Genomic DNA, 72,089 nt, shown 5'->3' with positions numbered 1-72,089 from the left:
CATTGTAAGTGTAAGATGCATTAGGATCAGCATTCATAGACATTCTGAACTCTATTGGGGTTAGACAACACGTTTCCGGACCTACTCATTGACTAAATCATACTCTAGATTTAATACTGTCACATGGAATTGATGTTAGTGGTGTTAAAATTCTGCAGCAAAGCGATGATATCTCAGATCATTATCTAGTTTTGTGTAAACTCCATATAGCTAAAACTGTAAATTCTACACCTTGTTACAAGTATGGTAAAACCATCACCTCTACCACAAAAGACTCTTTTGTAAGTATCTTCCTGATTTATCGCAATTCCTCAGCATATCCAATAGTTCAGAAAAACTTGATGATGTAACAGAAACTATGGACGCTCTCTTTTCTAGCACTTTAGATACAGTTGCTCCTTTACGCTAAAGGAAGATCAAAGAAAACAGTCCGACTCCGTGGTATATTGAGCACACAAAATACCCTATCCTACAGAAAAGCATTAAAAACTGCTAGATCAGATTACTTTTAGTCTCTTCTAGAAGAAAACAAACATAACCCCCGGTATTTATTCAATACAGTCACTAAATTAACGAAAAATAAAGCATCAACAGGTGTTGGCATTTCCCAAAAGCACAGTAGTAATGACTTTATGAACTACTTTACTTCCAAGATTGATTCTATCAGAGATAAAATTGTAACCATGCAGCCGTCAGCTACAATATCGCATCAGATAGTGCACTATAGATCCCCTGTGGAACAATTTCACTCATTCTCTACTATAGGAGAGGAAGAATTGTATAAATGTGTTAAATCACCTAAACCAACACAACATGTATGTTAGACCCTATTCCATCTAAACTACACAGAAGAGGCAAACAAATGTACTAATAAATAATAAATGTACATTTTGCATGTTCAGAAGTGTGCTGCCCTGTCCTGTGAAAATGTAAACAGGTTTGTGTCAGTAAATTGCTCAGTGCAAAGAAAGAGAAGTAATGGGAACCTGGCATTTCTTTTTTTCATGTGTCTAGACATGAACAAGTTCTTTGAAAAACATCTATGACCTTTGAAACATGTCTAGTCCTCATGCTCTATTTTCACTATGGTTTCAATAATAATAAACATACATTTGCATAAAGAATCCATATTTCTCCATGCTCATGTTGATAGAGTATTAAAAAGTTGAAAAGTATTAATTTAAGGTACATTTAGAACAAATAAAAATGTGCGATTAAGTTGCGATTAATCATGAGGTAACTCATGACAATCATGCGATTTAATCACAATTAAATATTTTAATCGATTGACAGCCCTAATATATATATATATATATATATATATATATATATATATATATAGGAGTGGATGGCAGATCTACAATGGCCTTCATAATAATATGAATTACAATATTTCTTGAATAATTATTAATCAAAGTTACATTTATGCATGTTAGAGAATAAGTTGTTTATGGCTTTAGTCTGCCTTTCCACTCTCTAAGAAGCTTCTCTCATTGTGTGTGTTACCATGCCCGATAAGGTTTAGAGCCGAGGCAACCTTGAAGTAAGATAAGTGTTTCTCTGCATATGTGTGTTATGATCTGTCTGTACAGGGAGAAGCTCAGACAGTCCCAGGGCAAACGTTCCGCTGCCAATGTCCAGCGTATCAGATATACGTCTTTGGAGAGACGTATTGCGTCGGACCTCTGATCACTTGTCACTAAAATAGTCATCAGAAGATATGCTTCAAGCTTGCATCCATATGTGGAAATTGTCTAAGTTTATCTAGGTTTTATAACCAATCAGAATTTCGATGACTTATGCATTGACGGAATTAGCAATCTCTGTTAGGGTATAATTGTTGAGGATTTTGAATTGTATGCAGGTCGGCCTACGAACTCCATCGTGAGTGTTAAAGCTGACTTCTGCGGATGAAACTGCAAACTATTTCTTCAGTAATTTTCTTTAATTAATTGCAATTTATATATATATATATATATATATATATATATATATATATATATATATATATATATATATATATATATATATATATATAGATATATACACACACACACTCACCGGCCACTTTATTAGGTACACCTTGCTAGTACCGGGTTGGACCCCTTTTTGCCTTCAGAACTGCCTTAATTCTTCGTGGCTGTTACATTCCCAGTTAGTCTAGGGTTAGAGGAACAAGTAACAGAATAAAAAGGTGATGTGTGGAGGCAGCAAGGTCCAATTCCCAACCCCGGTGCTTTAACAAATGCAAACAACCAACTCAATATCAAGAAGCAAGTTCTTTTATTTTAAAGACGTGGGAGGATGTAAAAACTTCGAGAAGGGGTAAGGCCAAAATAACAAACATAAACCCTCTAACTTTTAGGGAGAAACTAACTAAGCTAAAAGAAAGAAAAAGAAACAAAAATACAATAGCAATACACTAACTCCCTAACTAGCATAAACAGGAGAAAAGCAAGGTATGAAGAAAATGGCTCCCACCTCTCTACTAATATATCCCCATAAATTAACAATAAACTTCATGAGTAACAAACAATAACAAAAGAAAATACAAACTGATAATAACTTCCAAACCAAACCAGATTTCTTGTTGTATGTCTCAGTCACCAGAAGAGTGTTAACACAATAACACTACAAATAAATAAAATCAACAAAACATTAATCAAAACAACTAATAAAGCTTGTTGGTTTGACAATAGAAGCATCACGATGCAGCCTCCACACACATCCTGTGCCGTGCAATGGTGCAGCTTAAATCCTCACAGTTTCCCCTCCTCCTGCAATCACATCAGATCACCAATAGAGAGAGAAAAACAAAACAAATACGTCCTTGGACGTAACAGTGGCATAGATTCAACAAGGTTTTGGAAACTTTCCTCAGAGATTTTGGTCCATATTGACATGATAGCATCACGCAGTTGGCGTTTAAACAATGCTCAATTGGTACAAAGGGGCCCAAAGTGTGCCTAGAAAATATCCCCCACACCATTACACCTCCACCACCAGCCTGAACCGTTGATGGCAGGATGGATCCATGCTTTCATGTAGCTTTCCTGTAGCTCAAATAGTAGAGCATGGCGCTAGCAATGCCAAGGTCATGGGTTCGATTCCCAGGGAAAGCAAGAGCTGATAAAATGTAAAAACTGTAACTTGAATGCAATGTAAGTCGCTTTGGATAAAAGCATCTGCTAAATGCATAAATATAAATATATGTTCTTTACACCAAATTCTGACCCTACCATCTGAATGTCGCAGCAGAAATCGAGACTCATCAGACCAGGCAACGTTTTTCCAATCTTCTATTGTCCAATTTTGGTGAGCCTGTGCGAACTGTAGCCTCTGTTTCCTGTTCTTAGCTGACAGGAGCGGCACCCGGTGTGGTCGTCTCCTGCTGTAGCCCATCTGCTTCAGGGTTCGACATGTTGCACGTTCAGAGATGGCAGAGATGGTATTCTGCATACTTTGGTTGTAACGAGTGTTTATTTGAGTTACTGTTGCCTTTCTATCATCTCTAACCAGTCTGCCCATTCTCATCTAACCTCTGACATCAACAAGGCATTTTCGTCCACACAACTGCTGCTCAATGGATATTTTCTCTTTTTCGGACCATTCTCTGTAAACCCTAGAGATGGTTGTGCGTGAAACTCCCAGGAGATCAGCAGTTTTTGAAATACTCAGACCAGCCCGTCTGGCACCAACAACCATTCCACATTCAAAGTCACTTAAATCCCCTTTCTTCCCCATTCTGATGCTCGGTTTGAAACTCAGCAAGTCGTCTTCACCACATCTAGATGCCTAAATGCATTGAGTTGCTGCCATGTGTTTGGCTGATTATTTGTTTTACCAAGCAATTGAACAGGTGTACCTAATAAAGTGGCCGGTGAGTGTGTGTGTGTGTATATATATATATATATATATATATATACTGTATATAAAAATCACTTTTTCATATCAAGAAACGAATTGTGACCCTGAACCACAAAAGCAGTCTTAAGTCGCTGGGGTATATTTGTAGCAAAAGCCAACAATACATTGTATGGGTCAAAATTATCGAGTTTTATTTTATGCCAAAAATCATTAGGATATTAAGTAAAGACCATGTTGCATGAAGATATTTTGTAAATTTCCTACCGTAAATATATCAATTTAATTTTTGATTAGTAATATGCATTGCTATGTAAGAACTTCATTTGGACAAATTTAAAGGCGATTTTCTCAATATTTCTTTTTTTTTGCACCCTCAGATTCCAGATGTTCAAATAGTTGTATCTCAGCCAAATATTGTCCTAACAAACCATACATCAATGGAAAGCTTATTTATTCAGCTTCCAGATGCTGTATGGATTATTAGTTAATAGTTACTAGTTTTATGGTCCAGGGTCACAATTTTAAGACTCTAAATATAACAAAAATGGAATTTCTAGTCGCTTTTGTTAATAACAATAACACATTTTGCATCATATTATAATATACAGTAATATAGTATGAGGATTGTGTTTTGCATTTAAGTGAACATGAAATCAAAACCGAACCTCTTTTTTATAAATACATTTTCCTGGTTTTATTGTGCATAATTTGCTGAAGTACATTATTCCAGATAAAACAAATATATATTCTTAGTAAAAATGTGACACGTCTGGTAACATGACAAGCAGCTAAAGACAGCGCTGTTTGTGGTTGTAGGTGAGCACCTCTCCAGCCAGACATCTATGTGTGGGATGCATAATGAGCTAATTAGAGGGATTATGGGAGGAAAAAGGAAAGCTGACCTTGCACTGTCCTATTAACTTGACACACACACACACACACACACACACACACACACACACACACACACACACACACACACACACACACACATCTGACTGAGGTACTGTAAACACTAGACTGGGATGAGGGTTTGCAACCAACATGCACATCCACATCTGTGACATCATAATCACTAGGCACAGTCTGCTCAAATTGCGAAAGAAATAATCACAATTGAGCTGATGTAGTGGACGGAGTAATCACTACAAGTGAATCAAAGATCGCTGGCGTACATGATGCATATACAGCAACACCCAAATTAATTTGACATTACAAACAGTATGTCATACTTAAAAGTGAATGAATGTTCTCATTTTATAGCACACATTTCTGTGTGATCTGTAAACAAATGATGTCTCATTTGACCTCTTGACTTTTTACCAGAACTTGTCTGTGTTACAATAGTTCTAGACTGATTTTTGTCAAGGTCAGCAATTTTTTTAATCTAATGCAACGATATTGAAACATTTTACACTATAATTCAAAAGTTTGGGATCTGTATTTATTTGATCAAAATAAGAGTAAAACAGTAATATTTTAAAATATTATAAATTTAAATATGCTGATTTGCTCAAGAAACATTTTGGTCACACTTTATTTGAAGGTCCAGTTCTCGCTATTAACATACCATTGACAACACCTTTTGCCTCAATAAACTCCTAATTTGCTGCTTATTAATAGTTTGTAAGGTAGTTGTTTAGTTTAGGTATTGGGTAGGATTATGAATGTAGAATATGGTCATGCAGAATATGTGCTGTAGAAGTACACTGTAGAAGTAATTTTTTTTAAGGTAAGTGGTTGCCAACAATTTATTTTAGCTACATTTAAAAAATATATATTTTTTTTGAAAGTTAATCAACTAAATTTGTTTATTTAAATGTACCTAAAATAAATTGATCGCAACCACTTACCTTAGAAAACCAACCCGGTCTCATCCCAACTGGTCACATATTGACGCTTGGTTTTGGCGTCGCTTTTTGACACTCAAGGTACCCCTTTAGCGTCACTTTTCGGCGTGAAGGGAAGGTACCCCTTTAGCGTCACTTTTCGGCATCGATATGCTAACGCGATATTGTGAATTTTATCGTCATAATAAGGTTGCCATTATTGCATATATGTAGGGGTGTGATTTTTCAATGTAAACAGTCAAAATATTTTTATTTATATGACTTACCCAACCCCTGCCCCTAAACCTACCATCTGTGAACAAAACGCAAGATATAGGAGGCAGATGCAACTACTGTCATAATTTATTTAAAAATGATTAATATAAGCTAAGTGTTTCCTATTTAAAAAAATGGAGGACGCTTCACGTTGAAAAGTGACGCTAAAGGGGTACCTTGAGCGTCAAATGCGACACCAAAACCAAGCGTCAATATGTGACGAGTTGGGATTAGACTATGTTAAGAAAACGTAGTAAATTCAATGAATATTTTTTTTTTCTTCAGTGTACTAATAAACAGTCAATATGTTAATAATAGGCATGCTAATAAGCAACTAGTGAAAATTGGTCCCGATACTAATGTGTTACCAACATTTCTTCTTCTTATTAATGCTGAAAAACAGTTGCTCCATATTTTTGTTGAAACCATTACTTTTTTTTTTTTTTTCGCAGGATTCATACATTCATACTGACCCTAAACTTTTCAACAGAATTGTTGTGTGGATTAAGCGTCCCACTCCTTTTGTGGCAACTTTAAATATATCTTTCAATCAACAATATATTTTTAAGTACGCTATTATTATTTTTTATGATTTTGTTTCAGATTAATCATATTTCTCATTTCCACAGACTGTTTCCAAAGTCACATATGTGATTTGTATTTACAAAAAGGACATTTCCTTTCAAATGTGAAATATTTTCCAGTTTTAAAAGAAAAGTCAGTGGCATATTTCATTTTGTCAAATATGCACATTTTTACTCACATCTCATTACAATTCATTGTCTTCAGTCTACACTTGCCTAAACTTATGCCTGCCTGACACATTGTATTTTGTTATTTTTGTCCTGTTTTGTTTCTAATAGCATCACCTGTTATGCTTTATTTATAAGGGTCAATCTTATCAAAGCATCGTGATGAATCAAGTAAAGATCACTGCTAATCTGTCAACAAACATAGCAACTGTGTGTATATATATATATATATATATATATATATATATAAAGCTGTAGAGCTCAAGACAAAAGCCACACTGTTTGAGAAAGTGATGGTGTGTCTAAACGGAGGGATGATTGCATGAACGGAGACCATTAAGTGGATAAGAAGCTTCTTTTTTCCTGTTGGGATTACTCTGGCTGAGTAACCAGTGTAAGCAGGTATTAACAGTGTGCCCTGAATGGCTACCAATGTGTGTGTGTGTGTATGCATTTATCTTGCTCTGTAAATGTCATCTAATATCCATTTATATTTGCACCTCTGTGCATTCTGTTCTCATTGTTGTGTTTGAGCTCCATAAAATGACCCCAGATAATATTAGTTCACTTTATATGCACTAAAACCACATAAATGTCATTGCATTAGATAACAATACTCAGTTGCATTTACTGAGTATGTGCATATGTGCACAACTAATTGCTGCGTGGTTATGTATGTATTTTTAGCTCTGTTCAAAAACCTAGTGAAACTAATCAGTCAGAAACATGAACAAAGAATTGCTCAAAAGGGTGGGTAGCAACATTATGGCACCTTCTGAGGAATGCATTGCAATGAACTTGAGACAAAAATCTATCCAAAATGAGGAGTTGTTGAGGTGACTAAAAACATATTGAATCCAATAATAAGAATTGATGTAAAAAAATATAAATCTAATTATCTACAATCCGAATTCCGTAAATGTTGGGACATTTTTTAAATTTGAATAAAATGAAAACTAAAATAATTTCAAATCACATGAGACAATATCCAATATTTTATTCACAATAGAACATAAATAACAAAACAAATGTTTAAACTGAGAAATGTTAAAATTTTATGCACAAAATGAGCTCATTTCAAATTTGATGCTTGCTACAGGTCTCAAAATAGTTGGGACAGGGGCGTGTTTACCATGGTGTAGCATCTCCTCTTCCTTTCAAAACAGTTTGAAGACGTCTGGGCATCGAGATTATGAGTTTCTGGAGTCTTGGTGTTGGAATTTGGTCCCATTCTTGCCTGATATAGGTCGTCTTTGATGTATTTTTCGTATAATGATGTGCCAAATGTTCTCTATAGGTGAAAGATCTGGACTGCAGGCAAGCCAATTCAGCCGGACTCTTCTACTACGAAGCCATGCTGTTGTAATAGCTGCAGTATGTGGTTTTGCATTGTCCTGCTGAAATATACAAGGCCTTCCCTGAAATAGACATTGTCTGGAGGGGAGCATATGTTAGGGCTGTGCAATTAATCGCATGCGATTCTCATGCGCATCTCGTCAGTAAAGCCGGCTCCTTGATTGGTGGTAAATCTCCATCACCTGTTTTCAAATGGAGCGGCAGTTAATACATAGAGCCGTAGTTCACTGACAAGCAACGCGATATTGTGTTCATTGAATGCGATTAATCTGCGATATTGGATGCGATATTGTGTTGCTTGTCAGTGAACTATGGCTCTGTGTATTAACTGCCGCTCCATTTGAAAACAGGTGATGGAGATTTAGCGCTAATCACGGAACCGGCTTTACTGACGAGATGTGCATGAGAATCGCATGTGATTAATTGCACAACCCTAACATATGTTTCTCTAAAATTATATACCTTTCAGCATTCATAGTGCCTTCCAAAACATGCAAGCTGCCTATACCATAGGCACTTATGCACCCCCATACCATCAGAGATGCTGGCTTTTGAACTGAACGCTGATGACATGCTGGAAGGTCTCCCTTCTCTTTAGCCCGGAGGACACGGCGTCCGTGATTTCCAACAAGAATGTCAAATTTGGACTCGTCTGACCATGGAACACTTTTACACTTTGAAACAGTCCATTTTCAATGAGCCTTGGCCCACAGGATATGACGGCGCTTCTGGACCATGTTCACATATGGCTTCCTTTTTGGATGACAGAGCTTTAGTTGGCATCTGCAGATGGCACGGCGGATTGTGTTTACCGACAGTGTTTTCTGGAAGTATTCCTGGGCCCATTTAGTCATTTCAATGACAGAATCATGCCGATGAGTGATGCAGTGGTCGTCTGAGGGCCGGAAGACCACAGGCATCCAACAAAGGTCTTTGGCCTTGTCCCTTACGCACAGAGATTTCTCCAGTTTCTCTGAATCTTTTGATGATGTTATGCACTGTTGATGATGAGATTCGCAAAGCCTTTGCAGTTTGTCATTGAGGAACGTTCTTTTTAAAGTATTCCACAATATTTTTATGCATAGATCGGAGAGCCTCTGCCCATCTTTACTTCTGAGAGACTCTGCCTTTCTAAGACAATCCTTTTATAGCTAATCATGTTACAGGCCTGATGCCAATTAACTTAATTAGTTGCTAGATGTTTCTCCCAGCCGAATCTTTTCAAAATGTCTTGCTTTTTCAGCCCTTTGTTGCCTCCGTGCCAACTTTTGAGAACTGTAGCAGGCATCAAATTTGAAATGAGCTCATTTAGTGGATAAAAGTATAAAATGTATCCGTTTAAACAATTATTATGTTTTCTAAAGTTCTATTGTGAATAAAATATTTGCTCATTTGATTTGAAAGTCTTTTAGTTTTCATTTTATTAAACAAACAAACAAACAAAAAAAAAATCGTCCCAACAATTACGGAATTCGGGTTGTAATTTAACTTACGTCATACTTAAAAAAAGAATGTCACTGGAATTAGTTTACTATAAAACATCAATTCAAGTTGCATTTCTTTCTTTCTTTCTTTTTTTCACCTGTGCAAACCAAATAGGTCTATGAAGTGAAGTGAAGTGAAGTGACATTCAGCCAAGTATGGTGACCCATACTCGGAATTCGTGCTCTGCATTTAACCCATCCAACGTGCACATACACAGCAGTGAACACACACACACCGTGAACACACACCCGGAGCAGTGGGCAGCCATTTTATGCTGCAGCGCCCGGGGAGCAGTTGGGGGTTCGGTGCCTTGCTCAAGGGCACCTCAGTCGTGGTATTGAGAGTGGAGAGAGCGCTGGACATTCACTCCCCCCACCTACAATCCCTGCCGGCCGGAGACTCGAAACCGCAACCTTCGGATTACAAGTCCGACTCTCTAACCATTAGGCCACGACTTCCCCATATAACTAGTTATATAACGACTATATAACTAGTGTTGGGGGTAACACATCACAAGTAACAGTTATGTAATCAGATTACTTTTTCAATGAACTAGTAAAGAAACACATTACTTTTAAATTTCCAATTAAATGTCTGAGTTTTTCCAAAAAGTATCCCAAGTTACTTTGTTTTCCAATTATTTTTCACTGACATCACTTTTGTTCCTATGCTGAGAGAAATGGGGAGTAAGTACAGAGGCAGAGGTGTTTCCTTCAGCCTGAGGCTTATTAATTTCACTTTCGGTGTGAAAGTGTCTTTACAGTTGCTAAATATTTAACTTTTGAGTTTTTTTTGTTTTTAAAAAACACAAATGAACAAGCTCAGCCAAGGTGACAAAATATAAGGCAAAAGTAATGCAAAGTAACCAAGTAATGCAATTATGTAGTCTTTTGTAGTAATACAATATTGTAACATTAATTTTAAAAGTAACTTTCCCCAACACTGCTAATAACTGTTACCATGCACATTATTGTAAAATAGAGCTGCACAGTTAGCGCTTGCGGCCGTGTGATCCATACCGATGGGTTACTGAGGCATTTTTTGACTCAAATGCCTTAGTAATAAATGTCATGTAACCAATTACACTAGACTAGAGTAAGGTGTCAAGGTAAAGCTTGTTATGGCCATAGACTGTAAAAAAATATGGACGTAGTGTCCGTGACGTCACCCGTAGTGACGTCAGTGGGCGTAGCCGGCCGTCGCCATCTTGGCAGCGCGTCACTCCCGGATAAACGAAAATGGGCAAAGAAGCGGTACCTGGGTGGAGCTGAGGTGCCTGGTGCTGAAACCACGCCCACCTACCTCGACGCGAATCACATTGTCTTGGATACTACAAGATATTGGCGCCGGCTGTTGATTTTGAATTTACACGTTACAGTCCATGGATTCAGCCTAACGTAACAGCTAATCACAGTCTGTTGGATCTTGGAGTGTAATAAAGTTTTAAATGCAATTATAAATAATAAATAAATTATTCGAAATAAAATGAATAAATGAAATTATATTAGAATTTCACTCACCGGAAAAAATGTAGTCCAGGCTTCTTCTGGGACGATCTGTTAATACAATTAACCCCACAGCAAGTCATTATGACAGTGAAATAATCCCGACACGGCAAAAACGGCAGAAATGCTAAGATTAGTGGCTGGAATTAATTTTATTTTTACGATAAATTAGCTGAGGTAATGAGACAGCAGACACACGGCTAATGACCACAGCAGCGGGAATCCACCTGTCACTCAAACGTGGACACACCCTTAATTATGCAGAACTTTAAGGATTAATCAACTAAACGGATGAGTTATAAAAAAAATTTGCCCCCCTCACAGTTGTCATGAAGGGCAAAATTAGCTGTATAGACCAAAACACATTCAGACACCAGGCTGTAAACACGTTTTTTTCTGCTGTAAAAGTTGGCATTTTAACATGGAGGAGATACAGATTTGACTCAAGCGGCCAGTCAACGAATTGCAGTTTAACTCACTTCCGTGTTGGTTTCAAGAGAGAGACGGGGAGGTTGCCGCTTGGTTATGGCTCCATTAGCCCCTGTTGGTAAATGCTATAACTACACCATCTGACCACACAACGTATCTCTCTTCATTGACAGCCATTCAAAAATTACCTATTTATTTATTTTTTGTTTATTTTATAAGGAACATGTATCACTAATATTTTATTATATTAAAAATAATAAATACAATTTATAATACATTTCATATAAATATTATTTTTATACTATACTTAATATTATTATTTTATATACAGTACTATATAATATATTTTACCTGTGCTTGATGTCACAATTCAATGGCTAATGGCATCACAAAAATGCAGATATAGTATCTAATGCAGTTCATAATTTATGTATAGTGTCCAGATTGTTTTGTTCAGATAGTATATGATTTAAGTCTATTTGTGTTTCATAGATAGATTGTATATGTTACTTCAAGGCAGTATGTAATTGTTTATGATAACTTGCGTCCCATCCTTATGAAAGTATTTTAACCTCCACACACTGCATTTCAGTTATGCTCTGTGATCCATCATCTTAATAGGAAATCTGCGAGAGCTGAGACTATTGCTGAAAACATTGAGACGTAGAAACAATCTCACTTTTATATGAACTCTGTTCACACACACTGCGCCTCTTCACACCCCACACACAGATAGACTGTAAAAACAGCACAGTATTTTTGGTCTGGCAGTTTGTCATGCGATTCAGAAGTATGGGCCATGTGGGTTAAGCAGCACAGAGAGGGCCTTGCTCCATCCGGAGAGCTCCTCTCTTGCTTTGAGCGGCACCGAGGGCAGGGGTGAACCTGGTCAAGGGCTCTTTTATTCCCAGGCACTGGAAGACTCTTGTCCGTGCACTGTACATTCCTGGCTCTGTGACTTGGGAGCACTTGTCAATGTATAGTATTGCTGTGTGTGTCAGCGCGCCCAGAGGAGAAGGTGAAATAGGCAGCTTGCGAAAAACCTCAAAGTTTGTTCACAGACAGGCCTGCCGAAAAATATTCCGCATTGGCAACCATATGTAATTAGCTGTTTTAGGTAGGTAGCTATACAACTACATTTTGTTCCTGCTATTTAATTTATTTTTCTGTAGCGTGAATAGAAGATTCTATCACGCTTGCTCAGCGCCCACTCACAGACTGCTGTCTGCTCGTGTCTGCCTCCTCAGCTCTGCTCCAAAACCCAGTGAGCTGCCTACCAAGACAGCTCAGACATCATATAGGTGTGCTTCTGACCCTAAACCTGTCTAAATGTCCAAAACATACTAAATTTACATACTACATTTTTCATGCATCCTTCATAGAGAATGTTATCTAGGCCGGGTCTCAAATTTAGGTTTTAAAAACATTGTGGGAACATCGCATTTAAATGTTTCTAAAATGTTGAAAAGTCCAGTTTTCTTGTTGTGATTATAATGCTATTTAAAGGTTACAAAACCATTTCTTAGAACGTTCATCAAGTTACAAATATCATCAAAGAACGTTGACCTCAGAATATTTTCTCTCAACATTGAGAATGTACATCAAATTTAATCATAAAGTTATAAAAACATTACTTCAATAATGTTTTGTCCCAACATTTATATAACTTATAAAAAATGGATGTGATTAATCGCGATTAATCGTTTGACAGCACTAATATATATATATATATATATGGGAATATGTACATTCCCATTGTCCCAATTCTGAGTTTCTCACAACTTTGTTTTTTCTTTCAATTCAGAATTGGGAGATGTTCACTTAAAATTCTGATTAAAAAGTCAGAAATGCAAGATGAAAAGTCATAATTACTTGTATTATTTATTTCATGGCAGAAACAATCTTCCATAAACTGTATTTGAAACATGTATTTAACATGTATTTAATTATTTTAATTATTTTTACTTCTTGGTTACACCACATTATGTTTTTGAGTCATGATATTGAAACTGGATGATCCTTTTTCTTAATTGTATGCACTTTTATTTGTCAGTGACCCATCTCTTCTCATGATTAGTGCTGTTTTGTCTGGTTGCTGCCTATGTAGACAGCTAGGCAGCTCACTAGGTTTTGGAAAGCAGCTCTTGTTCCCCTCTTGTGGTCTTGGTCAATGCAGTGGAAAGCAGTGGGGAGCTACTCGGCCGTAAAGATGAGGCTCAACCAACCCTGAGAGTCTCAGAGGTGAAGAGTCCACCACACCAGAAGATGTTTGTTGCTCCTTTATGGAAGTCGAGCAATATGGGTCATTTCATGGTCTTCATGCTCCTTTTTCACACACATGGTAAGGATTTTAGACAATCAAAACAAACCCTGTTAACTACTGTGGTCCTCGGAAAAATCTGAAGGATTCTCGTGTGGTGTGCGGCGATGTGTAAGCGTGCATACGCTTGTGTGTTTTTCAGCAAGACAGGTTTGCATAAGACGCTAATGACAGTAATCATACGGGTTTACCGTGCGTGGCGGTGCTGTCTGCCTCCAGTGTCTTTGCCAGCCCTTAATCAAACGATCTGTCTCTAAACTAGCGTCTCATGCCCTGTGTCCATTCTAGTTATATAGCGCTCACAGCAGGCAGCGGGTAGGCACGGCTTCAGTCAGTGCTTCCCGTCCTCTGCCCAGAGAAAGACATGGAAGCCAAATGAGGTTATTCATTTGCTGGCCTGATGTCATTCTTAAATGGCCTATAATCAGCAGTTTCCTTCTAACTGATTGGAGGAGACAGAGCAGGCTGACTGCAGCATACCGTTAGGTTTTGGACGCCCTTACATCCTCTTTTATGCCAACTAGAAAATCGTGATTAAAAAATGGCAAGAAACAATAGCAAGAAACTTTAGCTTGTCCCGTGAATGTCATTCAAAGGTGACTAAATGCCTAAAGGAGAACATGACAAATGCCGAAAGGGCTCTCTTTATGGGTCAACTATAGCAAGCTAACTGAGATTGCCACAGTTTCAAAAATAAATCTGAGTGGTTTGCTGCCAAAACCACGTTGATTTGGGTGATTGCCAGAGCTGGGGGCATTACTTACAAAGTATAGTCTGTTACTGATTACAGATGAAAACAGTAATGTAATCTAGGTTACCTACTTTATAGATTATTTTTATATTCCCTTTTTATCCGTCTTGTTTTAAATTTACCATTAAACATACCATATTACTATAAAAAAAAAAGCAAAGAGAAAGAAAACATAATCCATTTTTTTTTTTATATCAACATGCATTAAACATTACATTACACCAGGATTTCCCAAACTGGGCTTAATGTAAGAATTGCAGGGGTTTTCTGAGTTGATAAAAAGCAAACAATTAATTTAGCCATAAAAATGTAGAAAAAAAAATATTAACACTAAAATATATTTTATTTGTTTATCTGCATGCTGATGTCACCATTAACCGCCATAAGATAACTGTAAACATGTGAATGTGCATTATTTGAAATATTAACTTAATCTTACGATAATTTAAATATTAAGATATTACAAGTAAATATTTCAAATGAAAATAAATATGTCAAAGAGGTTTGGTTGATATATATATATATATATATATATATTACAAAAGGTTTGGAAATCCCTACATTATATGAACAAACATTAATCAACATGAAAACAGCAATGCCATTAAACATTCAAAGTCTCCAATGTTTAGTAGCTTACATTTACATTTACATTTAGTCATTTGGCAGACGCTTTTATCCAAAGCGACTTACAATTGGGGAATACAAAAAGCGATTCATCTTGAAGAGGCAGTCAGACAGAGGAAGTGCTCGTAACACCAAGTCTCAGTCATTGTTCAAATAAGTACAAGCTAGTAAGCGGCGAGAAAGATAGAGGGAAAGTTTTTTTTTCTTTTTTGAGTTTAGGATGAAGTCAAGTACTGCCGAAAGAGATGAGTTTTCAGTTGTTGCTTGAAGGTTGCCAGGGATCCGGCGTTCCGGATAGGGGTGGGAAGTAGGCATAACTATTTCATGCATGGTATTGGGAGGTGCTTTTTTCAGAATTGGTCTCAGAAGCATAGTTTGCAGATTTATTTACATGACATTTGTGAATATAATCCAAGCTAAATGGTATGACACACAGTAGGATTAAGGAAGAAAATTAAAAAGAGAAAAAAGAAGAATTAGAGAGAATCAATAAAGTATGAATAATTTTACTGACATTGTCTGAATCATATGTAATCACGTAATCCATAAAATTACAAGTACTTATTTTGAAATCTAATTGTGTAATCCAGATCACATTTAAACTGTTACTATACCCAGAACTGGTGATTGCTGGCTGTTGTTACATTATGTGGTTGCTAAGATGTTCTGAAGGGTTGTAAGCATGTTGCTATACAGTTGCCAGGGTGTTCTGGATGGTTTCTAGGTCAAGTCAAAAGAGCCCACCCCCAGTTCTGCTGTCTAGATATGGCTCAGCTCCTTTTCCAGTGTAAAAGCACAGTCATATTAACAAAATGTATGAAATTAAATTTTACCAGCAACTGTCCACTCACGATTTCAAACTTTCAAACCAAGTAGCTTTCTGTTGGTCAACGAAGAGAATTTGAATGAAAATCTTGATCCGATACGAAATCTGTCGAACGTTTTTGACCTCATGCGAAAATTTCAATTGCATGGATTCCTACTGAAATGAGCGACTATGGTGACAACATGAAACAACCTGCATTAACTTGTGTTAAGCTGCAACATTAATATTATTATTATTTATATATATATATTTTTTGCATTATTCTAGAAAATCACAATCTAAACAGGTTCTTCTCTTTTTCCTTTCTTTGCATGACTCTTTCCAAATGCATGACACATTTGCCTCAGTGGCAAACATGGTAAAAAATATCATTTGACAACATCAAAATCATGTATTAACTTGAGTTAAAGTGCAGCATTATGCCGTCACAATGGTGGATATAGTAAGATAGATCACATGACAGCCCCTTACAAAAAAGACGTTTATTCAAATGTGCTATTAGTACACTTCTTTTAAACTAAAAATAGGAAAGTATACTTTTAGTCTACTTTTTATGTACTTGTGTACTCAGAAATGGGCTTTATTTACTTTTCAGAAATATACTTAAAATACTTGACTTATATTTAGAAAACGTTCAAATATATTTGAGCTATACTTGTGCTCCTAGAATCCGTGTTTTCATTGTTATATGGTAGGGGGTGCAAGTACACATCTTTTTCACAATTTCCAAAAAAACTAAAGTGAAGAAGAAACTGAAACAACAGATGCTTCCACATATAATCTAACATAATCATCAGACATAAAACAGCATCAAAACTGTGTAACGTTATGGAATAAAATGTCGACTAATGAAGAGGTAATAATGACTGTCAAGCTTTGGGGTGTTGATCGACTCCATCTAAATTTTGATTATCATTCTGAATCCAATTCACAGTCTTTTTTTCAGCTTTTTGTTCAAAATGTTGTTTATTTCTTTATTCATGAAACTTACACACATTCAGTTTTTGTTTATAAGCAGATACTCTGTTCTTTCTTTTGATGTTTTGTATGTTCAGATATTCATTTACAAAATATATACAAATTAATACCTAAATAGGGAAATAGTAATATATTTAAAGTATGATGTAAAGTTCACTTAAAGAAAACGCACGAGTATACGTGCAGTATAAAACTAGTAGTTTACTGAGACTATACTTAAGTGCATTAAAATGCTACTACAAGTATTTAATTAGTAAACTATCAGTATACCTATAAGTTCACTTTTAGTATTGCGGTACAAGCCAAACACATTGATTACACAACTAGTTTACATCAAAGTTTACTATTGTTATACTTAAAGTATACTTAAAAGTGTACTTTTATGTACTAGAAAATGGGCCAATTTAGTCCCAAGGAGTATTGAAATAGTACACTTACAAGTATACTATTAGTACATTGATATTGTATAATTACTACATAAAGTATACTTAAACTTTACTTAAGCATACTTAATAAAATAAACTTGAACTATACTACTTTTTGGTAAGGAGCAATAAAAGGTATAATATAGTAAGTTAGATCACATGACAGCAATAAAAGGTAAGTAAAATCTGAACATGAATACATAAAAAACAAAAATACACCAAATGCACTGAAATCAGTCGTAACTTCTGTTAAAGTGTAGCATGAATCTTCATTATGGAAAACACTTCTGTTACTAACACAACCTCAGTTCCCTGAGATAAGAGAACGAGTGTTGTGTCGAAGACACATTATGTGAATCTTCTGTTTACTCTGTTACTGAAGCCTAATTTGTTTACGTTTGTGTAGCTGCACAAACCAATGGTGCCTTTTTTGCATGACCGGCGCTAAAATCTTAAAGGGGACCTATTATGCAAAAATCACTTTTATTAGGTGTTTGAACAGTTGTGTGGCCGTAGTGTGTGAAAACAACCAGCCTATAATGGTAAAAATCCACCCACTCATTTCAGCTCCAAAGAGGCATTTCAAGTGTTGTGTTTTGGGATGCACTAAAGAACATAGGAGTCTCCATAGACTTCCTCCATCTGAGCCGCTGAGGACACTGTGGTCAAGTTTCATTGTCTAAGGAACTGTCCCGGAAAACATTGGTAAAGTCCCCAATAGGCCCTTTTCACAATGACGTCAGCTAACTTCCGCTTTATCGCAAAGCAGTGTATCAGTACTTCCGCTATACCTTTATACCGAAGACTTCTCGGGAGAATGTGGGAAAAACTTGAAATATGAAAGGCGTTGGTTAAGAGTTAAGACTAATAATGTTAATGTACTTACAGTCGGATTCTTTTGCGAACGTTTTTCTGCATCTGCCTTAAATGGGAGGCTTGCTTGCCAACTGCTTGTATTCACAAAATATATACTTGAAATCTTTTCACTTGTTATTTCGGTTTATGTAATTCCTTGGATAGTTTATTTGTGAGTACACTGTGTAAATTAAATTCCCCGTATAGTTCCGCAATAAAAAGACAAACAGCGTGATTATGTTTTTATTTACTATGGGAAAATGACATGGACACAAATCATATTTTTATATTAAATCTTTTTACTACATGGCAAATTTCACATCCATAAGTGCAAGTGGTCTGAAAAGAAGCCCATTATCCAGTTCAAGAATAAACAATGCAAAAAGGACCGCCGCGTAGTGCTACAGAACTTAGACTTCTACAATTAACGTTACTTCAAATCCTCCATTCACATTAACTACATGTATACCCTGTTTTTTTCTCTGTGTATTATTATTGATTAATATGATCGATTGTATTTTATTTTCGTTACAGGATATATGCAATGTGATGTTAAAAAACAACTGACGTGCGTTTTATATTTATTTACACAAATACTCGCATTTATTTTTTAAAAAGTAAAAAACAATTATGTAAACTTAATATATTTAATATTTATTTTTTTATTACATTGTTATAAAAATAAAAGGGAACATTATAGACCCCATTTATTGATATTTAAATAGTACAAACTTGTTATGTTGAACTATTCTTGTACATACAGGCGCTGTATTAAGCAGGACATAATTTACTGAATGAAGGCTTTCCATTACCAAATGTCTAAAACGTTTGTTTATTTGACAAATATATCTAAGCATCTAACTGCAATAAAGACAGTAAACATTGTGCCAGAGTGGCGGGAATCAGAAAGTATGACTTCAGTGCTGCGTTTCGAACTCCTCCATCGACTTCAAACAGCAAATCTCGCCGATTGGTATTCGGTAAATTCGTTTGAGATGTCAAACGCGTCGCCTTGAATAAGGACGACGGTAGACAGCGGCAGTCGTCCTCTAACCATACTTTTGGCAGATGTACAAGCGTCTGGGTGAACTCTATGCTGGTAGGGATAGCGCTTTCCTATGCTGGCGGAAGTAAGATTACCCTGCTTCGCGTCAAAACGGAAGTTGTGTGATGTCATGTGAAAAGGGCCTATACGTGTAGGGGTCAATACCAACGCTTCTTGCGCGAAAGTCAGCTTCAGACAAAGCAAGTATCAAACGTTTGTTTTCCAAATTGCCCTTCTGAAAGAGCTTCTTGGCACTCTGTAAGGCTAATGATGCTAAAGCTACCATTGTCTCTGTCTGTTTTCACTGGTGCTGTCTTCATGAATGATGGTGAATAGGAATGTGGTAGTTAAAAGTTGCATATGAAAACAATGTGAGGCGATCGCTTGAGTTTGTTGAGCTCATAATTACGAGTGGGACTTATAAAGTTTGTGATATCATGCCATGCACCATGAGACCAGCTATGTTGTTATTTTTATCCCGCCGTGCTCCCCATTTGTGTAATTCATAAACGAGAATTTATTATGCACAATATAATCAGATGACTGACTTTGAAACCAAGTATGCTTTTACTAATCATGGAATGTTTATTTGCAAAGGCTAGCACTGCTATTGCCAGAGCGTGAGTTCTTGAAGCTCCGCCCTCTTCTCCGGGAGCACCAGCTCATTTGCATTAAAGCAACACACTCAAATACAGAGCGTTTTGGCTCATACCCTAAAAGTGTAAATTTTAACAAGCTATAAAAAATTATCTGTGGGGTATTTTGAGCTAAAACTTCACATACACCCTCTGCGGATATCGGAGACTTATTTTACATCTTGTAAAAAGGAACATAATAGGTCCCTTTTAAGCGACATTGGCTGCGGTTCAGCCAAATGAAGCGACTTGAAGGGAGGGCCGAATAGTCCCTTAGGTGAGACTGGTGAGTCGAGGAATGCCATATTCTCAGCATACCTGATCTCAGTAAAGTTAAGCCAAAGGTGGTGCTTCGGGGGCCAACCACTCTAAGCTGAAATTCTCTACTGCCTTAGAGAAAACCGGCGAGATGTGGAGATACAGGGAGAGTGGAGCACGTGGGAACTGAGCCAGCGTAACATCACTTGAGCCTGATGTCAGAGCCCTGCTTGTCTGCAGTTTTTTTCTCTTAGGTGAGAAAGGAAACGGGAGAGCAGAGCAGGGAGGACCGCCTTCATTAACGAAGGCAATCTGAAAGTTAAGACAGGTGCGACTCTTACTCTCGCAGTGAGAGTATGGCGTCTCAGTAAGCGCAGCCTCTGCATTAGCGCTGCCCCAGCAGGCAACACACTCACTGTGCCCATCTGCATTGCGCAGAAGCTCCCTGCAGGACCCACACTCGTGTCGCTTGAGAAATTTGCTCAAAAATTTGTTTTTTATAGCTGGATGGCTGCAGGGGAAGGCTTCCACTTCTTCCTCTGCCAGGGCTTTTCTACGACGGCAAGCAGCAGGCTGAGCTTTTTCTTCTTCCTTCTTCAGCTTCTTGCTTGCAGAGTCAGCGAAGAGATGGTCTCATCACTGAAGGAGAAAATTCTGATGGAATGGAGCTCAGAGCCGACTTATATAGAGGTCAGCTTTGCCTTTTCTAGCAGGCTAGAGCACCATTGTCTTGTGCAGCTACACAAACGTGAACAAATCAGTAACAGAGTAAACAGGAGTTTCACATAATGCACCCATACGGAAGACGATAGGGAGCCACTGAATTTCTGAACATGTTGTTCTCTGTTTCTTTCTTTGCATGGCTCTTTCCAACTAGATGCCACAGTTTGTGCTCTCACAATAGTTAATATGGTAAGAATGATCATGTTTACAACAATAAACAGTTCTTGAAGTGGGCTGATATGCACTTTAGTACACCGTACCGGCACTTCCACTTTAAGCAGTGGGTGGAAGAATAGTAAGTTTGAGTCATTAAGTAAATATAACAGTAACTAAGCATATTTTTATCATCCAACAAAAAGAACAGTTTAATCAAAGTAATGATGGAACACAGCTGGGATTTGAGTATTGGAAACAAAAACTCAACTGTGTTATCTAAAAATTGGGTACCTTGTTAAATCGAAACCACACTGTAAAATCTCTGCTTTGCGAAGCTTTTTCCAAAGCTTCCACCATATAATTCAAAATGCAATAATCAGTAAGTAAACACTGGCCGTTTGTGATGGTTGCAATATAAACCTCTAGCCTGGGGCTGTGCTTATTGAGATTTAGTTTATTAGGCTGAGATTTGGGTTTCACTAGGGCAGCTTTCAACATTCACTGCTTTTTTTGGTGGCTTCATTGCCAGAGAAGCAACTAGAGCCATTAGTTGCTTAGATTTAGATACTACTAATTGGGCTCTTACATGAAGGGCTGTGTCTTGTAGCAGGGGGACATGAGAGCGGGTCGTCTCTGATTGATGCATTGTATTCAGAGGAGCACGGGTTTAATAGGACACATTTTAGAGAGGAAAGTGGAAAGCACACTCGAAATGATTGGTAAAAGCAGCCCTTTGAAGTGAACTCAAACCGGTCGCAAATACGTTCCCTGGTTGTAATTGTCACTATAGACAGTGAAACCTGTCATTATAGCACACAATATAACCTGTCATTGGTGTCAGCATGCCTATTCCATCTGAAAGACACATACATTTAAACCAGGCCAAACAGTGTCTGCAGCAAAACATCCAAAAATGATTATACACTATGTGTGAACACAGGCCAAAATGCAAGGGAAGCGTAAAATAGCGTGTCAAATTTTCCTGATGGTGTGTTTTATTAAGTGTTAAAAACCATTGAATGGAGCCAAATTCTGAACATTAAGTTGAACCTTAGGACCTATTCCTAAAGTACCCCATCAAAAAGTATTTGAACACACATTTGAACACATTTTTAAAATTTGAAATGTTTTTTAATTATATAACAATTATTATTATTATTTTGTTTTTCCTTTTACATTTTTTTCTAGTTGGCAAAAGTGTTGTTTGATGTCTGCCAAATGTTAATGGGAACGCTCATGGTTAATGTGATAATTGTGATGGATTAAACCTGTGTGAACTTTATCTTGATAAATCAACTAAAATGTCATTGCAAAAATTTTATTGCAATATTTGTTTGTATATGCATATGCATTTGATTTAAAAAAAATAAAAAAATAAAAATATCTAATGCAATTTTTAAAACTTTATTTCTTTAAGTACGACAATATTTTTTGGGGCCACTGCATATTGAAAAAATCAATATGGAAAGGACTGCATTTTTGGAATTAATATAAACGGAATTAATCTATTATATTTCAAGTGGCAAAAAGGCACAAAGTACAATATATCCATGGATTTTGTGCAATTTGTGGATTTCGTTTCCAGTTCATGTGAGCTCTGTCCATCAGTTGTTAAACACAAAAATATTGTTATCTATTTTGACAGATATTGTTATATAGTATAGTATTTTTTTGTGTGATGATGGTTCTTCTTTGTAAAATTGAACTTTATAGTCATGCATCACTACATTACAATAAACAAACAAAATACTTGATGAAAATTATGAGGCAAAATAAACACACAAAAGATAGATCAATAATTTTCTCCCAAAATAATTATATGTAAGTTGAAGTTTGCATGGATCAACAGCACCCCCTGCCAGTGATAACAGGAGAAAGAGAGGTGTTTGAATGTTCTCTCTCTCTCTCTCTCTCTCTCCCACCAGCCTTCAGTACTAGTCCTGTTTGCTAAGTCAAGCATTACTATTGTTCATACTTAGAGCTAACAACCTCAATGTTGCCTCAAATTATGTGTCGATAAGAGGTTTTCTATTGCTTTTCTGAGAGATCTGGGAGATGGTTAAAAAAAAAAAATGTACATGCAATGAAGTAGAAACAACAGTCATATCTGGAGAGCAGAATGTCATTGAGATTTGAGGGTGGACTTTCTGATTTGGTAAATAACCATTTAGAAATAACTCAGAGCACACTAGAAAAAGCCCTAGCAGCCTCATAGAAACAGGGCTGGACTGGGACAAAAAATCATATTTTGGTCCGGGTGGCCCACCACCACTTCTCTCATATATATATATATATATATATATATATATATATATATATATATATATATATATATATATATGTGTGTATGATACACTACCAGTCAAAAGATTTTGAACAGTAAGATTTTTAAAGTCTCTTCTGTTCACCAAGCCTGCAGTTATTTGAACCAAAATACAGCAAAAGCAGTAATATTGTGAAATATTTTTACTATTTAAAGTAAATGTTTTCTATTTGAATATATTTTCAAATATAATTTATTCCTGTAATCAAAGCTGAATTTTCAGCATCATTACTCGTCACACGATCCTTCAGAAATCATTCCAATATTCTGATTTGCTGCTCAAAAGACATTATTATTATTATTATTATTATTATTATTATTATGTTGAAAACAGCTGAGTAGATTTTTTTTTCTTCTTCAGGTTTCGTTGATGAATAGAAAGTTCAGAAGAACTGCATTTATCTGAAATAGAAATCTTTGTAACATTATAAATATCTTTATCATCATTTTTGATCAATTTAAAGCATCCTCGCTAAATAGCAACCAAAAAAAAATAAAAAATAAATAAATATGCTGACTCTAAGCTTTTGAATGGGATAGTGTATAATGTTACAAAAGCTTTTTATTTCAGATAAACACTGATCTTTGTAATAATAATAATAGTAATAATAATAAATGTTTCTTGAACAGCAGATCAGCATATTAGAATGATTTGTGAAGGATCATGTGATGCTGAAAATTCAGCTTTGATCACAGGAATAAATTATATTTTCAAATAGAAAGCAGTTATTTTAAATAAAAATATTTCACAATATTACTGCTTTTGCTGTATTTTGGATCAAATAAATCCAGGATGGGTGAACAGAAGGGAATTCTTTAAAAATATTAAACATCTTACTGTTCAAAAACTTTTTGGATAAGACTAAAATGTCAGGTTCGATAATATTGTGTCTTTTAAAATTTAAATCTAGATGGCCAAAGGAAACCTCCATGAACATACTTGACTTTACGCTGTCAGTAGCTACTGGAGACAAACCAATGGGCCACTGGCTGCTCGCTGTCCCTGCATTATGGTCCTTGGCAAATAATAAAAAATAAAAATAAAAAAAAATAATATATATATATATATAAACATTCTGTCGGCCCCGAAAGTGCCCCATATGCCCGATTACCAATCCAGCCCTACAAAGCAGTTTTGCATAAACAAACACAAAATGTTAAAATACAGTTATAGTCTTCTTCAATAGAGCTCACCATAAATTACATTAAAGTCAAAGATTATAGGATTATGTTTTACATGAAAATAATTTTGTCTACATAAACATTTCATGTTTATTTCAATGTGTTTTTTGACATTTGTAATTAATTGTGCAATTTGCTAGCAGTTTCTAAGTGCAAATTGTTTCTACACCAAACGTTTATCACCAGAACGTTTAACTTCACACATATATTGGTTTAAAATGGTGCCCAACATAACCACAGGGTGGCAGATCATGCCATCCAATAATACTCTGCCAAGCCAAACCCATTTAAAAAGACCTGTTAAGATTCTTCAAGATCTGTGTGGAGCTGGTATGTATTAATATGCTCTGAACACGCACCAAATGCACTGATAAAATAATGTGCAGAGTATTGTTTATTATACAGCTAGAGAGATTTCAGTCATACTCCATACTCGCACACCCTGTCAGAAAAGGTCCATTTTCATGATTGACTGATTGAATTTAATTGCTATTTACATATGAATACATCAAAGCAGCTTTACAATGGTGAGATAACAATATCAATAATGCAAACTTCAAAAATGAAACAAATCCAGTCAGTTCAATGTTTGCTCAGTTCAGTTAAATTACAGTGTCAATATTGCAGAATCCATCAAGTACGAACACATTTGATCCAGTTATAATATACAAGTCATGTCATGAATCAGCCTCCATTCAGTTCAAGTTTTGTTCTCATCTGATAGTATCAATGCAATAAAAATGTCTCTTTTAGACCATAATGAGACAAATACTGTGATGACAGTTAAACACGTGTCACATATTCCCATAAAAGCTCGAGTTACCGCCGCTGCTACAGTCTCTTCAGGAAGGACAGTTATTTTGCTGCAATAAATGTGTTATGAATGAATTCCACCTGAGGCAGAAGCTATTGGTTTTCAGACAGCAGTGAGCAGATTAACTTGGCATATGGCCTTGAGGCTTAGCTTTCAGAATTGAACATCAGTCAGCAGTTTGCAACTGACAGTCAACCACCCCGATTCAGAGTCTTACCTTTCTGTGCTCATAGGGTCACACAGGGATTTGTAATTCACTATTCCTTAGGCAAGATGATGACATGTGGTGCATTTGAAAAATCATGTGCCAAGTATTTGGTTTATTTGTGATGCACAACTTAAGGATGAACCAAATGATAGATCTTGCATTAAATGGGCCGAATTGGGATGTAAGAATCCACGACTGATGAATGATCTTGTGCGTAAATATACCGTGGTACTAAATCCATGACAATCTTCAAACAGCGTCTCTGTGTGGTGGCCAATTATAACCCAAGTTGCAGGATGTAGTAGGATCAAGCAATCCACAGATCAGTAAAACAATGCTGTAATGCTGATCAAGCATATATTAGATCTCTATATTACTTTCATACATGCTGTGGCAAGATTGCTGATAAACACATAAAGTAAAGGACAAATCTTACATTCTGTCACTGCCACAAAGCTGTGCAATGGTCTCCATACATTACGTATTTAAAATCCATCTTAACACCAATCCATTTTATGTCAATTTTACTGCTACTGCTGTGTACAATTAACCTGATATTGTAAAATCTACTTACTATTTAAAGTTATTATTACATATTCAATTTCACATATAAAATTAAGCAAAATCTACTTACCCAAGTTAAGTCAATTTAACAAAGAAAATGAGTAACTTCAGCTTTGTCAGAAAGAGTTTGAGTATTTTTTACCTAGTCTAAGCTTACAGTATTTGGCAATTCTTTGATTTTACTCAATATAGTATGAATTAAACCATTCATTTAAAGTCTATGTTTTACTCAAAAACATTACAACAGATATTATATAGACAGCATATATACATAATGCAGCACCAACCCGAACACAGAGACTTCAGTACAGACTACATTCTGTGGATCATTTTTGAGTATAAATGTGTCATTTCTAGTAGAAAATGAACTCCAGATGTAACAAAATCACAAGTTAGTAAACCTAACAGCAAAAGCGATGGTAAAACAGTGGAAATACAGGTGGAAAACAGCAAAAATACATAAATAAATATTTATTCACACCCCAGTGCATGATGGGAACACCAGTATCAGAAGAGTTCAGTTGGTTTTACTTTTACTTTTATAATGTTGATATTTATGCTTTAATTTCTACAAGCTTGAATTGAGGACTAATATAGAATTTACTTAAAGCTATTATATTATTATTACATATATATATACAGTGGTGTGAAAAAGTGTTGGCCCCCTTCCTGATTTTTAAATTTTTTTTGCATGTTTGTCACACCTTAATGTTTCAGATCATCAAACAAATTTAAATACTAAAGAAAGATAACACAAGTAAACACAACATGCAGTTTTTAAATGAAGGTTTTTTTTTCTGAAGGGAAAAATCCAAACCCACATGGCCCTGTGTGAAAAAGTGTCCCCCCCCCCGTTAAAACATACCTGTGGTTTATCACACCTGAGTTCAGTTTCTCTAGCCACACCCAGGCCTGATTACTGCCGCACCTGTTCGCAATCAAGAAATCACTTAAATAGGACCTGCCTGACAAACTGAAGTAGACCAAAAGATCCTCAAAAGCTACACATCATGTTGAGATCCAAAGAAATTCAGGAACAAATGAGAAATAAAGTAATTGAGATCTATCAGTCTGGAAAAGGTTATAAAGCCATTTCTAAAGCTTTGGGACTCCAGCGAACCACAGTGAGAGCCATTATCCACAAATGGAGAAAACATGGAACAGTGGTGAACCTTCCCAGGAGTGGCAGGCCGACCAAAATTACCCCAAGAGCGCAGCGACGACTCATCCAAGAGGTCACAAAAGACCCCACAACAACATCTAAAGAACTGCAGGCCTAACTTGCCTCAGTTAAGGTCAGTGTTCATGACTCCACCATAAGAAAGAGACTGGGCAAAAATGACCTGCATGGCAGAGTTCCAAGACGATAACCGCTGCTGAGCAAAAACAACAAAGGCTCGTCTCAGTTTTGCCAGAAAACATCTTGATCCCCAAGACTTTTGGGAAAATACTCTGTGGACTGACGAGACAAAAGTTGAACTTTTTGGAAGGTGTGTGTCCCATTACATCTGGCGTAAAAGTAACACAGCATTTCAGAAAAAGAACATCATGCCAACAGTAAAATATGGTGGTGGTAGTGTGATGGTCTGGGGCTGTTTTGCTGCTTCAGGACCTGGAAGACTTGCTGTGATAAATGGAAACATGAATTCAGCTGTCTACCAAAAAATCCCTAAGGACAATATCCGGCTATCTCTTCGTGACCTCAAGCTGAAGCGAACTTGGGTTCTGCAGCAGGACAATGATCCAAAACACACCAGCAAATCCACCTCTGAATGGCTGAAGAAAAACAAAATGAAGACTTTGGAGTAGCCTAGTCAATGTCCTGACCTGAATCCTATTGAGATGCTGTGGCATGACCTTAAAAAGGCGGTTCATGCTCGAAAACCCTCCAATGTGGCTGAATTACAACAATTCTGCCAAGATGAGTGGGCCAAAATTCCTCCACAGCGCTGTAACAGACTCATTGCAAGTTATCACAAACGCTTGATTGCAGTTGTTGCTGCTAAGGGTGGCCCAACCAGTTATTAGGTTTAGGGGGCAAGCACTTTTTCACACAGGGCCATGTGGGTTTGGATTTTGTTTTCCCTTCATAATAAAAAACTTCATTCAAAATCTGCATGTTGTGTTTACTTGTGTTATCTTCATAAAAAAGTGTCATTTGTTTCAATTGATATATATTCAGAGTGACCCTGACTATTACTGTTTTAAATTTCAAGTCATTTTACTGTAAAGATTTGGAGAAAAGTAAACGCAAAATCACCCCAAACAACAAAATGTGTCCTAGCACTTGCACTGTGTCCCATATTCCAACACTAATAAAAAGTGTTCCTTTATAGGTTAACTCATTCTTTCAATTTATATATATTCAGAGTAACCCTGACTATTACTGTATTAATCAATTCATTTTAATGTATAGTTCTGGAGAAGATTAAAAGTGTACAACAGCGCATGCGCGAGGTGAATGTCGAGCTCGTCCGTCCGCACTCATCCACGGCGAGTATACTTTAAAGCTGCGCGGACGCTCGCTGTGCGCGACATGGAACGGAACGTGGAAAGTGAAGTATACTTTGGCCTTTAGGCTAATGTACATAGCGGAAACCCTGATTAATCCCCTGTTTACCGATGTTGCCTTTCGTAGAGACAGTGAGGGGGACGGATTGGGTCACTATGAATCTGGAGGGGGTCATGCCCCCCCCGTCCCTAGTGCCATCTGCGCGCCTCATATATACTATAGTCATGGCCGTCGCTAGTGGGGTGAAAGGAGGTGACGATTATAGGGGCCCATGGCTGAAGGGGGCCCCCGGCGAACTCAACCGACTGGCTGAGGCCAGACTGGCCACTGTTGTTCAGTGCGCACGCAGAGAGCCGCGTCTCACAGACAGCAACACCAAACCGAGCTCTCTTATAGAGCTCTCTTTCTCTATTATAGTTCATTTATGTAAGTAAGGATAGCAAAATAAAGTAAACTGTGATATTATAACCAAAAATTATTCATATAGTGGACTACCAGTAAAATTGCTAAACAATTTGGGACCAAAAATTATTCAGACACTTTGACCTGAGCATGTTTTGCTTAAGTGTTTTTCTTTAATTGCTAATGTGACCTTTTTACACCACAGACTGAACAAAATGAAGCATTGCTTGGTAATAGGTCAACAAAGTATTGATAGTTGTGTAAATATTGTCATACTAACAATTGTCTGAATTTTTGGTTGATTGTAATCCATTACATACCTTTCTATTAGGGGTGTGACGAGATCTCGAGATTAAAATACGACAAGATTTCTCGTCGAGGTGAAAAGGTGTCTCGTGAGTTGTGATGTCAGCATGATGGAGCGTGAGGGTGAAATTAGTATTGAAGATCCCCCTGCCACTTTTAAATTATTTGTGTGGTAACATTTTGGTTTTCCTGTGGAAATAAGAAATGGTGAAAGAGTGACAGACAAGACGAACAATGTAATGTATGTAAACATTGTAAGAAAACAATGCCGTACACCGCGGCTAACACAAGCACTATGCAAAAACACATACAGAACCACCACAGCTCTCTACTAAAACTAGCCGCACCTGTGACATGGGCAAACAACTCTAAATGCCTTTGCATCTCTTCCACCGTCAAGTGCAAGAGCCACGGCAATAACGAGAGACATCAGCATTTTCATTGCAGCTGATATGAGGCCATTTTCTGTGGTGGAAAATCAGAGATTTCGACGACTCCTCCACACACTGGAACCGAGGTACACCATCCCATCACGCGCGCATTTTGCTCGCACTTTGGTCCCAACCCTCTACAAAGAAGCCAAGGTCAAGGTTGTACAGACTCTGAAAGTGGCATCGCCACTCAAACCATGGCATCGCAATTGTGACTGACAATGCGCGTAATATGGAAGTGGCTGTGCGCGAGACAGGATTGGAGCACATCAAGTGCTTTGCACACACGATAAACCTTGCTACCCAGGCTGGCCTCGGTGTTGCACGTGTCACTCGGTTGCTTGGGCAGGTGAGACTATAACAGCTTCAACTGCTGCCGCATTATTCATGTCCAAGCAGAAGCTGCTACAACTGCCACCACACAAATTAATCATGGACGTAACCACGCGATGGAATAGCACTTTAGATATGCTGGTTCGTTACCTGGAGCCGCAAGCTGCCATATCAGCAGCTCTCACCAGCCCTGAGATGAGACAAAACGCCCGTAACATTGATACACTGGACAGCAGCGATATTTTGAATGCCGAAGACCTTGTGAAGCTGCTGAATCCTTTGAAGACAGCTACCACAGTCTTATGTGAGGAGAAGAGCCCCACAATGTGTCTCATTGTGCCACTGAAGAGCATGATTGAACAGAGCATGAGACTAAATGAAGGCGATTCCCCCACTGTGGCCGACACAAAGAGAGCAATCCTCAGTAATATTTCAGGGAGATACAGCGGAGATGCATACAATCTTCTGTTAAAGAGCACTGCGCTGGACCCAAGATTCCAGACTCTACCGTGGCTAGACCACAACCAACGCGAGTCTGTCTTCCTGAGGGTGCAGAAAAAGGCGGAACAATTGCAGCAAAATCAGGTATAAATCAATTTGAATTGCTTTACTCCTTTTGTAAGTTTGAAAGTGTGTGTGATTTTTTTTTTTCCTACTAGATTTATGTTCCCAGTAACAACTGAAAATGTTTAATGGATTAATGCAAAGTGTGTGTGTGTGTGTATTAGAAACATGACAGCATCAGAGTTGGATGTGTTTAGAGGGGGAACTGCTTTGCTGCTTAAGGTTAAAGCCAGTGTTTCTGCTGTTTAAAGACCCACAGGTGAGAAGACTACAGAGAGGAGAGAAGAGGCATCAGCTCACTGTTCCACACATGGGGGAGAGGGGGCTCTGGGAGTTGAGTCAGAAGAGAGAGAACCTGCTTCCAAGAAGACAGCGCTTGAGGATCTACTAGGGGACTCTTTCTCTAAGACAGAAAAGTCCAGCAGAGGGATTGAGAAGGAAATTGATCTCTACAGAAGAGAGGCCTCTATCCCACTCAGTTGCTGCCCTCTGAAGTGGTGGAGAGAAAAAAGCTCTAAATATCCTTTGCTATCTCCACTTGCCAAAGCATACCTTTCTATCCCTGCTACCTCTGTTTCAAGTGAGCGTGTTTTTTCAACTGCATGAGACATGGTTACTTCCCAAAGGTCTCAACTGCTGCCAGAAATTATCGACATGCTTATATTCTTGAAAAAGAACATGACTATATCTTAGGCTGTTCTGTGTAGTTAATTTATCTCTTTTTCATGCTTGAAGAAAACATTTGTTTCTGTTTGCACATTTAGTTTTGAGAGAGAAGTACTTTGATTATGGATACACTTACTGTTTGCATGAATTATTTCTGTTATTTATATATATATTTATTTATACTGTTTATAATTTTTTTTATGTTCGATTTGTGGAAAGGAGTTAGATTTCTCACGTGAAAACGTACAGGGGAGATGCCAGTCGGTAGAGTTTATAGCAAAACATTTTGCAGTGTTCGCATGTCCTTTACTGCCTAGAATTCATTAAAATAGAAGTAAAATAACATTCATTACAAGTTGATTTCAAAATGCACCTAAATTGTTTTGCATTTTGTGATTTTCAATTGAATAAAAGACTATTTTCCATTCATATATTTCATCATTGAGGATTTCTTAAAAAATAGTGTAAAAATCTCATCTTGTCTCGCTCTCGTGAACCCAATCTCATGTTGTATCTCGTCTCGTGGAGTAAGCGTCTCGTTACACCCCTACTTTCTATCAAAGTTATCTGACATTATCAAGATTAATTTGTACTGACACAGTTTAACTCTGAGCTATTGTCATATTTTATTACCATTTTCTAAACTATAGAAAATAAACTAATAATATTGCAGGTTGGCCCACTGGTACAACCTGCACTGGGGCCTCGCAAACCCCAGCTACGGCCCTCACTATAGTATAAAAATATTATGTAAGTGTTCATACTGTTATTATTTTGTTGTTGTTTGTGTTTGTTTAGGTTAGCAACACATCACCGTCATTAATAATAACAAACAATAAACAAACAGTAAGTAATTATTTTTACCTATCATGCTTTCTGTGTTTTGCAATATTTAGCAGTAGCACAAATGTAATGTAATGTTGTAATTATGTGTTTGACAGCTGCCAGTAACATAGCATTCTTTCACGCGGGTTCATTTTGTTGACTGTTGCTATAGAAACGGATAATCCCCAGCACCGAGTTGTCATCTCGGAATTATGGTAATTACGATATGGCGTGAACGCAGCACAAGTAGATGGGCAAATGAGGGTAATTAATAGAAAACAGGTGAACAGAATGACACAATCAGACATGAGGGAAAACTAGGCCACGGGCACATGAGAAAAGAAAACACAACACAAAGTCCAGGGGTACAACCTCGTGTCACAGGAGCAACAAAGGGCGGGATGGAGGGGGATTTAGGAGGAGGACAAAGGAGCGGATGTGGGATGATGGCAGGGGATGGCAATGGGCTGGCAGGAAGGCAGGCAGACAATACAGGTGGAGGTTCAAACGGAGGATGGACTCCCGGGAGGAGGACGGCAGACAGAGTCCAGGGAGGAGACGATGGAGGAGCCATGGAGGAAACAGGAGGAGCCAGGGCAGATCAGACAGAGGGAAGAGCCAGGGAGAGGACAGGAGGGAACAGGAGCAGGAGGAGCCAGGTGGGACCCAGGCCGCAGCCATGAAGGCGACCCACGGTGGAGCCGACGGAGGGAGGAGGCATGGTGGAGGAAGGGCTGATGACTCCAGGGGGCCGACCGATGGCGGCGGAGCAGGTGGAGGTGGAGCCCGAGAGCTGATGAGCCAGGGAGATGGGAAGGACCCGGAGGGCTAAGGCGGAGCCGGAGGTAAGGAGGAGCCTGACAGAGACGTAAGGACAAGGTATATCTGGAGGAGCGGAGTCCCGAGGTGGCGGATGGTCGATGACTGACCAAGGCGGAGCAGGAGGAACAGGGAGCCCAGCGGAGCTGTTGGACTAACGGGCCATGGTGGATAGGAGGGAGCTAGGAACCTTGGTGGAAATGCTGGGTCAACAGGCCGAGGCAGAGTCCGGGACTCAGAGGCTGGAGGTGGAGACAAGGGTTCCCCTTGTCTGAGGGTGAAGAGACGGGCTGCCAGGAGACAGTGGAGGCGATGGTGATGACTGGTGCAGAGGTCGTGGAAGAGGGAGGCTGGGCGGGAGTTCAGGGTGCTCAGGAATGGTGTGTGCTGCCCACACAGACCGGATGATCGCCTCCCTCCAGTTAAGTCCCGTGGTGTCTGGAAGGTCAAAAGGACGATGGCAATTCACCCCGATCCAGAGCAGAGACTTCAGAAACTCGTCATCAAAAGGGTAGGTGACGGCAAGACGAGCGAAACAGAGGGCAAACGTAACAAGATTGTGGCTCTCCCGGGCCACAGCAGAGAATTTCGCTGCCCATTCCATTCTTTTGGTCCAGTTGGTCCGAAGATGAAGGCAAAAATATTTATTTTAATAATTCCACACAGGGTAAATCACAAAAGGCAGGCAGCAGGAGTCACACGTAGGAGCAACATTCACAATACCGGACGAAGACGGAATGAACAGACTTGAACTTAAAGGTGTTGTATGCGGTTGAACTAAGTATTGCAGTCCAAATTCAAAATATTGGAGAGGGTTTTTTCACCCGACCCCTCCTCCTCACACTTGATGCACACGCAGGTTGCCAGATTAACGACACCATGGGCAAATGAGCGCACATGACGATGAATGACATGAAATACGCTGTGTTTTCTGCCAAATGGCAACCCAGGGTGCTGAAATTCAATTGGGTAAACTGGAAGTGGGCGGGTTTCACAAACGAAAACAGAGACTGACATTCCAGCCCGGAATGCACATTTTCAAAGGAGAATAACTGACTGTAGCATTGTTTTTCAGATAAACAAGTATGTTAACTTAGCATGTTTCTTAAATATCTGCAAACACATTAGGGTATTTTTATGCTTTAGTAGAGTCAAAAACTTGCATACAGCACCTTTAAGTAGATGGGCAAATGAGGGTAATTAATAGAACACAGATGAACAGAATGATACATTCAGACACGAGGGAAAACTAGGTCACAGACACACGAGGGGAGAAAACACAACAAGAAGTCCAAGGGTGTGACAATTTCACAATATTACTACTTTTATTAAACAGTATGTGAAACAATAGTTTAATATTTTGTCTAGTATATGAAAATGTTCTGTTCGGCTGGATGTGTGATTGATCAGTCTAGGAGCTCCATCAGAGCTGTTCACACAGGATGTGGGAATGCAGCTTCTTATGGTGATCACTGCTATTTTTCAAAGGTCGGTGGAGCAAGTGTTTACCTGTGATTCTCTGTAAACCCATTTCCAATTAGCTTACGGTCAACATGCATGGCCTTCAATAAACCAGCATCATCAGTAAAAGAGAGACTGAGCTCCTCCATCAGAGTGCATGGACCTTCACTTGAGCACATGGGAATTCCACACATAACCCACAGAAATCAATTATATTAGCAGGGATCCTTCAGGGAGTTGGCACTAGAGATTTCCCGGTATAAAAACATGCGAATGATTAACATCTGAAACCAATTTTTAAATTGTATTCTCTATTACAAATTTGATTTGAGCACTTCTATGTTCTCATTGCTGTTTCATCTATAGAGAGCAGCTGAGCTCACTGAGTCAGAGCATGAACTGGCCGACTCAACAGTGAGCAACAAGAGACCCAGATCATGGCTGGAAACGAGACAGATATGGCCCTATTTATTTACAGTTTAAAAGTAAAATCCTACTATTGTTCCGATAGTCTCTCCCACCCTAACATTTTTATCACTTTTTACTTGTGCTACGCAGGTGTAAATTACATCTGGAGAGAGCTATAGAATACATTTGCATTCCCATATATTTTCAGTGGCAGTTGCTAGGTTGGCACATGGAGCCCCATAAGTATGCAAACAGTAGACGCGTTTCCATTACAGAATTGAACATAGCTTTTATAATATTTTATGAAAGTCGATAAAAAACTATTCAGAAATGACAACGTTTCCATTAACAGATGTTGTGTGACTAATGTCTAATCCTTTCAAGATATATATATGACCATGGACCACAAAACCATTTACAAATCATCTGAAAGCTGAATAAATAAGCTTTCCATTGATGTATGGTTTGTTAGGATCGGACAATATTTGGCTGAGATACAACTATTTGAAAATCTGGAATCTGAGGGTGCAAAAAAAAAAAAAAAAGAGAAAATTGCCTTTAAAGTTGTCCAAATGAAGTTCTTAGCAATGCATATTACTAATCAAAAATTAAGTTTTGATATATTTACGGTAGGAAATTTACTAAATATCTTCATGGAACATGATCTTTATTTAATATCCTAATGATTGTTGGCATAAAAGAAAAATCAATAATTTTGACTCATACAATGTATTTTTGGCTATTGCTACAAATATACCCCAGCAGCTTAAGACTGGTTTTGTGGTCCAGGGTCACATATCATGACGATAGCTGTTTTTAAGTTCACACGGCTGTTTCGGAGCCATAATGTGGCACAGATGTGAGCAGTTTAAATAAGGGGTTATCCAAGCATTAATGGCAAGGAAAACCCCTTACACTTTCTTGGTGGTTATAGTACATTAAAGAATGATCATGTGACTTTTATGTCAAATGCGGAAAAAACAACAACCTGTTTCAATTGCAGTTTTGTGAAATTCTTTTATCGAATTGCCTGAAAAACCTCCTCATGCGAGCATAAAAACTTTTTTTTGTGTGATTTATTGGAGTTTCTGCTAAATTTATGAGTTTCCATTGAACATATTTTCAATTCGCAATTTCAATGTGCTCAATTTGAAGGGTATTGGAAACGCAGGTACTGACTTCATCCAAAATCATATGTTTTCCTACTAAATAGTAGGCAAAATCTAGTATGTGAAAAAAGTTGTGTTTGAATTCACAAAAAGTTCTTGGATAACCTACTATTGCCGACACTTTACTATCTCATGAAGCCACAGGAGGCCAGAGAATTTGTGAATGGCATTGAAGAGACAAAACTGATGCTGGTGGGTCACATGACAGTAACAACATGTCGGATGTAGTATTACATTCATACTATTGGGAACACACAATTGTTTAATGGTTTCAAAGTAATACTTATTCAAAAGAAGAGCCTTTGGTAACACTTTATTTTAAGGACCTATTCTCGCTATTAACTAGTTGCTCATTAGCATGCACATTCCACTTGATTGGCTCTATCACTCTCTCCTCTCCACCTGTAGCTGGTGTGTGGTGAGTGTACTGGCGCCGTTGTAATGTGGCTGCCGTCGCATCATCCAAGTGGATGCTGCACACTGGTGGTGGTTGAGGAGAGACCCCCACATGATTGTAAGGCGCTTTGGATGTATGGCAATACACAATAAAAGCGCTATATAAATGCATCATTCATTCATTCATTAATTCCTAGCATATTGGCTGTTTATTAGTATTTATAAACCACATATTAATGCCTTATTCACTAATAATAAGCATCACATTAGGAGTTTTGTTTGTTAGTTTTTTTTTTTTTTGTGGGAAAAGTCGTAGCTAATAGTGAATGTATTCCCTATTCTAAAGTGATTATGGCAATTTGGATTGGATGATAATCACTCTATTCTTATATATGGAGGGGTCATCTGTAATAACCCTTTAGAAAACTGAAAATGAACTGTAATACCTACAATAAACTAGTGTATCTGAAGGTCAATACACCTTTTGTGGTAATTTGTAACTATTTTATGTTTTGGCAAGTTGGTGTCTAATCATACAATCACATTCATATCTATGTATGTCCAATTGGTGCTTAGGTTTAGCAGTGGACCTTCATGCTTAATTTTTTTTTCCCCTAAAAATCATACATTTCAATATGATTCCGTATGAATCCCATAGCACAAATTCATTCGAAATCGACACATTCTAAAACAGTAAAAATTAGTATAAATTCATAAGCCTGAGTTGAAACGGCTGACGGGGTGTTTGGAAAGCTTGTATTATTTTAAAATAAATCTTTACATATTTGCTATCTTGCTAGTTGATAGTTGGGCAAAAACTCAATAGTGGAGTGAAGTGTTCATGCACATGCACAAAACAGACGAGTCTGTGTCTAAAACTATGTCTGTTCATGCATCATCTCAGACATGTCTTCAGACTGGAGAATGTGGACTGTGGACTGAGTTTGCTAAGGACAAGTTGTGTAGAGAGGTAGAGAACACATAATTCTCTGTCTGCTGTTTCTAATCCCATCTGGCTGTCTCTATTGATATAGCGGGCTACTGTTGTGATGTTCTTGAATGTGCCCATGTGTTGTGTGCATTTTCAGCCTCTCCAGTGTGAGTCATTGAATTCTATCTTCTCCATACTGGCTGTCTGAAGGAGTCACAGGTCGGTGCCTGAGTTACGCTGTAGGTCAGCCTGGTGTTAATGATCTGCTCATGAGACTCTGTGTTCACTGTGATGATTTGAATTGTTTCCTTTACATATTGTAGGCCTCTACAGTTTTCTCGATTGCTAAAACACTATAACCAGGCTTTTGAACTAAAATTTCAAAACCATAACGCCATTTTTCAAAAATCACACCCATATTTTGCTGAACTATAAACACTATTCCCCTGCTTTAACACATGAGTCAGATTTGGTGAACTGTTACTGCAAAACTCTACACACACATCCCTACATTTCTCAGTGCTTTCACCATGTGGTCATTTAGAAAGCAATAGTATTCAATATTATTCACTCAAGTCTGCACAGTTTGAGCTCAATTAGCACACAATTACCCAAGTGGAAACACTAGGAGTCAAAATTTATCACACACCAATCAGAACCTTCGATGGATAAAGGGCTAAAGTCAGCTTACAGTTTTTCTCAGTGGCTTTGGTGCATTTCTTAGATCAGAAATTAAATTCTCAAAACTACTTGTTCAAGCTCCACATCATCTAGTCACTTGTGCACATAATAAAAGCAGTTTCTCATTCTTTTGAACAAGTTGTGATCGCTTTGGTACATTCATGCAATCGATTTTGTACATTTGTCTGTGGTTTCCTATACAATATTAGTTACTATTGTCATGTTGCTCAAGATGTATTATATAGTTCTCTGTGCAATAGTCTTCCCCTTCAAATCCTCAAGTCATTACTTCATCGTATAAGTCACTACGGTAAATGCAAAATGGTTGATCTAGTTGTCACAAACTTTCAAGCATATTTTCTGCACATTTCTATTAGATTTTTATAAATTTGCCATGAATTGTAATTTTTACTTTGTAGTTTTTACCTTTCTAATTTTTTTTTCACCTTTGTTCTTTTCTATTTCACAATGATGTTGTAATGTTTTTTTTTTTTTTTGGTCAGACCACTAGTAAGACCACTAGTAAAAGTGTCCAGTCTTTTTCAATCAACATCCCACATACATTAATGTGTACATTTGTACTTTTGAAATGGATATATGGCATACATAAGAAGTGCAGCCTTCTGCATTTCAGTACAGTACCAAGTATCTTGCTTGTGAACAATGACACAAGGACATCAGGCATGTGAGAGGATTTTACCCCTACTGCCTGGCCAGGGTCAATATAGCCCGTGATGTTGAAGAGGTTCTTTGGCCGGTCCCAGACCAAAGACGGGATACTGGGGCAGAATAATTATTTTTGTTGTTGTTTGCTGTTTTGTACTGTACTCTACAGTACATTAAATTAAGGAATAAAACATTAAATTTCTCATCAGTGTGTAAAACTTTTGTACTGTGTGTGCTTTTGACTGTTTGTGTGTCATGTCTGAGAGCAAAGTTTGGTTTTTCAGCAAGATTGAGTTGTTTTGAGTGAAGAGCTTCATTTTGACCTGAATATAGGAAGTTTGGGGAATTTAGTTAGAAGTTATGGATTCGTGTTTAGAGTCTCGCAAAAAAGAGGCATCATTACAAGAAATGTGTTTAAGCAATCGAGAAAAACTGTAAACTCAAAGATGTGGGTCAATAACATTTAAAGAATGTTCATGATATAGAAAACAAAAAGTTTAGTATAAATCGTGCCAAGTTTGTAGGAATTTCATCTTTTTGTACATGTTGGTTTCATGTTTTTTTTTTTTTTATTATTATTTTATTTTTTTAAAGAAATATAATGACTTAAAATGTGACCTGACCATCAAGAATTTCTGAGTGCAAGAAATAAATAAGGTAATATATATATATATATATATATATATATATATATATATATATATATATATATATATATATATATATATATATATATATATATAAAACACTCCAATCAGTAAGGTCGAGACAGGCTTGTAAAACCTGCTCGGTCTCGTTGGTCCATCTCCTTACTACAGGTTTAGCAGATTTAATTTTTTGCCCATAGGTTGGTATAAGATGAACCAGGCAGTGATCAGAGCATCCCAAAAGCTGCCCATGGAACAGAGTGATATGCATTCTTTATTGTTGTGTAACAGTGATTCAATATATTACTGTCTCTGGTGGGACATGTAACATGCTGTCTGTACAAAAAGCGTTTCTAGATCTGAACAGCACATCTTCTTTAACACCGTTACATCTGTACACCACCTCTCATTGATGTAAAAGCACGTCCCGCCACAGAGCGATTTCCCTATTGATACCCCCAAATAATGTTAACTCATGTAAACATGTCATGTAGCTTTATGCTAAGCTAAATACAAAATTTATGTATTCATATAAATTAGTAAAACATTTATTACAAAGTCTAAAATTACAAAACATTCTATTCTTGATGAAAATTTGTAAAAACAAAAACAAAAAAGTTATTTGAGAAGCAACACTAGTACATTACTTAAATGTAAGAAAAAAAATCTGCTTGTGCTGGAGAGTTAATATCAAAAATCTAAATATCAAGAAAATGACTGCAACACTACTTCAACACTACTGCAACACTTATTCACACGCAATCTCTCTCTCAATAAAGCATTCAAGCAAATGTAATCTTTCATCTGTATCCGTTTTCAAATGAGCAGAAATCTGTAAGAAATGCATCGATCTGTTGGTAAAATAACTGACGAAAACGTACTGATATTTATTTTTCATCACAAAAAAGAAAATGCACTGCAAAAAGCAGCAATTATGACTTTTAATGCTGACAACCATGTTATTAGCTCGTCATGTGGTAGGAAAAAGAGTTTGCAAACTAGTGTTCTAATAAGCCACATTGAAACACATTGAAACTGTTATTTATTTAATTTTTATGAACAGAACTGTGATATAGAAATACTTTAGCGTGGAGCAATGTGGCTTTTTGTTAATGACTGTCCTACTACGGGATTTAACAAAGAGTAACAGCTCACAGTTACAAAAGACATTGTAACAGAACAGAAAGATTCCACTGACCGCTTCACTAACACTAGCTATGAAGTTTGTTTAGCTTATTTTTTTTTAAATAACTGGATAAATTCCGATTTGACCTGCATAATAAGGTCACTCACTGTCCAGGGCCGCGATTGTTATTTGAAAAGGTTAACTTTAACGGACGAAATTTTTAACGGTCAGATTGGCCGACCTGCACACGCTTTTACTCGAAGCATGGACGATCTGAGAGGATTACCTCCGGTTGAGTGACTCACATCTAACATGTATAGTCAAGACAAACTCACCGTGTCTGTCTAGTCATGAAGATGTATGTATATTTCATCTGTAATAACCCTTTAGAAAACTGAAAATGAACTGTAATACCTACAATAAACTAGTGTATCTGAAGGTCAATACACCTTTTGTGGTAATTTGTAACTATTTTATGTTTTGGCAAGTTGGTGTCTAATCATACAATCACATTCATATCTATGTATGTCCAATTGGTGCTTAGGTTTAGCAGTGGACCTTCATGCTTAATTTTTTTTTCCCCTAAAAATCATACATTTCAATATGATTCCGTATGAATCCCATAGCACAAATTCATTCGAAATCGACACATTCTAAAACAGTAAAAATTAGTATAAATTCATAAGCCTGAGTTGAAACGGCTGACGGGGTGTTTGGAAAGCTTGTATTATTTTAAAATAAATCTTTACATATTTGCTATCTTGCTAGTTGATAGTTGGGCAAAAACTCAATAGTGGAGTGAAGTGTTCATGCACATGCACAAAACAGACGAGTCTGTGTCTAAAACTATGTCTGTTCATGCATCATCTCAGACATGTCTTCAGACTGGAGAATGTGGACTGTGGACTGAGTTTGCTAAGGACAAGTTGTGTAGAGAGGTAGAGAACACATAATTCTCTGTCTGCTGTTTCTAATCCCATCTGGCTGTCTCTATTGATATAGCGGGCTACTGTTGTGATGTTCTTGAATGTGCCCATGTGTTGTGTGCATTTTCAGCCTCTCCAGTGTGAGTCATTGAATTCTATCTTCTCCATACTGGCTGTCTGAAGGAGTCACAGGTCGGTGCCTGAGTTACGCTGTAGGTCAGCCTGGTGTTAATGATCTGCTCATGAGACTCTGTGTTCACTGTGATGATTTGAATTGTTTCCTTTACATATTGTAGGCCTCTACAGTTTTCTCGATTGCTAAAACACTATAACCAGGCTTTTGAACTAAAATTTCAAAACCATAACGCCATTTTTCAAAAATCACACCCATATTTTGCTGAACTATAAACACTATTCCCCTGCTTTAACACATGAGTCAGATTTGGTGAACTGTTACTGCAAAACTCTACACACACATCCCTACATTTCTCAGTGCTTTCACCATGTGGTCATTTAGAAAGCAATAGTATTCAATATTATTCACTCAAGTCTGCACAGTTTGAGCTCAATTAGCACACAATTACCCAAGTGGAAACACTAGGAGTCAAAATTTATCACACACCAATCAGAACCTTCGATGGATAAAGGGCTAAAGTCAGCTTACAGTTTTTCTCAGTGGCTTTGGTGCATTTCTTAGATCAGAAATTAAATTCTCAAAACTACTTGTTCAAGCTCCACATCATCTAGTCACTTGTGCACATAATAAAAGCAGTTTCTCATTCTTTTGAACAAGTTGTGATCGCTTTGGTACATTCATGCAATCGATTTTGTACATTTGTCTGTGGTTTCCTATACAATATTAGTTACTATTGTCATGTTGCTCAAGATGTATTATATAGTTCTCTGTGCAATAGTCTTCCCCTTCAAATCCTCAAGTCATTACTTCATCGTATAAGTCACTACGGTAAATGCAAAATGGTTGATCTAGTTGTCACAAACTTTCAAGCATATTTTCTGCACATTTCTATTAGATTTTTATAAATTTGCCATGAATTGTAATTTTTACTTTGTAGTTTTTACCTTTCTAATTTTTTTTTCACCTTTGTTCTTTTCTATTTCACAATGATGTTGTAATGTTTTTTTTTTTTTTTGGTCAGACCACTAGTAAGACCACTAGTAAAAGTGTCCAGTCTTTTTCAATCAACATCCCACATACATTAATGTGTACATTTGTACTTTTGAAATGGATATATGGCATACATAAGAAGTGCAGCCTTCTGCATTTCAGTACAGTACCAAGTATCTTGCTTGTGAACAATGACACAAGGACATCAGGCATGTGAGAGGATTTTACCCCTACTGCCTGGCCAGGGTCAATATAGCCCGTGATGTTGAAGAGGTTCTTTGGCCGGTCCCAGACCAAAGACGGGATACTGGGGCAGAATAATTATTTTTGTTGTTGTTTGCTGTTTTGTACTGTACTCTACAGTACATTAAATTAAGGAATAAAACATTAAATTTCTCATCAGTGTGTAAAACTTTTGTACTGTGTGTGCTTTTGACTGTTTGTGTGTCATGTCTGAGAGCAAAGTTTGGTTTTTCAGCAAGATTGAGTTGTTTTGAGTGAAGAGCTTCATTTTGACCTGAATATAGGAAGTTTGGGGAATTTAGTTAGAAGTTATGGATTCGTGTTTAGAGTCTCGCAAAAAAGAGGCATCATTACAAGAAATGTGTTTAAGCAATCGAGAAAAACTGTAAACTCAAAGATGTGGGTCAATAACATTTAAAGAATGTTCATGATATAGAAAACAAAAAGTTTAGTATAAATCGTGCCAAGTTTGTAGGAATTTCATCTTTTTGTACATGTTGGTTTCATGTTTTTTTTTTTTTTATTATTATTTTATTTTTTTAAAGAAATATAATGACTTAAAATGTGACCTGACCATCAAGAATTTCTGAGTGCAAGAAATAAATAAGGTAATATATATATATATATATATATATATATATATATATATATATATATATATATATATATATATATATATAAAACACTCCAATCAGTAAGGTCGAGACAGGCTTGTAAAACCTGCTCGGTCTCGTTGGTCCATCTCCTTACTACAGGTTTAGCAGATTTAATTTTTTGCCCATAGGTTGGTATAAGATGAACCAGGCAGTGATCAGAGCATCCCAAAAGCAGCCCATGGAACAGAGTGATATGCATTCTTTATTGTTGTGTAACAGTGATTCAATATATTACTGTCTCTGGTGGGACATGTAACATGCTGTCTGTACAAAAAGCGTTTCTAGATCTGAACAGCACATCTTCTTTAACACCGTTACATCTGTACACCACCTCTCATTGATGTAAAAGCACGTCCCGCCACAGAGCGATTTCCCTATTGATACCCCCAAATAATGTTAACTCATGTAAACATGTCATGTAGCTTTATGCTAAGCTAAATACAAAATTTATGTATTCATATAAATTAGTAAAACATTTATTACAAAGTCTAAAATTACAAAACATTCTATTCTTGATGAAAATTTGTAAAAACAAAAACAAAAAAGTTATTTGAGAAGCAACACTAGTACATTACTTAAATGTAAGAAAAAAAATCTGCTTGTGCTGGAGAGTTAATATCAAAAATCTAAATATCAAGAAAATGACTGCAACACTACTTCAACACTACTGCAACACTTATTCACACGCAATCTCTCTCTCAATAAAGCATTCAAGCAAATGTAATCTTTCATCTGTATCCGTTTTCAAATGAGCAGAAATCTGTAAGAAATGCATCGATCTGTTGGTAAAATAACTGACGAAAACGTACTGATATTTATTTTTCATCACAAAAAAGAAAATGCACTGCAAAAAGCAGCAATTATGACTTTTAATGCTGACAACCATGTTATTAGCTCGTCATGTGGTAGGAAAAAGAGTTTGCAAACTAGTGTTCTAATAAGCCACATTGAAACACATTGAAACTGTTATTTATTTAATTTTTATGAACAGAACTGTGATATAGAAATACTTTAGCGTGGAGCAATGTGGCTTTTTGTTAATGACTGTCCTACTACGGGATTTAACAAAGAGTAACAGCTCACAGTTACAAAAGACATTGTAACAGAACAGAAAGATTCCACTGACCGCTTCACTAACACTAGCTATGAAGTTTGTTTAGCTTATTTTTTTTTAAATAACTGGATAAATTCCGATTTGACCTGCATAATAAGGTCACTCACTGTCCAGGGCCGCGATTGTTATTTGAAAAGGTTAACTTTAACGGACGAAATTTTTAACGGTCAGATTGGCCGACCTGCACACGCTTTTACTCGAAGCATGGACGATCTGAGAGGATTACCTCCGGTTGAGTGACTCACATCTAACATGTATAGTCAAGACAAACTCACCGTGTCTGTCTAGTCATGAAGATGTATGTATATTTCAATTTCAGCAGGCAACTATTTTTAGAGCTACATTATTCCAGCCACAATTAATCACAAAAGATATATGAACAATCATTTGAAGCATATTGTATGTTTTATAAACAGGGAAATAAGCATGTATTGGAATTCCAGAATTGTTAGCAAACTGATTATCTAGCGCAGTGAATGTTATATGTGACCCTGGACCACAAAACCAATCATAAGTAGCACGGATATATTTGTAGCAACAGCCAACAATACATTGTATGGGTCAAGATTATCAATTGTTCTTTTATGCCAAAAATCTTTAGGACATTACGTAAAGATCATGTTCCATGAAGATATTTTGTAAATTTCCTACATAAATTTCCTAAATATATCAAAACTTATTTTATGATTAGTAATATGCATTGCTAAGAACTTCATTTGGACAACTTTAAAAGTGGTTTTCTCAATATTTAGATTTGTTTGCACCCTCAGATTCCAGATATTAAAATAGTTGCATCTCAGACAAATATTGCCCTATCCTAACAAACCATACATCAATGGAAAGCTTATTTATTCAGCTCTCTATTTATTAACTTTCATATTAAATTAATTTCTCACTTGAATGCGGCAAGCTCGTAATCACGACTTCATAAGTGGTAAATAGGAAATTTCCAATAGCACATGAAGGCAGCAGTCTCCTTCTCCTTATATATACACACACATAGGCCTATATACAGCATCCAAATGTATTATTTTAACAACAAACCACAACCAGAAAAATCAAGAAACAGTACATAAACTAACCAGCCATTAAATCCATAGAATAACACGGAGCAGGAGAAACACAAGTGCTTAAAAACACAAAGGTTTAATTAGCTAATGAGACACAGCTGAGAGTAATCAGGGAATAACATGGGCTGACAGAAAACAGGGCACTACAAAATAGGCCTACAAGAGAAATGCACAAAGTCTGTGAACATGTAAAAGTTGGTTTGCCATTTCATGTTCAGTTTAAAATCTGGATCCTGAAACAAAACCAGCAGAGAACTTTAATTAACTATTGTTAGTAGGATGAAAGCAATAGCACAGAGAGAAATAACTTATAATTACACACTTCAAACTATATACTCCAATAATAATATATATATATTTTTTTTTTACAGTGTATTTGCCTTCTAGTTTCAAACTCTCTCTTGTTATAAAGTTTTGGATGTACAGTGAGAGAAAAATGTGTTTTATTGTGAGCGGATAACTGCAGGAATTGTAGGCAGACTTCAGTGTCATGCCCAGAGGCCATTTCAAACAGACTTTTTAATGGTCTCCATCCTTGTGGCCTTCACACTGAAGATCCTGTGCTAGTATATCAGTTCTCTGGGGTGACAGACTATCAAAATGTACCAAATAACTGAACCAAAATCTGAAGCTTTCTCATATCATACCAGTACTGTAGGTCACAGAGATACTTCACTCGTATTTGGGCAGCTCAGACAACTTCTGTTGCAATTCTTTAACTGCCCTTAAATAATTTAATGAGTCCTGATAGCAATAACCTGTATGTCAGTGGTTCTATTCATCCATAATCCATACAACACTGAAAAAAACTTCATTTTCAACTGTACTAAAATATTAAAAAATAAAGGTTCTGAATTGGCATTAATGTTTCCATTAAAAACTTTAAACATCGATGGAATAGTTACATTGCATTGTTCATGTCATGTGAGTTAATGATCAAATTACTTTCCTATATAAAGTTTTAAAGCTAGCATTGTGAGATGGTAGCTTGTGTGTGTACCAAAACATTTAAGGCCCATTGAGTCTCCTGCTTTTGAAAAACGTAACGCTCTGCTAATTCACTTTGGCTAAATGCCACAACATTCCCACTCATGCCATTTATCAGCACGAGTGCGATCAAATGGTCAGTAAGGCTGTGAAAGAAAGGGGTTACTTGTGCAAATCTTGAGGCTGATACAATATCTGACATTTGAAATTGTTTAGAGTGTGTTGTCTTCAGGGATGGCTGAGGACAGGCCAATGAGATACAGATAAAAAACAGTCATTAATTTAAAGGTCACTCATTGATGATTTATTGATGAAGTTGGGGCATTTTTGATGAAAGGTGCATCTTTGACTCTGGATTTTTGTCCTGTGTTCTTCACAAAGAACGGACCGTACTAGTCCTGAAATAATTAATATCACACATCGGCTGGTGCCATTTTCCAGCTAGCTTCTCCTGGGTTAAATCTTTGGTAGGAAATTACCTTTTTTTTTTGCTCAGTGGTAGGTAAATGCCCAATTTCACGGTGCTTTGCAATTTGTTTTATATTTTTTTTATAAAAAATGTAGGCCTGCATTAATTTATAAGCAAATTGCACCCTGAGCATTTGCTTGGATGATGTGTTCACTGAAGATATTGTGTGACTCATGAAACAAACCAAGTCTGAAAACACCTCAAAACACACAAATGCCTGTTTCATGAAGAAGCCAGTCTAGGTTTACATACATCATCAATCAAAATTAATCATTCAATTTCAGATTTAAAATTTTCACCCTAGTGAAAAATAAATTTCCTAAAATGTATTTGAAACGCATTTATTTCATGCTAAAAATACTACAAATACATTTCCATATTTATGTACTTCATAAAAATGCCCTGCAATTGTACTTTTGGTATACTAAATTGCTAAATAACTAATTTTGTACTTAATGCACTTTACTTGTGGGGAAGTAGTGCTGAAGTCCAACTAAAGATATACTGAAGTAGATTTGATTGTGTTAAAGTATCTTTCCGCTGCCTCCGCCTCTAACCTGATAATATCGGACCGATTAGCTGCTTTCTTAGCTTCCACAAACACATCTGCAACAAAAGACAGAAAATACTCCTTATTAAAGAACAACATGTCAGATGTAAGCGCAGATGACAAATTTGGCTCAATACTCTGGCTTCCTGACACCACTTCATCCCCAGATCTCCCACTTACATGCTTTCTTGCCACTCTTTGAACTGCCTCTGCATACGACACCTTGCTCTGATCCTTCACAAATTGTACCCACTTAGCCTGAACAAAATGTTCACAACCGTAGAATCCTGCTGCATGATTCTCATCACAATTAGGGCACTTTGGAGCCTCTGCCTTACAGTTTTGTATTGAAGGACCTCCACCACACTTTGCACACCTTCTTTTCCCCCGAAAAGACCCAGCAACGTGTCCAAACCTCTGACAATTATTGCACCGCAATGGCGGTTTAACATACTCCCTCACATTATATGCCATACACCATATGAACACTTTCTGTGGCAGTATACAATCTTTAAATGTTAAGAGAACTGGTGGATCTCCGGCTCCATCTGTTTGCTTAAATCGCACCACTTCAATTACCTGAGACCCTTTAATGTTTTCTTGGATTTCTTTCTCAGATAAACCTGCAAACACTCCATACACCACTCCCTTGACTCCCTGTTGACTTCCTCTAGCAAACCAAAGCTTCCACCTTGACCACTAACTTCCCCACACCTCTAGCGTCATCATACTGTTTACTATTTTTGCAACACATTCCATTATACAATATCTTGGCCTGAAAATCCTTGCCTATCTGACTTCCAAAGCACTAGTAATCTTTAATGGATTCAATGCTCTAAATCCTGCATCCCCCTGATCATTGCCCCTAACCTTAAACAACACAACAAACTCTTCACTGCCCCCAGATTTCCTAATTTCCAGGTCTTTCACTCGATGCCCCCCTCTTAGAGCCTCCTTTATCCGTAATCACCATCTGCCACCCACCTACCTCAATCCCACCACTCCCCGAAGCCATAAGCTTCTAATTCCCCTTCTTCCCACCAATAATCTAACTCTAATAATGCTAATCTCTCTACTAGTTAAAGAAAAGGGAAAAAACAAAACCGAAACAACAAAAAAACAATGACTTTTCCAGTACAGAGTATAAACTGATCACTTGAAATGCCGACACTCGCTCGCAGCTGCTCCCGATTTCCGGTCAACCAGCTTCAGTTTCCATCTCAGGCTCAAAAAATAAGAATTTGTCAGTCCTGTGTCATGTGTTCCCGCCTCTTGTGTCCTTGTTTGGTTTGTTTCCTGACCTTGTTTAGTGTGATTATTAGTTAATTATGTCCCAGCTGTGTTTGATTGTTAGTATTATCCTGTGTATTTAAGTCCTGTCTGTTCAGTTAGTTTTCGTCTGGTCTACTGTGATGGCTTTTGCCGGTGCTGTGAGGAATCATTCTCAATGTCTTGGGGTTTTAATGCCAGAAGAGACTTTATTATCATTTAGACAATAAGGCCGAGACAACCCTGCAGAATCTCCTCAATCTTTTTTTGCATTCTCTTTTATACAGTTTTTTTTTCTCTAGGCATGTTCAATACATTGTATATATGTTTGTCATGTGACCACGATGTAGTCAGGAGGCAGTCAGGAGGCCTTAATTTTATGTTCCGTGAAAATAAGGGCCCCATTATATATTTTGCCTACAGGAAAAACAGGACACACAGCCTCACCATATGTTTGCATGTTCCATTCATGCAGGCCTTTACACACAGGCAGACACATGACCATGATAGTAGGATAACTCGATACATAAATGACTATATTCACATTGATTATACTCCAATCATTTATATTTAGATTAATACAAGTCTTCGTAATTCCCCCCTTTGAGACTTACTAAGTCTCACCTTTACTTGTCATTCCCCAGAGTGCAGTTTCATAATTCAGTCTCATCAGTTATCACTACCTAGTGACTAAATTAAGTCACACAGTCTTATCACCAATGACCAGATTATGCAACAGCACTTTGGCGGAGCATCAGGACCAAACCTCTCGCCCCACACTTGACTAGGAAGGAGTAAAAGATCTCGTCTCCTTAATTCCTGATTTTAAAATAAATTAAAATAATGTTATAAGCATGAGTGTGCAGTTGCTTCAGCGGTTGCCTGTGGTTGTCACAGTTATGTAGAATACAATAGAAGTAAACATCAAAACATAAAAAATGTAACATCACACAAAAAAAATAGCATAGTTGATCTTCAGCCCAGACACTTTGCGCATCGTAGAGGGCCACCCTTGGGCAGAGGTTAGGCTAGCACTTACACCCAGGGTATGGTTCATCTTTATACCTCTTCTTTGTCCTCAGTTAAGGTACTAGAGTCTCCATCATTTGTAAATGTTTGTGACTTCCAGTTAGGTGCATAAGGCCAGTCCGGGTAATGTATATTTTGGTTACTTTTCAAATTCAATTTCTCATCAACTTCATCAATTTCCATTTGCCTAGCTGTGGCTTTGACAACTAGTGACCTCAGTATAGGAAGTACACAGCAAAACAGTAATCCTCCTATTAATACTGCAACTCCTAAAAACATTCCTAATTTAGCTAACCATGCTCCCCATGCTCCTAACTTTAGATCAAACCAATCCCACATTTTATTATCTGTCCCAGCATTAGTTTTAAATTCAATCCTTAGATTTTTCAATTTGGTCATTACTTCAGTGAATGCTCCTTCTAGAGCAGTATTATTTGGTAAATAAGTACAGCACTGTTCCCCAAACATAACCCATATATTTATTTTCTTTTTCAGTTAACCAATAATATAAAGCTATTCTATTTTGCTATGTCATTCTGAAACTTTCAGAGCTTTTGTTGGTGATATCAAGCATGCTTATTTGCTCATCTGGCTAGTCATCCTTCTTGGTGTGACTGTGGAAATTCCATGTGGTTTGAGGGCTGTCCTGGCCCCTTTTTTGAGCGCTCACAAATCCATTGCTGTTAATAGGGCTAATACACATTTTCTATACTATAATAAAGGATTTGTTTTTACTCAGTTATTTTCCTTACAATTTATCAGTTCATTTCAAACTTTTTCTCAACAATTTGCTAATTCAGTTATCTCTTTGTTTTATAAACTGAGTTCCACTATATCACTAGATAATTTACTAGGCCTATCTTACTCAGTAGCATAGGCATTTTGGCCTGGAAAACACTCAACCCATTTTATGTTAACAGTCAGAAAGACAATATTTTATCCTTTCGACACAGAATCAGCTCCATCATGATATCCTGAAAAGAACATTAGAAGTGAGGTAGACAGAGCAAGCTTGCTTGCTTTGCCTTCCCATGTAATGCGCTGCGCAAGTGTGGCACTGTTTTTCTTTCTGCCACAACATTGACCTAGGTACTGACCAGGAAACTTAACCAAATTCATCCATGGTCATTATTTTACTGGGCATAATTTGCCCTGTGGGTCAACATATTAAAATTTGCATACAGCTGTTTTGGCAAAATAATTCATTTGCCTCAGTGTCTCATTTTCAGACTTTTTCTGTGTCTTGTGTTTCCCCTCCTCTCGTGCCCATAATTGGTCTTCCTGTTCCCTTCGAGGACTATGTTGAGGAATTCCTCCAGCTCGCCCACAATGTGAAGTGGAATGATGAGACATTGAAAATAACCTTCTGGAGTGGCCTAAATAATTTTTTATATCTCCACGCACCAGCGGCTATAACCCCTGGCTCTCTGGCTCAATACATCGACCTTGTGCTTATATTAGTGGGTTCGTCCTTCATGGTGGAGGAAGTGTTTAATGGTCCTGTGAATATCCTCATCTGCCAGCCACCGCCGCGGCTCCGAACGCAAGCCCACCGCCGCCCGTGGCCAACGCAAGCCTGCCGTTCGCGGGGAAATTCACGGCGCCGTCCGCGGCTCTCCCTCACCAGCCGCTGTTCGTGGCCCACGTAAACCCGCCATCCTCAGGGGTCAAAATGTCTGCTGCAAGGTATCAAACCACATGTTGTCAATTATTGTATACTCACTAAATTAAGTAGTTCTAAATCTATTTGTATTCTCGTTTTTTTTTGTTTTTTTTTTACAATTCCCTAAAAATCATGAGATAAATAAGAATTTTTTTTCTGAATAGAGACAGTGGACTTATCATGGGTTTTTCTTCATAGATCTTCAGGAAATAGGAAGTCAAGTGATGTCATCAGTGTGATTTTTATTTCAAAATAAACTATTTTTGTTAAACGGTAACACCAGTGACACAACTACCGAGAACTACTTTCATTATTTTCACGAGTTCACACTTACATATATTTTGTGACAAACGTCCCGAGCGCCTATCAGCGTCGCCCTGGCAACAGAGCAGGAGCACCTGCACACAATCACCGCGGGCTGGTCGGCTACACCTGAAGCTCGTCACGGGAGAGCTTTATAAGCAGACCAGGCAACCACGCCGGTGAGCAACGACTCCAATGGTGGAAACCCTAACCGTGTGTCTCTCTTGCTCTCCTAGACAGCAGTGGCTAACCGACCAGCCCGACACCTCACTCACCGAAGCGGCACGGATCACGGAGGAACGGGGCACAGGACGGACCACTCATCACGGGGCTCAGGACGGATCACTCATCACGGGACAAGGACACGGACCTCATCGGCCCTTCCACCCCTTCTTTGGCACCAACCCTTCAATAAAAACACCCTCCGGGGATTTTTCTTCAGCCCCCCTTTGTCGTGTGATTCTTCAGCCCGCCACAATTTAGCACGAGTTACGTAATGCGTATTTGGCGAGTATGGTAATAGTTGGCGTGCTGTCCTGGGAAAGGGCTCTGAGCTCGGGAATGGCCCGAACCCAGAGTATCCCCCAAAAAGCAATGGGTGTAGGACAGCCGGCAGACTGAGATCTCCCCCAAAATACGCACTAGAGATCTGGCGGGAGCTAGTTGCGAGGAGTGGCCAGTATTGCAGGGCCGGGGGAGCCTATGAGCTCTGAGGGAGCATATTGGCATGCATGGTTAGACCCCACCGGTCGCTGGTGTGAACTGCGTGGTTTAGGTCGGGGAGGGCTCGAACCGAAGCTCAACGGTGTGCTCATCCCGTTGGGATGGGTGAGCCCTGCCTGCCAATGGAGGAGCAGCGTGGTTAAGGCCCTGACTAGGAGGACCCGAGTTGCCTGCAGTGGGATAGTTGTCGGCGGAGTCGGCGTACGAGCTCTACTGGCCATCAGCCCCTGCTAATCAGAGGACAGAGGGCGGTTGTCTGGCCGAGGGGGCCCATGAAGCCTCCGGCTTGAGCTCAATACTCCAACGTCGGACAAGTGGGTCCCATCGGCTTGGCAGATAAAAAGAGTTTGGGCCGCCCGGCAAGGACACTCTCGTGACATCCGACGGGAGATCAAGACTCACGACATCGAATGGATGAGCCTCACTTGCGGGCGACAAGCATAGGAGCCCACCGGGAAACCAGCGTCAACGTCTGACACGAGATCAAGACTACGATGTCAGACGGATAGCCTCGCCGACGAGTAGGGAGAAGAGAAAACCCGGAACTGGGAGGGCTCTCGCAGCATCCGATGGGAGATTGAGACTCACAGAGCATCGAATGGTAAGCCTCGCCAGGCGGGGGGAAAAGGTGTCAGGCTAGAAGAAACCAGTTGGACGGTGTTCGGCGGGTGGACGAGACCCATAGCAACTGAAGGCTAGGCCTCGGCGCCCGTCGGACGGAAAATTAGGTGGGTGGCCAAGACCGACGCCAACGCTCTACGGGAGGCCAATACTCACTGAGTCTAACGGGTCGGTCTCGCTGACCGTAGGATGAAGCGGTAAGTTGTCTGGCTGTGAGGCTCTCGCCGACGCCCGACGGGAGATCAAGACTCACTGTGTCGGACGGGTAAGCCTCGCCGAGCGTGGGACTTGAAAAGGTAAGGTTGTCTGGCCGGGATAGCTCTCACCGGTGTCCGTCAGGAGATCAGCTCGCTGAGTCGGACAAGTGAAGAGAGAAAGGTAGAGATTGTGTGGTCGGGAGACTTCGCAGACATCTGTCTGGAGACTGGCACTCGCAGCATGAATGGGTAAGGCTTTTGCGGTGACTGACAGGAGTTTGCTACTCACGGCAGCAGATGGGTAAGCCTCGCTGGTAGTTGAAAAGGAAACGGATTCACTCAACCGGGAAGGCTCACGCAGCATCTGACGGGGGCTCGGCACTTGCGGCATTGGACGTGTAAGCTTCGGCAGTGGTCAGACGGAAAAGCGAGGTTGCATCCGACGAGAGTTCACTACTCACGGCATCGGATGGGTGAGTCTCGCCGGTAGTCGACATGGAAATTTATAGCTCCACCGGGAGCACTCTTGCAGCATCTGACAGGGAGTTCAATACTCAGGATAATTTGAGTCGTTTAAAAGGGGTAGATGCTACGATGATTGCTTGCATGATTGTAAAACAAATCCATTAAGCTGTTTCTGATAACACATCCGAAAATCTTGGTGGTGCTTGAGTCCAAAGGTGAAGCGTAGAATGAAATAGAATTCCCTGTGCTAGTGTACCCCAAATAAGTGCCATGAATCTGGATGGATAAGCATGGCTTGGAAGCTGAGGTGATGTCGACTTTTACCAGCCAGGTGCTAAGACCCATGATTTATCGTGGATTGCATGATGTCCTACTATTGGGGAGAATTCGTCAAGGGGAATCGAGGTGTTTATGCTGAAATGCGTAGTTATGCAGAGCTGACAAATTGATTAGATGTTTTTTACCCCAGAATTTCAGCCACTCCAATGGGCTAATGCTGAGACGGCGGTCAACGAAGAGCTGATCATGGACCCTCGTTTAATTTGCGCCGCTTATAGGGGAAAGCTGAACAGATTGTTTCAGTGAAACGGCTGAAGGTAATGGAGAATTTGAAAAAATGGCAACTATTGACGTCCATATTCAATAAATTAAAGTTCTGTATGGCGCTTTTTACAATACAAATCGTCGCAAAGCAGCTCTACAGGAAATTAAGTTTCCACAATATATTTATATATTGCAGAACCTTAATTTATTTAACTTATGGCAAAATTTGGTTATGTTGTATGTATATTGGCATCCTCTGAGGGGTTGGATCCAGACTGAAGCTTCTGTAATTCCTAGTTACCACAGGATGTTAATCCCGTGGCAGAAACAGAGAAACAAATAGAGACATACAGTATAAGGGAGGACTATCTCCAACTCATTTGTTCATAATGACTTTCCTTGCTAGCATCAACAAAGGATGAATAATGTTTTTATGTTCCTGTAAAGGAGGCGGCAAAGTAAACTGAGTGCTATTTAAAATCCTGAGTAAACACATAATAGGTGAAGCTTTAACTATAACTTTACAAACATATGAAAGGGCCTCACAAATTAAAATCCAAAATTTTTCAACCTTCTTACATTCTCACAGACATTGAAACAAAGTGCCAAGTGAATTTTTGCACTTCATGCAATTAAGTGACACCTGTTTGTTAAATTTGCTATATCTATATGGTGACACATTAGCTTGATGTACTGTGTAAAATTGCATTTCTTTAAATTTGTTACAAACAGAAATAGAAACAGGGAGTTTGATAATGTTTTCCCATGAAGCGGCATCAATATCATACCCAATTTTTTTAATACAAGATTTCTGGAGATCAGTAAGCTTGTTTTGCCTATGCTCAACTAACACTGAATACAATTTAGATACAAATTTTTGAGGGTCTGAACTACAGAGTCCACCATTCCTTATACTAACAATGTCTAATTTGTAAATATTTATAAAAGTATTTTTGCATAAAATGAAAATGAGACAATCTTATCAAATGTCATAAATTCACATTTGTAGAATAGATCATATATGTGATTTACACCAGCTTGCTTCCATGAGGAAAAAATATGCTCCATTCCAGAGACGCTTTGGGGAACGCCTTCAGCTTGACGGCTCTGAATACAAATGAAATCTGTCCAATGGATGGCGGGACGTAACGGGCGAGGTGACGTAATGACCAGCTGGCATTACGATCCCCTCATTCGATTACTACGGTAATGTGATGGGGGACGAGTGAGCGCTGTTACAGAGCGATGCCGCGTGTGGAACAGACGCTTGCGAGCTATCTGTCCCCTGACGCTGTGTCGTCTCTGAAGGCAAGGGGTACGCGGCAGCAGGTCGGGCTGGCTTATGTCTGCACACCATGGTGGTGTTGTGGGCATACCAGGCTGACCTGCTCAAGGAGTTGGATGAGGGCGAGAGATTTAGTGCGGATGACATTCGTGAACTCAAATTCGTCCCTCGCCTCTCTCTAGCTCACGGGGCTGCTGGGTGAGAGCAGCCCCTGCCACGTGCTGGCTCCTCGTATAGGCAAGCTCGCCCCCGCGGGGGCGGTAAGAAGGGTGCGCAGTCAAGGACCTCCCAGCCAAGCAGGCGAAGAGGTCTTTGGCCTAAAAGCCCTGATGTGAGTGGATCAGGGCTTATGAGGGTAGCCACGCTGGGGTAGAGCAACTATCACCGCAGCGTACGGTGCTCGTCTTCCCCCAGTGCCCTCAGGAGATCGATCTGCTAACCCTGCCACATATGGTGTTCCAGGGCGCAGCGGTCTCCAGCGAGCACACATCTCAGTCTCTTCCGCCCGGAACCGTAGCGGAGCTGAGATGCTCGCCACCCCTTCGGGGGTCACTGGAGCAGCTAGTTCGGCTGTTTCCTGCCGGTGTGCCATTCCAGGGCACCGAACTAGCCACTCTGATTACACCAGAGGCCAGTCTCAGTTCCCTTAGTAGACTATTTTGCAGCGTGGAACTACTGACAAATGTGTCTCAGTGGGTCCTGCACACTGTAGAAAGAGGCTACAGAATCCAGTTCGGTTCTTGTCCGCCTCAATTCAACGGGGTGAATTCCACATTAGTGGGCCCCGAGCAGGCTCTGGTAATGGAACAAGAGGTAGATACTCTCTTAAGGTAGGAGGCCATCAAGGTGGTCCTCCTCACGAAGAGAGTCCAGGTTCTACAGCCGGTACTTCATAGTTCCAAGGAGGATGGAGGATTGCATCCCATTTTAGATCTGCATCAATTGAGCCGCTCAGTTAGCTGACTGAAGTTCAAGATGCTCAGGTAAGTGTCTCAGATCAAGTCAGAGGACTGGTTTGTCACATAAATCTAAAAGACGCATACTTCCACGTCTCCATCCTTCCCACTCACAGGAAGTTCCCGAGGTTTGCTTTCGGGGGCAAAGCTTACCAATATCGGGTACTTCCCTTTGGCCTAGCACTCTCACCCCGCACTTTTACGAGTGTGTGGATGCTCTGCTGTGGCTACGGGGCGCCCGCATACTCACTTACATCGACGATTGGTTGATTCTCGCTCAATCAGGGCGGAGGGCGGCTCAACATTGAGATGTTGTTCTCGCTCACTTAAAAGTGTTGGGGTTAAGACTGAACCCCAAGAAAAGTGTGCTTTCTCCATTACAGAGAACCACTTATCTGGGGGTGGTGTGGGATTCGACCACGGTGCAGGCACGTATGTCTCCTGCTCGGATCGAGTCAATCCTCACAAAAGTCAGGAGGGTGAAAAAAGGCCAGTCACTCACTGTCAAGCAGTTTCAGACACTGCTGGGTCTGGTGATTTGTGGCGCTGTCAGTGGCCCCTTCTCACTTTGACTTTACGAAGTTCCTTCTGTCACACCACAGCCTGTCGTACTGCAGGCCTTTAGTCCTCCTCCCTTTCAGGAGCCTGACCAGCTAAAGCTTAACCGTATGTGTCCAGTGCGAGCACTGGACGCATACGTCCACAGAGCTGCCATGTGGAGAAGGGCGGACCAATTGCTGATTTGCTATGGTCCCCCTAAGAGAGGTCTTCCTGCTACAAGCAGACCCTCAGCGGTGGATTGTCGATGCCATTCATATGGCCTATGAGTCCTCTGACCTCCCCTCGCCGATGGGAGTCAAGGCTCATTCCACGAGGAGTGTGGTGGCCTCTAAGGCCTTTCTCGCAGGTGTCCCAATCAGGACATCTGCAACGCTTCGGGATGGTCTACGCCCCTGACTTTTGTCAGGTTCTATGGCCTGGACATGCGAGCCACTCCAGGCTCTTCCGTTCTCTCGCCCTAGATGTGCTCCGTACGGATTCACAGGGGGCAGGGATTGGGAAGTCTCTGGTGCCGTGGGTATCTTGTTCCCCAAAGCGTCTCTGGACGCAGCTCGAGTTCCTGAAGAGGAACGTCTCAGGTTACGTATGTAACCCCAGATCCTCAAAGGAATGAGATGCTGCGCCGCGAGGCCACACTTCCGGCATCCCTGCCCGCGCTTGCTTCAATTTAGAAGCTAATGCCGGTTTCACCGCACATGCTTTTATGCCAGCTGGTCATTACGCCCGTGACGTCCCGCCATCCATTGGACACATTTCATTTGTATTCAGAGCCAGTCACGCTGAGGGCGTTCCCCAAAGCGTCTCTGGATGCAGCGTCTCGTTCCTTCGAGGAACTGGTGTTACATACCTAACCTGAGACGTTTTCTACCAGTGAGGAAAGTACGGAAGAGGATTAGGGCCAAGAAAAAATAAAGAAATAAAACCATTTTGAGATTAAAGTCGTTAAATTTCGAGAAAAAAGTCAAGATAAAATGTTGAGAATAAACTCATTAAATTACGAGAAAAAAAGACGTTAAAATATGAGGAAAAAAGTAATTAAATTACTAGAAAAAAGTTAAATAACAAAAAAAGTTAAATGTTGAGAATAAACTCATTAAATTACGAGAAAAAGTAGTTAAATCACGGGAAAAAATGACGAGATAAAATGTTGAGAATAAACTCATTGAATTTAGAGAAAAAAGTCGTTAAGTTTCAAGAACATTTTGAGAGTAATGTAAATCTTGATCGTATAGCCTGCATTCATTAACATCTGCTGCATGTGTTTCAGTGATCCATCGACACCCTTTCTGAACAAGGAGTGAGTGAACTTTGACTTAATTCATATGTATCTTGTTGAATTAGGACTTTGTATATCATGTGTGTGGCAATAATGCAGTTTAACGTATGAACAGTTCTCAAATAACTCTAGTCCAATAACAAACTCTTTACAGGCCTGGTTATCGCGAGCAATTAACATTGCTTTCTTCATGTACACACTCTGTTTTTAATTTTTAATCATTGTTGTTGTTTTAACGATAGACCATTTTTCTTTTCTTTGTGTATGTTTAAGCGAGTAAAGTTTGCAAAGTCAAGGTTTTTCTAACGCAACATCAATTTGGCAGGCCCAGGGGGAGCGTACTGCACAATCATGTCCATCATCGTTGTAACAGAATTTTAACGACTATTTTCTTGTAATTTGTAGTTTTTTTCTCTACTTTTTTCTCGAAAGTTAACGACTTTAATCTAGAGATGGTTTTTATTTGTATTTTTTTGCTTGGCCCTAATCCTCTTCTGTAGGAAAGAATAGATAAGGGTTGTTTATAATGAAGATTTTTTTTAATAGCAGACCAAGCTTGCAAAGTTGCAAATATAAGAGAAAAAGTCTTAAATTCAGAAGAAACTGAGATCTTATCATCTAAAAGATTCACTAATTCAGAAGTACCACAAGTCTATTTCTGTTTCAACCCACGAAGCATCAGGAGGTTTATGAATCCATCTCATAATTATTTGCGCTTGTATTGCCCAAGCATTAAATAAAAATTTGCCACTGCCCATCCACCGTTACCTGTTAGTTGTTGTAGAACATCCAGTTAATCTTAGGTTTCCTACCTGCCCATATTAACTCATTTAATACTTTAAGATCATAAAGAAAACTGAAGAAAGGACACGGAGAAAATGTATAAGATTTTGGGCAGTGTAATCAGTACTGCCACTCCCTATACGCAGAGTACGCAGTTTGCATAGGGCACCAACTCCTGGGGGGCACCATCCCAGTTGTTAAAAAAAACAGCCACCTGTTAGCACTAATCAGCAGCACTATATCCCTGCTCTCCTCCCGTTCACTCACGGTCTGGTCTCAAACTTTCCATGTTGACTAACCTGACCCACTTACCTGTTGTCTACTTAACAGTTGCTCTAGTGTTCCTATCCCTGTTCTCCACCGTCTCCACACTCCACTGTTACCTCCGGATCCCCTGGAAAAGGAAAAAGGACATTCACACTCAGATAAGCCCCTAGACACATTCCCATTCCCCACCTGCTTACCTGGACATTCTGCCCATCTCATTCCCCTCTGCTACTACTCAATAAACCTGTTGATTGTATTGCACTTACCTTTGTGTCCTGTGTCTATGCTGACAATATAAGGGCTTAGTTTTACTATACATGATTGGCATGATTTCAGATTTATGAAAGTTAACTTTATAGCCAGAGACCGACCCAAATTTTTTGATACCGTTAACAGTTTCCATCAGTGAAATTTCAGGCTGCCTAAGAGTGAGAATGACGTCGTCTGCATAAAGCATTATTTTTAGGTGATTTATTCCCAAATAGACACCATGGATTTTTTCATTATGTCGTATACAGTATATGGCTAAAGGCTCTATAGCGATAGCAAACAATAAAGGTGAGAGTGGGCAAACTTGACGTGTTCCACGGTGAAGATCGAATGAGGATGAGACAATATTATTAGTTATTATGGAGGCTTTAGGATTCATATACAACAAACTAATCCATTTAGAGAACGTATCTCCTAAGCCAAATTACTTCATATCCTCAAAAAGGTAACCCCACTCCACCCTATCAAATGCTTTCTCTGGATCATTTGACACTAGAAGGCCTTACTCTGAAGTTCTTTCAAGATATGAAATAAACGTCGGGCATTATACCATTGTTATATAACAATTTATAAATTAATTAATTGATAAAATAGTTTTGTAAACAAATACATTTTTACATTTGACTCAATGCAATTCAGAGCAAGTCTCCCAGGTAACAGCAAACATTCTCAGAACTTAAGTTAACATTCTGGCATGGTTCTCTAAAAATTCTGAACAATCGTTCTTTTTGTAGCATTGATATAATGTTTGTTCAATGTTATTTGTTCTTTAACAATGTTCTAAACAATAGCTTAGAAACATTATTTATATATTTTTCATGGAATGCTATTTTCCCCTGGATGTTCAAGGTTTGAAACTACTTGTTTCAGAATGTTCAGGAGAGAACACTCAAAAGTAACATTGCATAATGTTTGCAAAACAATACAATTTAATTTTTCTCTTAAAGCTCAAATAACCAATTAAAAACGTAAAAAAACAAAAAAACAATAGATATTTTGAACGTTCAGACAACATTCACACTCTAAAAAATGCTGGGTTAAATACAACCCAGCGCTTGGTAAAATATGGACGAACCCAGTGATTGGGATGTTTAACCCAGCCTTCTGGACAGTAACCCAACTGTTGGTTGAAAAACAACCCAGCATGTGTTCTGTCCAATATTTACCCAGCACTGGATTGTATTCAACTGAACATTTTTTTAGAGTGCAGAAATAAAAATTTTATAAATGAATGGGAACATTAACAAAATGTTCTTAGGACACGTTCTAAGAACAAACAAAAGTCAGATTTAAAATAAATAAAAATATTGTAAAAACAAGCTAAAATGGCATGGTTGCTTGCTGATTTAGTGTCAGGTTTAGTTTACATTATTTTCTAACGCAATAGAGCATTAAACTTTTAGCGTTACTCACTGGACTTTTCAGTTTTCATATCTGAACTGCAATATAATGCTTAAAAACAAAAAGATTAAAACATTGCCAGATTCATGTTTATATATATATATATATATATATATATATATATATATATATATATATATATATATATATATATATATATATATATATATATATATATATAATTAAAAAAAATGGTTATGCTTTTAGCACCACTGACTAGACATTTCACTTTGAAAATGTCAAAGAAACAATGTAAGACACAATGTAATTTTATTTTCCAGAAATGTCGCCACAATGTATGTTTTTATTTTTTTACTTCTATATTTTTTCCCAGTGGGGATGGGAATTTTAATTTTGGCCACAGGAACCAGCATAGTTACTGTTTTAGACTGCTGTTTATCTGGGTATCATGACACCTCCAGGGTTAGTGCATATTTCATGAAAATTATTTTTACAGCAGACTCTTCATCATTTACCTGTCTCTCTTCACTCACCCTCACAGTCTTCCTACTCTTGTCAGGGTCGAGGCGTTTCAGCTTTGTCGTTTGATCTTTTCTCAGTTCATAATGTTCTCTGCCTCGCTGGATTTTCTGACAATTTTATACATGCTCTATTCCAGCAAAATGAAAGGAAAAAGATGTTCTTGATGTTTTTTTAGAAGGGATGTATTCCACCAAAGGTGTGTTCATCTTCTTTTTACTGTCTCGTCAGGTCACCTGCTTTGATGTTCCAGATATGCAAACTCTGTGGGTTACTGCAGTTTCTTCTCTCCTATTGGTAGTTGGTGCTTCACGCCTCTACTTATTTACATAAACTGAAACTTTTCTTCAATACATGAATACATTGGAATACAGTGGAATGTATAAATGTTGATTGTAAATTTGTTTAAATGTATTTTGAATTTAATGCAGTTAATTGAGTTTTTGAATGTTTATGTCATGTATTCAAATATATGTTTTTTATTACACACTTGTGATGATGAAGTTGCAATACAGTGCATTAAAACATGAAATATTAAATGTAATATTGAACAGAACTCCAGTTAAGATTACAATCAGGTACTTACCACACTAAAGTCTTTAATGAGGTAAATATAGTGTGGAACTTAACACAGGATAAGGAATCAATACTTTTTATTTTAAAGATGGCCAAAAAAAAAAAAAAAAAAAAGGGATGATTGATACAGTAAAGCACTGACTTTAAAACATATAGGCCCGGTTTCACAGACAGGGCTTAGACTAAGCTAGGATTAGGCCATAGTTCAATTAGGAAATGTAACTAATTTTTATAAACGTGCTTAGGAAAAAACATTACTGGTGTGCATCTTGTGACAAAACAAAGGCACTGATATATTTTAAGATCAGTCATTGCAGGTTTCTTTCAGTTGAAACAGCTCAGACTTACATTTTAGTCTAGGACTAGGCAAACCGGGTGATAATTTCTATTTTCTTATGCCAACTCATTTACAGGCCAAATGCCATGTATGCATGGCTAGAAGAAAAAGTAAGGTAAGTAATGCACTTGAATGAATGAAGAAAAACATTTCTGTAAAGACAGACATACATAAATAGTTGTGAGTAAAAGTAAGTTTAGTATGTATTTAACATTTACATTTGTTTAAATACTTCATGTATTTTCTCTGCTATTGTTATAGTTCTGTTATTGCATCGGGTTATGCACCTGAATATACTGTATGCTTAAAACTAAAATAAAGTTTGTATATTTATTTATCTATTTAATTTGATATCTTCACTATTGTTGTCACAAACAGAGGCGGAAACAACAGGTGAGTGAAACAACAGGATGATTTATTGAACAGATGTTGATCGTGCGGACAGACTGGCAGGTAAGGAATCCGGAGAGAGAAACAGTTCAAATGGGTCTTAGCTGTAAACTGATCAGAGTCCTTTCTATGCTGGAACAACGGAGAGCGGGAATCAGGATCAAACCAGGAACTGAGACGGGGAAACGCAGGAGGATCGCAGGAGAATCTGGAAGGTAAGTATGGGTCTGGTGACTGTTCAAGGTCGTGAACGGTAGACCGGACGGTGAGTGTCTGTGGAAAGAGTGTATTTAAAGGGGAGCTGATGAGTGACTGCAGGTGATCAGAAGGCAGGTGATTATGATCTGGTGATTGTTGTGGCCAGTGACTGAGGTGGCTGTGACTGTGAATCCCTGACAATTGTTATAGTTCTGTTATTTGGTCATGCAACTAAATCAATTAATTCATTAATAATAATTTTATTAAAATAACTATTTAATCTATCCAATTTAATTTGTTAAAAAAACAAAACGAAACAAAACAAAAAATGTTTCTATAAACTATAATAACTTATACCAACTATTACCAAAAACTATAAAATTACAGTGTGAAAACTGTGCCACTGTAATTGTATACTGTATTTGGACAATCATATTTTGTACAATTCATTTGGAATGGAAAATACTAAAAAGTACATATGGAATATGCAAGAATTAACTTAATGACAATAATAATAATGCAAAAATGTACTTAATGGCAATAATAATAATGCATTAATATGTCTGCAAATTAGACATTTAATATGTCCTTATCTGTCACTGATGTTCAATCTGTGGACTTATAGATTCTGATTAGACAGGCTTTCATCAGAACTTTCTTTGTCGAGATTTGCCTAATGCCATCATTATTCAAATAGCAAATATAGCAGGCGTATCGCCAGTAGTGCTTCTCAGAGCATCTCTGTGAAATAGAGCAGTGATTGCCCACTATTTCAGCGGCCTTAGTTGCAGAATTATTTTTATAATTTATTTTATTGTATAACAGACATATTAAAATGAGACTGTTGAAGGATGCACATTGTCTCATGGCTACAAGAAACATAATCGATTAACAACCTGAAGAAGGTTTGCATGAAATTAAAAATCCATATTGTTCCACAATGTAAAACTGGACCTGAGGACCACGGTATCTGCGGCTGATTTGGTCTTTCTACAGCCTTGCCAGTCTGATTTTTTAAGAAAGTCTCACATAATCCAGATCCTAGTTTAAATCCTATAGTATCCCGCTGCTGTGCTATGAGGAGCAGTCCTCCATAAGGTGACTGATTAAGAGAGACATAAATGATCCATGAGATGCAGCAATGTTCCTATCTACTGACATGCAGTAATGGAGCTATAAGAGCTGCCATCTGTAAGTGAGATGGTGAATTTGATAGATGTAAGACCAAAAAGAATCTGCTTTTCAAAGTGCCACATTGGTATAATCATTGTGCAGTCGGAGCTGTGAAATCTCTCACTTTTCACATCTGTATGTCTGTGACATGGGTGCTGATTGTGTGCTTGTCAAGTACAAGAGCTGATCTCCACAGGCACGGAGGCAGAATGAGTTCAGCCTCACATAGTCTCTCAACCACACATATTGAAAACTTCAAGATCTCGGACCCATTTCACACATATCGCATTCCTGACTGCATTTCAGCTGCATAGCAGAAATGCAACACTAGACAGGAAATAAAGTGATTTTCTTCTGTCGTAAATTATAAAATGATAAGACTTGTTTTTCATAAGCTGTGGACATACATATGATGATTAAAATCCAAACAGTCAACTATAAGCCATTTAAAGTGCCCTTATTATGGGTAATGAAAGGTTCATATTTTGGTTTTGGGAGTCCCCAACAACAGGTTGACATGCACGCAAGGTAAAAAAAACAACACTTTCATTGTCTTATAATTTGCATTTATTTTTACCTTACTTGCTCAATGATTAATTTTTCCAAACCCTCTCCTTTGCGTGACGCTAATCTGCAGTGATTGGTCCGATTGGTAATGCCTGATAAAGCAGCCTTTTGTGCACAGTGCTGCTTTGTGTACAGCGTTACCGGGGAAATAGCTATTTTTACCGCTCCTAAAGCGGCACCTAGTGGCAAAGAATAAATTTGCGTTTTCATTCAGACCAACGCCAAAAGACCAACAAGTGGGCTTGGGATTCGTTTTAAAAATGACTCGTTTCAATGATTCAGAGTCGACTCTTTCCATTGAGAGACAATAACTATTTATATATAATATACATGGCGCACTTTCAGATTTAAAACTTTGCAGGATGTTTTAATTCTCTTAGAGCTGTGTTACACACTGCATGCAAAGTCATTTTAAATCCATAGGGGCTCCTTTAAATAGTCTGTATTCAGTCACACATGAATAGAAAGTGCTGTTTGTGTGCTGGCCACATTTATATCTTATCTGGCAGATTATGATGGCTGTACTGTGTGTGTATCAGGGCTATTATCGTTAACTAAAACTATTAAACACACTGACTAAATGAGCAATGACTGTTTAGTGCCAGTTGCAAGTAACATCTTATTTGCTCATTATATTTACATGTTAAATAATCTACATTTCATGTGCTATACTAGCTGATCATTTAACCTGAAACATTTAAAATTATTTGGTTCCAGAGCCACCACATTATTACGATTAAATTAGTTGAAATTAGGAGCTTTTATTTTATTTTTTAAAGCAAATTAGTTTGTTACAAATGGAGTTCCTTTGAGCCAAAAGGATTTTTTTTTTTTTTTAGGGTGTTGGCAACTAACTGATAAAACTAATACAATTATTATGAGGCGAACAAGACATAAGATGTGCAGATCCATTTACAAGGCTTTTATTAAAAGGCATGGTCAAGAAACAAGCATGGGTCGATAAATGGCAAACAGTAATAGAAGAGGCAAGACTAATGAGTAATGCTAGAACAAGCGTGGGTCTTCAATCAGCAGACAATATCCAGAGGGCTTGACAAGAGGGGTAATCCATAAACTCAAACAATAGTCCAGAAAGGGGCAAACGGAATCCAAACGCCAAGGCAAAGGGTTAATCTAAGATACACAGGGGAGAATCAGGTAACAGGAGAACACAAGACTAGACTAGAAACTATGACTGGAAAACTAGACTGGCTCCGTAAAGTAGCTATCGCTAGGAGAGTGATACGCGCTAAACAATACTAATGATATGCGATCTGAATGAGCCATTTCTCAATATGCGTTCGTGTCTGTACTTGTGTTCTTGTGGACTTGTGAAACGTCATCAGTCGTCGCCCAAGTACTGTTCCAATTCAAAGTTCACATCTAACCAAGTACAGTTCAAATCCCCAGATGTGTTCTTGCTCCACCCCTTTTATCAAGGATGCATCCAGAGGTGACTTGTGCAAACTTTAGGCAGCCATGTATCCCAGAATGCATTTCGCACCAATCAGCGAGCATTAATGGAACTGATATTTAACAAAAAAGGCAGAGTTGTGCTTGTCATATTTAATTGTATTATGCATACAGTGAATCAGAGTATATGTACACATATTAAGTTAAACCACATATTAATGTTTTATATTTTTAGAATGAAAACGAAAAGAGGGTTGTGTTTTATATTTTGAAGAAAATGAAGGCAGTGGTGTTTGATATTATTTTGTTTTATTGTAATGCTTGTACGCGTTGCATGAACCACATTTTTGTGGCTATTAATATTTTAAATGAAACAGAAAATAGGCAACGCTGTTTGATATAATATTTAATTTCACTAACTACATTTTTGCGGCTATTAATATGTTTAAATGAAAACAAAAAGAGGCAGCTGGTTTGATATCGTAGTTTGTCGTATTTTAATATCGTATTATCAAGTACGCTGCTGTTTGCAGAATTACCGGACTTGTGTTCTCCCCACTTGAGAAGTCCGAACATGGCTTAAGTAGCATGTCTGATGGGAATCAGCTGTGTAATCAGTGCATTCAGCTGTGTGTGTGTCATCAGTGCAATGGATGATGGGAACTGTAGTCCGGGGTGAAGTGCAACAGTAGTGTAGTGCAAGAGTCCATGTGCTGAGCGGATGACCTCTGGTGGTGAGTGAACGGAAGTTCATAAACCGGATTTGAGAGAAAAATATAGTAAAATAAATATTAAAATTACCACAACTGAATATTTATTTGTTTGTTTTGTTTATGACACAAACACATAACAAGGCTACCAACAAAATTACCAAAACTTGAAATAAAATAAACTAAACATAACATAAAAACTGAAAATAGGATGCAATAATATGAAATGAGACAAAATAAATTAATTAATTTAAAAATCAGCAGTTCATTAACAAATATACAGAGCAAATATACAGTAACAGCACAACTCTACTGCAGTGAAGCTTGTGTGAATGTGTGTATGAAAACTGTACAACACGAATATGTGTAAAATTGTTAGCAATAAGTGTATAATTCGCTGCTTTGGTTGTCCTTAGAAAGCCTTGTCATTATTCACCATGATGGCCTGCAGTAATAAACTTGCACTGACCCTATCCTTCTCTCTCATGGAATAAACTTCCAGTTAAGCAGGGAAAGTTTTACCTCTAATACCCTTCGCTGAGTGTTTGTTCACCTTTCCTCTTCACTTTATGTCTTTGATTTTTGTGTCCCAACAGCTTGACATATCAGACTACTCACAGGGCATTGTCACATTATTAAAGCACTATCTATTTTCCTAGAGATTCAGGTGTGATATAAGATATATATATATATATGAGCTGTATTCAAAATACATGTTTAAAGGTTTATGTGATGTGAAGGCGAACAGCTAATGTTGTATAGAAGTATAAATCAGTGAGGCCCCTGCCAGAAGAATCATTGAGAGGGCTGAGCAGTAAATCTGTCTGAATTCCCTGTCCAATGTAATTGTGATTGGTGGGAATAAACATGAACATTTTCCGACTGGGATGCCATGAAACATTAATGCATGCAATTTCCTACAAGCAGCACCAAGCAGAATTGCACAACATATTGATTGTTACTTGTAAAATCTGCTTGTGATCCTTGATGGTCGTTGGGACTTAAGAGATGCCCTTTTAGCCTTTTGACATTTGCATGTACTTCACAGACCTGGCCCCACATTTGACCTTTATATGGGTGCTAAATTGCCAATGGTTACCCCCCCCCACACACACTGTCAAAACGCTAAACAGACTACTATCTTTTCTCTCAATCGGACTTCAAACACATTCCAGAGAACTAAATGACCCTCGATACCAGACACCAACGGCCTGGCTGACCAGTGGACTACCTCCACGAGTACAACACACATAACACACACGAATAGAGACATTTCCTTTATTTAGACCATAATTAATCAGTTACAAAGGTATCTGGTATAGGCATGTGTTGTTTGCATGTTTCCTTATTATATTAGCCTAGTGACCACTCGTTATTTGTATTAGTAAGCTCTAAACACTCATATACAGGTGTATGAATGTATCTCTGGTTTAATATCTTTTAGATTTATCTTTATTGATATCAAATTTATCTCCTCTTTATTTCTCAAACAATGATGTACACTGTGAGATCGTGAAATGCATCATACTATTTTTACTGTACTGTGGGAAAATTACACCGATTGAGCAGAACAGTCATAAAACAGGCAAATGAGGTGTCAAGTGAGACAAAGAAACACTTTCCCGCTGAAATTATGTGCCTTGTTATTGGTCAAACTAACTAAAATGGGTGTTACAGGGAAACCAGATAAAACTTCTCCCACACCCAAAAGGCAAAGTCTTCTCTTTACTTTCGGTGCCCTGGAGACACACATATCACCTTGGAAATCTCACGGCTACCCTTTCGGGGGGAATCCGAGCTTCTGGCCGTTTTAAGTCCAGTAACTTTGGTGATTCACTTCGGACCAATCAACCCATGGCTGGAATGACAAAGCTTTCACTCCTACAGGAATTCATCAGGAATCTACGCATTATACATGCACCAGGACACTTTACTCAGCACCAACAAAACCAATACGCAAGTAACCGCTTGTTAACTATTTAGATGCGCTTCCAGGCTTCCATCCCTCTTTTAATATGTAAATAAGCAATTGAATGAACTTATTTCTGGTAATTTCCGCATTTGTTACCCTGGACCATAAAACCAGTCATCAGGGTCGATTTTTTTCTGAATAAATAAGCTCTCCATTGATGTATGGTTTGTTAGGATCGGACAATATTTGGCCGAGATACAACTATTTGAAAATCTGGGATCTGAGGGTGCAAAAAAATCAAAATACTGAGAAAATCGTCTTTAAATTTGTCCAAATAAAGTTCTTAGCGATGCATATTACATATCAAAAATTTAGTTTTGATATATTTACAGTAGGAAATTTACAAAATATCTTGATGGGAAATTATCTTTACTTCAGGTCCTAATGATTTTTGGCATAAAAGAAAAATCGATAATTTTGACCCATACAATGTATTTTTGGCTATTGCTACAAATATACCCCAGCGACTTAAGACTGCTTTTGTGCTCCAGGGTCACATTTTTAAAATAGCATCAATAATTTTCAGAAATAAAATTACATTATTGCATGAACATTTTCCAATTTTTAAATATAGATTTTTTATCTATTTATTTATTTATTTTATTATTATTATTATTATTATTTATTTATTATTCTTTTTTGCGGTCAGCAGACCAGCTTGCAGGTACTTCCACCATTTGCTGGACTGGAGTGTGGATTAGAAAATAAAACTTAAGCTTTTATATTTGCTCCATCAGTCCTGTTTATTTGAAATATTTCATTAACTGTTTACATAACATATTTTCCTCAAATGCTGCTCCAAGGATGTTTTTTAAAGTGAAATTTAGTTGTTGTTGTTTTTTTTCAATACTTCTTTTCAATACATTTGTGTTTTCCTAATATATGTAGTGTCTTATATGAGACAAGTGATGACCACCTCCTCCTTTTGATTTTTATCAGTCTCGCTTTCAATAATAGCAAGGCTTTGAATATTATACAATTGTGTCCGTTTGGATTAATTAAACTGCACATGTTCATACTACTCACTTCAGTGGATTTGACATTACAAATAATAAATAGGATATTATTTTCCTACTATTAAATTACAGTGACAATGATTGTATTAAATGACCAAGCAATTGCAGTTTTGTTCACAGCTGATAATCATAACCACATAAGCTGCATATTTCCATGTTTGTAGGACAACTCATAACCTGAAGCATGCTCTCCTAAAGCATTCCAAAAGCAAACAGTTCAAACCCGGTGTAAAAAAAAAAAATATATATATATATTTTTTTTAAGCAGTTCATCACAAGAATAATTAGAAGTCTTTCTGTGACTAAATGTCATGGAGACATTTTCTTTAAACTGAATGTCAAAATCCTTTTGGATAAATTGTTTGAATTTAACTTTTGAGAAAATAATCCTATCCAAAGTTGCAAAACATTTGACGTGACAGCATCATACATTTTTAATTCAAATATAATAACATTTCTGGGTAGATTCCATTGCATTAAAGACACTACATAGAGTTTGTATCATGAAGCGTTGCTCTTGCGTTGTGGGTGTCCTAACTTTTCCTTCTCAAGGATATTTGTCTCGTTCCCTTGTGTGCGCTGTCTGCATCTGCAGAGCACTTTGCAATCAAAGACCACTTTTCGAAGTGAAAGCCCAAGATGTATGGAGAAGGCTGATTTATTTAAAAGATTTTCTTTTTTTTGTAGTCATCTCTGCACTTATAAATCTGTCAGCTGTATTTTCCAGAAATTCAAAAATATGGTGACAATGTTTCAGGTATAATGGGATGGCAGTGTGGTGCCTGCAAAATTAAAGATTATAACTATGCCAATGTTAATACACAAACTTACTTAAAGTACAAAAATCTACTATTTTTGTGTATTTATGATATTTTAATGGTGTTTTTTGTAATTGTTGGAGTTTGACAAGCTCTGGTCATAATTCACTTTCTATTGTATGATAAGGAGCAGTTCTACTAAAATTCCTCTTGTGTTTCACATACTGTAAGTCATAGGGGTTTTTAGTGACGCAAGCGTGAGTAAAGAACGGTGGCAGAACAGTTACATTTTGGGTGAACGGTTCCTTTTACAAATTACTGTATTTTCACCTTAGCAACATTTTCTCCCAAGGCTATGTTTTTTCCCTCATACTCACTGTCTAAATCTGCAGTGCAGTCTGCAATTACAACCGCTTTTCAAGGTGAAAGCCCAGGATATTTTGAGAGGGACGGCATTATTGGTTCCAAAGATTTACGGCTAACAGGAAATTCTTTTTGAGTTCATCTCTGCACTGTAAAAATGACTTTGGTTGTCAGAAATTAATTTAAAAAAAATACTGTGGTGTCATTTTAGTGTCTGGATACTTTAGTTCTTATAACGTTAATACCAGCCAACAAAGTGTACTGATGTTATAACTGGTTTGCAAATAAATAAATAAAATATTTTAATAATATATTTCTACTAAAATTACAAGCATTTTACAGTGTAGGGAGGATATATTAATTACAGTTAAATGAACGTTTAGTTTAAATTTATATTAATTGTAATTACCTGGGCCCGTATTCATGAATAATTTTAATGCAAAAAGTAGCTCCTAGTGACAAAATTCTAAGATATTTCTTAGAAATGTGGGCGTTTACTCTTAAAATTAAAGAAAAAATCCTTGTAAAGAAAAAAGTAATTCAGAAAGCATCTTAACCCTTAAAAGAGGTCTTAAGGTCAAACTTGTTAGGAGTATGGACGAGGACTTTTAAGGGGCTTAAGAGTTTCTTTAACAGCGGAGAAAATGGACGAAAATGAAGAGGGAGAAGAAATGTGTTGCACGCAATGCATGACAGTGAGTTAATAAGACACTACACATTAGTTCGTGCAGGGATCATGTTTGTGACTGATCTTATTAAAGACATGCTAACATCTCAGACACCGTGCAGAATTGCCATAGCGCCAGAAATCACTACATTAACATATTTGGCAACTGGAAAAATGCAGCTAT

The sequence above is a fragment of the Barbus barbus genome (assembly GCF_936440315.1).
Source record: "Barbus barbus genome assembly, chromosome: 27".
Lineage (NCBI taxonomy): Eukaryota > Metazoa > Chordata > Actinopteri > Cypriniformes > Cyprinidae > Barbus > Barbus barbus.
This window is presented reverse-complemented; position numbering follows the sequence as displayed.